This window comes from Manis pentadactyla, chromosome 1, assembly GCF_030020395.1.
Source record: "Manis pentadactyla isolate mManPen7 chromosome 1, mManPen7.hap1, whole genome shotgun sequence".
NCBI lineage: Eukaryota > Metazoa > Chordata > Mammalia > Pholidota > Manidae > Manis > Manis pentadactyla.
Window position 1 is genome coordinate 31,529,887 of NC_080019.1, and position 72,089 is coordinate 31,601,975.

Genomic DNA, 72,089 nt, shown 5'->3' on the forward strand with positions numbered 1-72,089 from the left:
ATAGGATATCTACACATGAAAAGGTGAACATTCTACATAAAACAAGGATGCGATGATTCATGGGAGAACACTAGGGATATCTTGTTCCCCCCTAACCGTACAAGGTAGTACTCTGTGAGTGGGTATGAGAAATAATTTCATGAATTCAGCCTTCCACTGGGCCTCACTTTTACACTCTTGAAAGCTACATGAGTAACTGCTTTGAATGTAAACGGACTAGAATTAGGGTGGCTGAAGGGATAAAGAGGTGAGACCCACCTTTATGTTGCCTATGGGAGGCTCATTTTTGACCTAAGGACACACATAAACTGAAAGTGAAGGGATGGAAAAAGATACTTTATGCAAGTTAAAGAGAGCAAAGAGCAGGACCCGCAGTACTTATATGAGACAAACTGGACAGGAAACGAAGTGATGGGAACATCAAGGACACTATGGCGATATGAAGGAATCAGTCTGAGGAGATGGCAATAACAACTGGGTAAGTGACTGTGCACGCAACACAGGAGGACTTAAATGGGTAAAGAAAAATTTATGCAGAAGTATGTCCGTATTTGGCACTTACTTACAGAACTAAAGGGAGCAGTAGATAGCAGGAAAATAATACTATGAGATTTTTAACACTCATTCCATCAATGGTTAGATCACCCAGAGGGAAAATAAATAAGGAAACTGTGGCATTCTATGACACAGTAGTCCAGAGAGACTTAAAAGATTTATACCAGTACATGACAGCCGAAAGCAGCAGGATACACATTCTTCTCAGGAACACTTGGAATGTTCTTCAGTAGAGATCACAAATTAGGACAGGAAAATGTCTCAATAAATTTAAGAAGACTGGAATTGTATTAAGCATCTTTTCCGACCAAAAGTGTATGAAACTAGGTATGAATGACATAAAGAAAACCAGAGAAAACACAAACAGGAGAAGCTAAACCTCATAATTGTAAATAATCAGTGATTCAATGAGGAAACCAAAGAAGAAAACAAACAATGTATGGAAGCAAATAAGACAGGAACCCAATGGATCAAAGTAAGTAAAATGGACCTAGAGTGATTCTAGGAGTTACGTACATAGCAATGGAGGCCTCCACCCAGAAAGAAAGACAATCCCGAACGAACAATATCCTTTCACTATGAAAGGAACTAGGAAAAGAAGTACAAACCGGTCTAGGTTCCCATTCTTGAGTCACCATAGCACGGGGAAGAAGAGCAGAGTCTGTTCAGTCAGACTGTCTCGGTGTGTTCCCATCATCTCTCTGAATTTGGGCAAAGGCAGCTGTGAGGCTGTCAGTTTCTCTGTCTGTGTGATGATGGGGATACTAAAGAAGCTAGCTCAGAGATTCTGGGGAGTGCAAAGTGCTTGCCAAAGTACCTTGTGTATAGGGTTCAACAAATCTTTGGATGAAGGTTTCTACAGGCCTACCAGTGTTATATATGTAATTCAGGAAAACACACTAAAAAAGAGTACACATATTAAGTCAAAAAAGAATAACGAATCAATTTGTTTCACATGTCGTAGGGAAAAGGAGTTGCCATGGCCAGGGTGCTCGCCTGTCCGCGAACTCCCTGCCCACGGCGCAAACGCCCTGCCGTCTCCTGAGAGCCAGCCTGCATTGTGATCTCAGCCCCGTTTACTGCGCATGCGCAGCTCGGGGAGTTGTTGACAAGAGGGTCCCTATCGTCTGAGTTGCTGAGTAGGGACCTCGCCCGAGTGCTCTCTGCCGCTTGTGGATCTCAGAGCAGCTCCGTGCAGCTGCAGCGGATGTAATCTCAGCACTCGATCGACCTGCTGCCACCAAAGTAAAACTGGGTTGGAACAGCGGAGCCTCGCTGTTTTCCAGTCTCACCAAATCCAGTAGGAAATACGCTGGGACTCCTGTGCTACAACGTCTTCTCAAGTTCATAGTAGGTGTGATGGTAGCAGAGTTGTAAAATTTGAATTGTCCTGAGGTTTTGACTTCTCATGCTGTTTAAAAACACCGCCACTGCCATGTTCTCTGAAAGTACTCGTAAGAGAGGTAAGCGCTTGGATCTAAGTCCGGTTCACGGACACAGTTGAATGAATTCCGGGGAGGAGGTATTTATCCACTTTTAATGAAGGATATGTCTACCTGAGAAAAAGTCAGACTGAGTGATATTATTTCCATAAAGAGTACTGGTTTTCATACGTTTTAAAAATGTTAACATAAATTCTCGGTATGGAATGCATTCTGGAATTTTCATAGAGCAGACATTAGGTGGATTTTAAATGTCAGTTGTTTTTCCCATCTCATTTACTCACCACGAATAACTCATTATTATATACATAAATATTCACATACATAAGGAAACAACAAAGCTAAAGAGTCAGTTTATGGTCTCTGGATTTCACATTCATTTTCATAGACATGCTTCCTGAAAATGAGCCACGCTCTAAAGACATCAGGTGAGGTCTGGGAATCCCGGAAAACACGAATGTCTGAACTGTCTAGTTTTTCTAGTTATTTTTGATATCGTTATGGTCACTTCAAGTGTCTTTAAATGTATCCGGACTATCCAGACCGATTTAGCTTACATGTGGAAAAGATAAATTGAACTGTAACCTGATCTTTAGAGCAGATACCGAACCAGCGGAGGGAAGCATGCTCTAGCGGGACTCAGAGGAATGGAATTTGATGGCTTGTCTGACTTCCGAGGAGTAAGTAGAAATTGTTCCGGTCAAATTTTAGGTCCAAATAGGATATCTACACATGAAAAGGTGAACATTCTACATTAAACAAGGATGCGATGATTCATGGGAGAACACTTGGGATATCTTGTTCCCCCCTAACCGTACAAGGTAGTACTCTGTGAGTGGGTATGAGAAATAATTTCATGAATTCAGCCTTCCACTGGGCCTCACTTTTACACTCTTGAAAGCTACATGAGTAACTGCTTTGAATGTAAACGGACTAGAATTAGGGTGGCTGAAGGGATAAAGAGGTGAGACCCACCTTTATGTTGCCTATGGGAGGCTCATTTTTGACCTAAGGACACACATAAACTGAAAGTGAAGGGATGGAAAAAGATACTTTATGCAAGTTAAAGAGAGCAAAGAGCAGGACCCGCAATACTTATATAAGATAAACTGGACAGGAAACGAAGAGATGGGAACATCAAGGACACTATGGCGATATGAAGGAATCAGTCTGAGGAGATGGCAATAACAACTGGGTAAGTGACTGTGCACGCAACACAGGAGGACTTAAATGGGTAAAGAAAAATTTATGCAGAAGTATGTCCGTATTTGGCACTTACTTACAGAACTAAAGGGAGCAGTAGATAGCAGGAAAATAATACTATGAGATTTTTAACACTCATTCCATCAATGGTTAGATCACCCAGAGGGAAAATAAATAAGGAAACTGTGGCATTCTATGACACAGTAGTCCAGAGAGACTTAAAAGATTTATACCAGTACATGACAGCCGAAAGCAGCAGGATACACATTCTTCTCAGGAACACTTGGAATGTTCTTCAGTAGAGATCACAAATTAGGACAGGAAAATGTCTCAATAAATTTAAGAAGACTGGAATTGTATTAAGCATCTTTTCCGACCAAAAGTGTATGAAACTAGGTATGAATGACATAAAGAAAACCAGAGAAAACACAAACAGGAGAAGCTAAACCTCATAATTGTAAATAATCAGTGATTCAATGAGGAAACCAAAGAAGAAAACAAACAATGTATGGAAGCAAATAAGACAGGAACCCAATGGATCAAAGTAAGTAAAATGGACCTAGAGTGATTCTAGGAGTTACGTACATAGCAATGGAGGCCTCCACCCAGAAAGAAAGACAATCCCGAACGAACAATATCCTTTCACTATGAAAGGAACTAGGAAAAGAAGTACAAACCGGTCTAGGTTCCCATTCTTGAGTCACCATAGCACGGGGAAGAAGAGCAGAGTCTGTTCAGTCAGACTGTCTCGGTGTGTTCCCATCATCTCTCTGAATTTGGGCAAAGGCAGCTGTGAGGCTGTCAGTTTCTCTGTCTGTGTGATGATGGGGATACTAAAGAAGCTAGCTCAGAGATTCTGGGGAGTGCAAAGTGCTTGCCAAAGTACCTTGTGTATAGGGTTCAACAAATCTTTGGATGAAGGTTTCTACAGGCCTACCAGTGTTATATATGTAATTCAGGAAAACACACTAAAAAAGAGTACACATATTAAGTCAAAAAAGAATAACGAATCAATTTGTTTCACATGTCGTAGGGAAAAGGAGTTGCCATGGCCAGGGTGCTCGCCTGTCCGCGAACTCCCTGCCCACGGCGCAAACGCCGTGCCGTCTCCTGAGAGCCAGCCTGCATTGTGACCTCAGCCCCGTTTACTGCGCATGCGCAGCTCGGGGAGTTGTTGACAAGAGGGTCCCTATCGTCTGAGTTGCTGAGTAGGGACCTCGCCCGAGTGCTCTCTGCCGCTTGTGGATCTCAGAGCAGCTCCGTGCAGCTGCAGCGGATGTAATCTCAGCACTCGATCGACCTGCTGCCACCAAAGTAAAACTGGGTTGGAACAGCGGAGCCTCGCTGTTTTCCAGTCTCACCAAATCCAGTAGGAAATACGCTGGGACTCCTGTGCTACAACGTCTTCTCAAGTTCATAGTAGGTGTGATGGTAGCAGAGTTGTAAAATTTGAATTGTCCTGAGGTTTTGACTTCTCATGCTGTTTAAAAACACCGCCACTGCCATGTTCTCTGAAAGTACTCGTAAGAGAGGTAAGCGCTTGGATCTAAGTCCGGTTCACGGACACAGTTGAATGAATTCCGGGGAGGAGGTATTTATCCACTTTTAATGAAGGATATGTCTACCTGAGAAAAAGTCAGACTGAGTGATATTATTTCCATAAAGAGTACTGGTTTTCATACGTTTTAAAAATGTTAACATAAATTCTCGGTATGGAATGCATTCTGGAATTTTCATAGAGCAGACATTTGGTGGATTTTAAATGTCAGTTGTTTTTCCCATCTCATTTACTCACCACGAATAACTCATTATTATATACATAAATATTCACATACATAAGGAAACAACAAAGCTAAAGAGTCAGTTTATGGTCTCTGGATTTCACATTCATTTTCATAGACATGCTTCCTGAAAATGAGCCACGCTCTAAAGACATCAGGTGAGGTCTGGGAATCCCGGAAAACACGAATGTCTGAACTGTCTAGTTTTTCTAGTTATTTTTGATATCGTTATGGTCACTTCAAGTGTCTTTAAATGTATCCGGACTATCCAGACCGATTTAGCTTACATGTGGAAAAGATAAATTCAACTGTAACCTGATCTTTAGAGCAGATACCGAACCAGCGGAGGGAAGCATGCTCTAGCGGGACTCAGAGGAATGGAATTTGATGGCTTGTCTGACTTCCGAGGAGTAAGTAGAAATTGTTCCGGTCAAATTTTAGGTCCAAATAGGATATCTACACATGAAAAGGTGAACATTCTACATTAAACAAGGATGCGATGATTCATGGGAGAACACTTGGGATATCTTGTTCCCCCCTAATCGTACAAGGTAGTACTCTGTGAGTGGGTATGAGAAATAATTTCATGAAGTCAGCCTTCCACTGGGCCTCACTTTTACACTCTTGAAAGCTACATGAGTAACTGCTTTGAATGTAAACGGACTAGAATTAGGGTGGCTGAAGGGATAAAGAGGTGAGACCCACCTTTATGTTGCCTATGGGAGGCTCATTTTTGACCTAAGGACACACATAAACTGAAAGTGAAGGGATGGAAAAAGATACTTTATGCAAGTTAAAGAGAGCAAAGAGCAGGACCCGCAATACTTATATAAGATAAACTGGACAGGAAACGAAGAGATGGGAACATCAAGGACACTATGGCGATATGAAGGAATCAGTCTGAGGAGATGGCAATAACAACTGGGTAAGTGACTGTGCACGCAACACAGGAGGACTTAAATGGGTAAAGAAAAATTTATGCAGAAGTATGTCCGTATTTGGCACTTACTTACAGAACTAAAGGGAGCAGTAGATAGCAGGAAAATAATACTATGAGATTTTTAACACTCATTCCATCAATGGTTAGATCACCCAGAGGGAAAATAAATAAGGAAACTGTGGCATTCTATGACACAGTAGTCCAGAGAGACTTAAAAGATTTATACCAGTACATGACAGCCGAAAGCAGCAGGATACACATTCTTCTCAGGAACACTTGGAATGTTCTTCAGTAGAGATCACAAATTAGGACAGGAAAATGTCTCAATAAATTTAAGAAGACTGGAATTGTATTAAGCATCTTTTCCGACCAAAAGTGTATGAAACTAGGTATGAATGACATAAAGAAAACCAGAGAAAACACAAACAGGAGAAGCTAAACCTCATAATTGTAAATAATCAGTGATTCAATGAGGAAACCAAAGAAGAAAACAAACAATGTATGGAAGCAAATAAGACAGGAACCCAATGGATCAAAGTAAGTAAAATGGACCTAGAGTGATTCTAGGAGTTACGTACATAGCAATGGAGGCCTCCACCCAGAAAGAAAGACAATCCCGAACGAACAATATCCTTTCACTATGAAAGGAACTAGGAAAAGAAGTACAAACCGGTCTAGGTTCCCATTCTTGAGTCACCATAGCACGGGGAAGAAGAGCAGAGTCTGTTCAGTCAGACTGTCTCGGTGTGTTCCCATCATCTCTCTGAATTTTGGCAAAGGCAGCTGTGAGGATGTCAGTTTCTCTGTCTGTGTGATGATGGGGATACTAAAGAAGCTAGCTCAGAGATTCTGGGGAGTGCAAAGTGCTTGCCAAAGTACCTTGTGTATAGGGTTCAACAAATCTTTGGATGAAGGTTTCTACAGGCCTACCAGTGATATATATGTAATTCAGGAAAACACACTAAAAAAGAGTACACATATTAAGTCAAAAAAGAATAACGAATCAATTTGTTTCACATGTCGTAGGGAAAAGGAGTTGCCATGGCCAGGGTGCTCGCCTGTCCGCGAACTCCCTGCCCACGGCGCAAACGCCGTGCCGTCTCCTGAGAGCCAGCCTGCATTGTGACCTCAGCCCCGTTTACTGCGCATGCGCAGCTCGGGGAGTTGTTGACAAGAGGGTCCCTATCGTCTGAGTTGCTGAGTAGGGACCTCGCCCGAGTGCTCTCTGCCGCTTGTGGATCTCAGAGCAGCTCCGTGCAGCTGCAGCGGATGTAATCTCAGCACTCGATCGACCTGCTGCCACCAAAGTAAAACTGGGTTGGAACAGCGGAGCCTCGCTGTTTTCCAGTCTCACCAAATCCAGTAGAAAATACGCTGGGACTCCTGTGCTACAACGTCTTCTCAAGTTCATAGTAGGTGTGATGGTAGCAGAGTTGTAAAATTTGAATTGTCCTGAGGTTTTGACTTCTCATGCTGTTTAAAAACACCGCCACTGCCATGTTCTCTGAAAGTACTCGTAAGAGAGGTAAGCGCTTGGATCTAAGTCCGGTTCACGGACACAGTTGAATGAATTCCGGGGAGGAGGTATTTATCCACTTTTAATGAAGGATATGTCTACCTGAGAAAAAGTCAGACTGAGTGATATTATTTCCATAAAGAGTACTGGTTTTCATACGTTTTAAAAATGTTAACATAAATTCTCGGTATGGAATGCATTCTGGAATTTTCATAGAGCAGACATTAGGTGGATTTTAAATGTCAGTTGTTTTTCCCATCTCATTTACTCACCACGAATAACTCATTATTATATACATAAATATTCACATACATAAGGAAACAACAAAGCTAAAGAGTCAGTTTATGGTCTCTGGATTTCACATTCATTTTCATAGACATGCTTCCTGAAAATGAGCCACGCTCTAAAGACATCAGGTGAGGTCTGGGAATCCCGGAAAACACGAATGTCTGAACTGTCTAGTTTTTCTAGTTATTTTTGATATCGTTATGGTCACTTCAAGTGTCTTTAAATGTATCCGGACTATCCAGACCGATTTAGCTTACATGTGGAAAAGATAAATTCAACTGTAACCTGATCTTTAGAGCAGATACCGAACCAGCGGAGGGAAGCATGCTCTAGCGGGACTCAGAGGAATGGAATTTGATGGCTTGTCTGACTTCCGAGGAGTAAGTAGAAATTGTTCCGGTCAAATTTTAGGTCCAAATAGGATATCTACACATGAAAAGGTGAACATTCTACATTAAACAAGGATGCGATGATTCATGGGAGAACACTTGGGATATCTTGTTCCCCCCTAATCGTACAAGGTAGTACTCTGTGAGTGGGTATGAGAAATAATTTCATGAATTCAGCCTTCCACTGGGCCTCACTTTTACACTCTTGAAAGCTACATGAGTAACTGCTTTGAATGTAAACGGACTAGAATTAGGGTGGCTGAAGGGATAAAGAGGTGAGACCCACCTTTATGTTGCCTATGGGAGGCTCATTTTTGACCTAAGGACACACATAAACTGAAAGTGAAGGGATGGAAAAAGATACTTTATGCAAGTTAAAGAGAGCAAAGAGCAGGACCCGCAATACTTATATAAGATAAACTGGACAGGAAACGAAGAGATGGGAACATCAAGGACACTATGGCGATATGAAGGAATCAGTCTGAGGAGATGGCAATAACAACTGGGTAAGTGACTGTGCACGCAACACAGGAGGACTTAAATGGGTAAAGAAAAATTTATGCAGAAGTATGTCCGTATTTGGCACTTACTTACAGAACTAAAGGGAGCAGTAGATAGCAGGAAAATAATACTATGAGATTTTTAACACTCATTCCATCAATGGTTAGATCACCCAGAGGGAAAATAAATAAGGAAACTGTGGCATTCTATGACACAGTAGTCCAGAGAGACTTAAAAGATTTATACCAGTACATGACAGCCGAAAGCAGCAGGATACACATTCTTCTCAGGAACACTTGGAATGTTCTTCAGTAGAGATCACAAATTAGGACAGGAAAATGTCTCAATAAATTTAAGAAGACTGGAATTGTATTAAGCATCTTTTCCGACCAAAAGTGTATGAAACTAGGTATGAATGACATAAAGAAAACCAGAGAAAACACAAACAGGAGAAGCTAAACCTCATAATTGTAAATAATCAGTGATTCAATGAGGAAACCAAAGAAGAAAACAAACAATGTATGGAAGCAAATAAGACAGGAACCCAATGGATCAAAGTAAGTAAAATGGACCTAGAGTGATTCTAGGAGTTACGTACATAGCAATGGAGGCCTCCACCCAGAAAGAAAGACAATCCCGAACGAACAATATCCTTTCACTATGAAAGGAACTAGGAAAAGAAGTACAAACCGGTCTAGGTTCCCATTCTTGAGTCACCATAGCACGGGGAAGAAGAGCAGAGTCTGTTCAGTCAGACTGTCTCGGTGTGTTCCCATCATCTCTCTGAATTTGGGCAAAGGCAGCTGTGAGGCTGTCAGTTTCTCTGTCTGTGTGATGATGGGGATACTAAAGAAGCTAGCTCAGAGATTCTGGGGAGTGCAAAGTGCTTGCCAAAGTACCTTGTGTATAGGGTTCAACAAATCTTTGGATGAAGGTTTCTACAGGCCTACCAGTGTTATATATGTAATTCAGGAAAACACACTAAAAAAGAGTACACATATTAAGTCAAAAAAGAATAACGAATCAATTTGTTTCACATGTCGTAGGGAAAAGGAGTTGCCATGGCCAGGGTGCTCGCCTGTCCGCGAACTCCCTGCCCACGGCGCAAACGCCGTGCCGTCTCCTGAGAGCCAGCCTGCATTGTGACCTCAGCCCCGTTTACTGCGCATGCGCAGCTCGGGGAGTTGTTGACAAGAGGGTCCCTATCGTCTGAGTTGCTGAGTAGGGACCTCGCCCGAGTGCTCTCTGCCGCTTGTGGATCTCAGAGCAGCTCCGTGCAGCTGCAGCGGATGTAATCTCAGCACTCGATCGACCTGCTGCCACCAAAGTAAAACTGGGTTGGAACAGCGGAGCCTCGCTGTTTTCCAGTCTCACCAAATCCAGTAGGAAATACGCTGGGACTCCTGTGCTACAACGTCTTCTCAAGTTCATAGTAGGTGTGATGGTAGCAGAGTTGTAAAATTTGAATTGTCCTGAGGTTTTGACTTCTCATGCTGTTTAAAAACACCGCCACTGCCATGTTCTCTGAAAGTACTCGTAAGAGAGGTAAGCGCTTGGATCTAAGTCCGGTTCACGGACACAGTTGAATGAATTCCGGGGAGGAGGTATTTATCCACTTTTAATGAAGGATATGTCTACCTGAGAAAAAGTCAGACTGAGTGATATTATTTCCATAAAGAGTACTGGTTTTCATACGTTTTAAAAATGTTAACATAAATTCTCGGTATGGAATGCATTCTGGAATTTTCATAGAGCAGACATTAGGTGGATTTTAAATGTCAGTTGTTTTTCCCATCTCATTTACTCACCACGAATAACTCATTATTATATACATAAATATTCACATACATAAGGAAACAACAAAGCTAAAGAGTCAGTTTATGGTCTCTGGATTTCACATTCATTTTCATAGACATGCTTCCTGAAAATGAGCCACGCTCTAAAGACATCAGGTGAGGTCTGGGAATCCCGGAAAACACGAATGTCTGAACTGTCTAGTTTTTCTAGTTATTTTTGATATCGTTATGGTCACTTCAAGTGTCTTTAAATGTATCCGGACTATCCAGACCGATTTAGCTTACATGTGGAAAAGATAAATTCAACTGTAACCTGATCTTTAGAGCAGATACCGAACCAGCGGAGGGAAGCATGCTCTAGCGGGACTCAGAGGAATGGAATTTGATGGCTTGTCTGACTTCCGAGGAGTAAGTAGAAATTGTTCCGGTCAAATTTTAGGTCCAAATAGGATATCTACACATGAAAAGGTGAACATTCTACATTAAACAAGGATGCGATGATTCATGGGAGAACACTTGGGATATCTTGTTCCCCCCTAATCGTACAAGGTAGTACTCTGTGAGTGGGTATGAGAAATAATTTCATGAAGTCAGCCTTCCACTGGGCCTCACTTTTACACTCTTGAAAGCTACATGAGTAACTGCTTTGAATGTAAACGGACTAGAATTAGGGTGGCTGAAGGGATAAAGAGGTGAGACCCACCTTTATGTTGCCTATGGGAGGCTCATTTTTGACCTAAGGACACACATAAACTGAAAGTGAAGGGATGGAAAAAGATACTTTATGCAAGTTAAAGAGAGCAAAGAGCAGGACCCGCAATACTTATATAAGATAAACTGGACAGGAAACGAAGAGATGGGAACATCAAGGACACTATGGCGATATGAAGGAATCAGTCTGAGGAGATGGCAATAACAACTGGGTAAGTGACTGTGCACGCAACACAGGAGGACTTAAATGGGTAAAGAAAAATTTATGCAGAAGTATGTCCGTATTTGGCACTTACTTACAGAACTAAAGGGAGCAGTAGATAGCAGGAAAATAATACTATGAGATTTTTAACACTCATTCCATCAATGGTTAGATCACCCAGAGGGAAAATAAATAAGGAAACTGTGGCATTCTATGACACAGTAGTCCAGAGAGACTTAAAAGATTTATACCAGTACATGACAGCCGAAAGCAGCAGGATACACATTCTTCTCAGGAACACTTGGAATGTTCTTCAGTAGAGATCACAAATTAGGACAGGAAAATGTCTCAATAAATTTAAGAAGACTGGAATTGTATTAAGCATCTTTTCCGACCAAAAGTGTATGAAACTAGGTATGAATGACATAAAGAAAACCAGAGAAAACACAAACAGGAGAAGCTAAACCTCATAATTGTAAATAATCAGTGATTCAATGAGGAAACCAAAGAAGAAAACAAACAATGTATGGAAGCAAATAAGACAGGAACCCAATGGATCAAAGTAAGTAAAATGGACCTAGAGTGATTCTAGGAGTTACGTACATAGCAATGGAGGCCTCCACCCAGAAAGAAAGACAATCCCGAACGAACAATATCCTTTCACTATGAAAGGAACTAGGAAAAGAAGTACAAACCGGTCTAGGTTCCCATTCTTGAGTCACCATAGCACGGGGAAGAAGAGCAGAGTCTGTTCAGTCAGACTGTCTCGGTGTGTTCCCATCATCTCTCTGAATTTTGGCAAAGGCAGCTGTGAGGCTGTCAGTTTCTCTGTCTGTGTGATGATGGGGATACTAAAGAAGCTAGCTCAGAGATTCTGGGGAGTGCAAAGTGCTTGCCAAAGTACCTTGTGTATAGGGTTCAACAAATCTTTGGATGAAGGTTTCTACAGGCCTACCAGTGATATATATGTAATTCAGGAAAACACACTAAAAAAGAGTACACATATTAAGTCAAAAAAGAATAACGAATCAATTTGTTTCACATGTCGTAGGGAAAAGGAGTTGCCATGGCCAGGGTGCTCGCCTGTCCGCGAACTCCCTGCCCACGGCGCAAACGCCGTGCCGTCTCCTGAGAGCCAGCCTGCATTGTGACCTCAGCCCCGTTTACTGCGCATGCGCAGCTCGGGGAGTTGTTGACAAGAGGGTCCCTATCGTCTGAGTTGCTGAGTAGGGACCTCGCCCGAGTGCTCTCTGCCGCTTGTGGATCTCAGAGCAGCTCCGTGCAGCTGCAGCGGATGTAATCTCAGCACTCGATCGACCTGCTGCCACCAAAGTAAAACTGGGTTGGAACAGCGGAGCCTCGCTGTTTTCCAGTCTCACCAAATCCAGTAGGAAATACGCTGGGACTCCTGTGCTACAACGTCTTCTCAAGTTCATAGTAGGTGTGATGGTAGCAGAGTTGTAAAATTTGAATTGTCCTGAGGTTTTGACTTCTCATGCTGTTTAAAAACACCGCCACTGCCATGTTCTCTGAAAGTACTCGTAAGAGAGGTAAGCGCTTGGATCTAAGTCCGGTTCACGGACACAGTTGAATGAATTCCGGGGAGGAGGTATTTATCCACTTTTAATGAAGGATATGTCTACCTGAGAAAAAGTCAGACTGAGTGATATTATTTCCATAAAGAGTACTGGTTTTCATACGTTTTAAAAATGTTAACATAAATTCTCGGTATGGAATGCATTCTGGAATTTTCATAGAGCAGACATTAGGTGGATTTTAAATGTCAGTTGTTTTTCCCATCTCATTTACTCACCACGAATAACTCATTATTATATACATAAATATTCACATACATAAGGAAACAACAAAGCTAAAGAGTCAGTTTATGGTCTCTGGATTTCACATTCATTTTCATAGACATGCTTCCTGAAAATGAGCCACGCTCTAAAGACATCAGGTGAGGTCTGGGAATCCCGGAAAACACGAATGTCTGAACTGTCTAGTTTTTCTAGTTATTTTTGATATCGTTATGGTCACTTCAAGTGTCTTTAAATGTATCCGGACTATCCAGACCGATTTAGCTTACATGTGGAAAAGATAAATTCAACTGTAACCTGATCTTTAGAGCAGATACCGAACCAGCGGAGGGAAGCATGCTCTAGCGGGACTCAGAGGAATGGAATTTGATGGCTTGTCTGACTTCCGAGGAGTAAGTAGAAATTGTTCCGGTCAAATTTTAGGTCCAAATAGGATATCTACACATGAAAAGGTGAACATTCTACATTAAACAAGGATGCGATGATTCATGGGAGAACACTTGGGATATCTTGTTCCCCCCTAATCGTACAAGGTAGTACTCTGTGAGTGGGTATGAGAAATAATTTCATGAATTCAGCCTTCCACTGGGCCTCACTTTTACACTCTTGAAAGCTACATGAGTAACTGCTTTGAATGTAAACGGACTAGAATTAGGGTGGCTGAAGGGATAAAGAGGTGAGACCCACCTTTATGTTGCCTATGGGAGGCTCATTTTTGACCTAAGGACACACATAAACTGAAAGTGAAGGGATGGAAAAAGATACTTTATGCAAGTTAAAGAGAGCAAAGAGCAGGACCCGCAATACTTATATAAGATAAACTGGACAGGAAACGAAGAGATGGGAACATCAAGGACACTATGGCGATATGAAGGAATCAGTCTGAGGAGATGGCAATAACAACTGGGTAAGTGACTGTGCACGCAACACAGGAGGACTTAAATGGGTAAAGAAAAATTTATGCAGAAGTATGTCCGTATTTGGCACTTACTTACAGAACTAAAGGGAGCAGTAGATAGCAGGAAAATAATACTATGAGATTTTTAACACTCATTCCATCAATGGTTAGATCACCCAGAGGGAAAATAAATAAGGAAACTGTGGCATTCTATGACACAGTAGTCCAGAGAGACTTAAAAGATTTATACCAGTACATGACAGCCGAAAGCAGCAGGATACACATTCTTCTCAGGAACACTTGGAATGTTCTTCAGTAGAGATCACAAATTAGGACAGGAAAATGTCTCAATAAATTTAAGAAGACTGGAATTGTATTAAGCATCTTTTCCGACCAAAAGTGTATGAAACTAGGTATGAATGACATAAAGAAAACCAGAGAAAACACAAACAGGAGAAGCTAAACCTCATAATTGTAAATAATCAGTGATTCAATGAGGAAACCAAAGAAGAAAACAAACAATGTATGGAAGCAAATAAGACAGGAACCCAATGGATCAAAGTAAGTAAAATGGACCTAGAGTGATTCTAGGAGTTACGTACATAGCAATGGAGGCCTCCACCCAGAAAGAAAGACAATCCCGAACGAACAATATCCTTTCACTATGAAAGGAACTAGGAAAAGAAGTACAAACCGGTCTAGGTTCCCATTCTTGAGTCACCATAGCACGGGGAAGAAGAGCAGAGTCTGTTCAGTCAGACTGTCTCGGTGTGTTCCCATCATCTCTCTGAATTTGGGCAAAGGCAGCTGTGAGGCTGTCAGTTTCTCTGTCTGTGTGATGATGGGGATACTAAAGAAGCTAGCTCAGAGATTCTGGGGAGTGCAAAGTGCTTGCCAAAGTACCTTGTGTATAGGGTTCAACAAATCTTTGGATGAAGGTTTCTACAGGCCTACCAGTGTTATATATGTAATTCAGGAAAACACACTAAAAAAGAGTACACATATTAAGTCAAAAAAGAATAACGAATCAATTTGTTTCACATGTCGTAGGGAAAAGGAGTTGCCATGGCCAGGGTGCTCGCCTGTCCGCGAACTCCCTGCCCACGGCGCAAACGCCGTGCCGTCTCCTGAGAGCCAGCCTGCATTGTGACCTCAGCCCCGTTTACTGCGCATGCGCAGCTCGGGGAGTTGTTGACAAGAGGGTCCCTATCGTCTGAGTTGCTGAGTAGGGACCTCGCCCGAGTGCTCTCTGCCGCTTGTGGATCTCAGAGCAGCTCCGTGCAGCTGCAGCGGATGTAATCTCAGCACTCGATCGACCTGCTGCCACCAAAGTAAAACTGGGTTGGAACAGCGGAGCCTCGCTGTTTTCCAGTCTCACCAAATCCAGTAGGAAATACGCTGGGACTCCTGTGCTACAACGTCTTCTCAAGTTCATAGTAGGTGTGATGGTAGCAGAGTTGTAAAATTTGAATTGTCCTGAGGTTTTGACTTCTCATGCTGTTTAAAATCACCGCCACTGCCATGTTCTCTGAAAGTACTCGTAAGAGAGGTAAGCGCTTGGATCTAAGTCCGGTTCACGGACACAGTTGAATGAATTCCGGGGAGGAGGTATTTATCCACTTTTAATGAAGGATATGTCTACCTGAGAAAAAGTCAGACTGAGTGATATTATTTCCATAAAGAGTACTGGTTTTCATACGTTTTAAAAATGTTAACATAAATTCTCGGTATGGAATGCATTCTGGAATTTTCATAGAGCAGACATTAGGTGGATTTTAAATGTCAGTTGTTTTTCCCATCTCATTTACTCACCACGAATAACTCATTATTATATACATAAATATTCACATACATAAGGAAACAACAAAGCTAAAGAGTCAGTTTATGGTCTCTGGATTTCACATTCATTTTCATAGACATGCTTCCTGAAAATGAGCCACGCTCTAAAGACATCAGGTGAGGTCTGGGAATCCCGGAAAACACGAATGTCTGAACTGTCTAGTTTTTCTAGTTATTTTTGATATCGTTATGGTCACTTCAAGTGTCTTTAAATGTATCCGGACTATCCAGACCGATTTAGCTTACATGTGGAAAAGATAAATTCAACTGTAACCTGATCTTTAGAGCAGATACCGAACCAGCGGAGGGAAGCATGCTCTAGCGGGACTCAGAGGAATGGAATTTGATGGCTTGTCTGACTTCCGAGGAGTAAGTAGAAATTGTTCCGGTCAAATTTTAGGTCCAAATAGGATATCTACACATGAAAAGGTGAACATTCTACATTAAACAAGGATGCGATGATTCATGGGAGAACACTTGGGATATCTTGTTCCCCCCTAATCGTACAAGGTAGTACTCTGTGAGTGGGTATGAGAAATAATTTCATGAATTCAGCCTTCCACTGGGCCTCACTTTTACACTCTTGAAAGCTACATGAGTAACTGCTTTGAATGTAAACGGACTAGAATTAGGGTGGCTGAAGGGATAAAGAGGTGAGACCCACCTTTATGTTGCCTATGGGAGGCTCATTTTTGACCTAAGGACACACATAAACTGAAAGTGAAGGGATGGAAAAAGATACTTTATGCAAGTTAAAGAGAGCAAAGAGCAGGACCCGCAATACTTATATAAGATAAACTGGACAGGAAACGAAGAGATGGGAACATCAAGGACACTATGGCGATATGAAGGAATCAGTCTGAGGAGATGGCAATAACAACTGGGTAAGTGACTGTGCACGCAACACAGGAGGACTTAAATGGGTAAAGAAAAATTTATGCAGAAGTATGTCCGTATTTGGCACTTACTTACAGAACTAAAGGGAGCAGTAGATAGCAGGAAAATAATACTATGAGATTTTTAACACTCATTCCATCAATGGTTAGATCACCCAGAGGGAAAATAAATAAGGAAACTGTGGCATTCTATGACACAGTAGTCCAGAGAGACTTAAAAGATTTATACCAGTACATGACAGCCGAAAGCAGCAGGATACACATTCTTCTCAGGAACACTTGGAATGTTCTTCAGTAGAGATCACAAATTAGGACAGGAAAATGTCTCAATAAATTTAAGAAGACTGGAATTGTATTAAGCATCTTTTCCGACCAAAAGTGTATGAAACTAGGTATGAATGACATAAAGAAAACCAGAGAAAACACAAACAGGAGAAGCTAAACCTCATAATTGTAAATAATCAGTGATTCAATGAGGAAACCAAAGAAGAAAACAAACAATGTATGGAAGCAAATAAGACAGGAACCCAATGGATCAAAGTAAGTAAAATGGACCTAGAGTGATTCTAGGAGTTACGTACATAGCAATGGAGGCCTCCACCCAGAAAGAAAGACAATCCCGAACGAACAATATCCTTTCACTATGAAAGGAACTAGGAAAAGAAGTACAAACCGGTCTAGGTTCCCATTCTTGAGTCACCATAGCACGGGGAAGAAGAGCAGAGTCTGTTCAGTCAGACTGTCTCGGTGTGTTCCCATCATCTCTCTGAATTTGGGCAAAGGCAGCTGTGAGGCTGTCAGTTTCTCTGTCTGTGTGATGATGGGGATACTAAAGAAGCTAGCTCAGAGATTCTGGGGAGTGCAAAGTGCTTGCCAAAGTACCTTGTGTATAGGGTTCAACAAATCTTTGGATGAAGGTTTCTACAGGCCTACCAGTGTTATATATGTAATTCAGGAAAACACACTAAAAAAGAGTACACATATTAAGTCAAAAAAGAATAACGAATCAATTTGTTTCACATGTCGTAGGGAAAAGGAGTTGCCATGGCCAGGGTGCTCGCCTGTCCGCGAACTCCCTGCCCACGGCGCAAACGCCGTGCCGTCTCCTGAGAGCCAGCCTGCATTGTGACCTCAGCCCCGTTTACTGCGCATGCGCAGCTCGGGGAGTTGTTGACAAGAGGGTCCCTATCGTCTGAGTTGCTGAGTAGGGACCTCGCCCGAGTGCTCTCTGCCGCTTGTGGATCTCAGAGCAGCTCCGTGCAGCTGCAGCGGATGTAATCTCAGCACTCGATCGACCTGCTGCCACCAAAGTAAAACTGGGTTGGAACAGCGGAGCCTCGCTGTTTTCCAGTCTCACCAAATCCAGTAGGAAATACGCTGGGACTCCTGTGCTACAACGTCTTCTCAAGTTCATAGTAGGTGTGATGGTAGCAGAGTTGTAAAATTTGAATTGTCCTGAGGTTTTGACTTCTCATGCTGTTTAAAAACACCGCCACTGCCATGTTCTCTGAAAGTACTCGTAAGAGAGGTAAGCGCTTGGATCTAAGTCCGGTTCACGGACACAGTTGAATGAATTCCGGGGAGGAGGTATTTATCCACTTTTAATGAAGGATATGTCTACCTGAGAAAAAGTCAGACTGAGTGATATTATTTCCATAAAGAGTACTGGTTTTCATACGTTTTAAAAATGTTAACATAAATTCTCGGTATGGAATGCATTCTGGAATTTTCATAGAGCAGACATTAGGTGGATTTTAAATGTCAGTTGTTTTTCCCATCTCATTTACTCACCACGAATAACTCATTATTATATACATAAATATTCACATACATAAGGAAACAACAAAGCTAAAGAGTCAGTTTATGGTCTCTGGATTTCACATTCATTTTCATAGACATGCTTCCTGAAAATGAGCCACGCTCTAAAGACATCAGGTGAGGTCTGGGAATCCCGGAAAACACGAATGTCTGAACTGTCTAGTTTTTCTAGTTATTTTTGATATCGTTATGGTCACTTCAAGTGTCTTTAAATGTATCCGGACTATCCAGACCGATTTAGCTTACATGTGGAAAAGATAAATTCAACTGTAACCTGATCTTTAGAGCAGATACCGAACCAGCGGAGGGAAGCATGCTCTAGCGGGACTCAGAGGAATGGAATTTGATGGCTTGTCTGACTTCCGAGGAGTAAGTAGAAATTGTTCCGGTCAAATTTTAGGTCCAAATAGGATATCTACACATGAAAAGGTGAACATTCTACATTAAACAAGGATGCGATGATTCATGGGAGAACACTTGGGATATCTTGTTCCCCCCTAATCGTACAAGGTTGTACTCTGTGAGTGGGTATGAGAAATAATTTCATGAATTCAGCCTTCCACTGGGCCTCACTTTTACACTCTTGAAAGCTACATGAGTAACTGCTTTGAATGTAAACGGACTAGAATTAGGGTGGCTGAAGGGATAAAGAGGTGAGACCCACCTTTATGTTGCCTATGGGAGGCTCATTTTTGACCTAAGGACACACATAAACTGAAAGTGAAGGGATGGAAAAAGATACTTTATGCAAGTTAAAGAGAGCAAAGAGCAGGACCCGCAGTACTTATATAAGACAAACTGGACAGGAAACGAAGTGATGGGAACATCAAGGACACTATGGCGATATGAAGGAATCAGTCTGAGGAGATGGCAATAACAACTGGGTAAGTGACTGTGCACGCAACACAGGAGGACTTAAATGGGTAAAGAAAAATTTATGCAGAAGTATGTCCGTATTTGGCACTTACTTACAGAACTAAAGGGAGCAGTAGATAGCAGGAAAATAATACTATGAGATTTTTAACACTCATTCCATCAATGGTTAGATCACCCAGAGGGAAAATAAATAAGGAAACTGTGGCATTCTATGACACAGTAGTCCAGAGAGACTTAAAAGATTTATACCAGTACATGACAGCCGAAAGCAGCAGGATACACATTCTTCTCAGGAACACTTGGAATGTTCTTCAGTAGAGATCACAAATTAGGACAGGAAAATGTCTCAATAAATTTAAGAAGACTGGAATTGTATTAAGCATCTTTTCCGACCAAAAGTGTATGAAACTAGGTATGAATGACATAAAGAAAACCAGAGAAAACACAAACAGGAGAAGCTAAACCTCATAATTGTAAATAATCAGTGATTCAATGAGGAAACCAAAGAAGAAAACAAACAATGTATGGAAGCAAATAAGACAGGAACCCAATGGATCAAAGTAAGTAAAATGGACCTAGAGTGATTCTAGGAGTTACGTACATAGCAATGGAGGCCTCCACCCAGAAAGAAAGACAATCCCGAACGAACAATATCCTTTCACTATGAAAGGAACTAGGAAAAGAAGTACAAACCGGTCTAGGTTCCCATTCTTGAGTCACCATAGCACGGGGAAGAAGAGCAGAGTCTGTTCAGTCAGACTGTCTCGGTGTGTTCCCATCATCTCTCTGAATTTGGGCAAAGGCAGCTGTGAGGCTGTCAGTTTCTCTGTCTGTGTGATGATGGGGATACTAAAGAAGCTAGCTCAGAGATTCTGGGGAGTGCAAAGTGCTTGCCAAAGTACCTTGTGTATAGGGTTCAACAAATCTTTGGATGAAGGTTTCTACAGGCCTACCAGTGTTATATATGTAATTCAGGAAAACACACTAAAAAAGAGTACACATATTAAGTCAAAAAAGAATAACGAATCAATTTGTTTCACATGTCGTAGGGAAAAGGAGTTGCCATGGCCAGGGTGCTCGCCTGTCCGCGAACTCCCTGCCCACGGCGCAAACGCCGTGCCGTCTCCTGAGAGCCAGCCTGCATTGTGACCTCAGCCCCGTTTACTGCGCATGCGCAGCTCGGGGAGTTGTTGACAAGAGGGTCCCTATCGTCTGAGTTGCTGAGTAGGGACCTCGCCCGAGTGCTCTCTGCCGCTTGTGGATCTCAGAGCAGCTCCGTGCAGCTGCAGCGGATGTAATCTCAGCACTCGATCGACCTGCTGCCACCAAAGTAAAACTGGGTTGGAACAGCGGAGCCTCGCTGTTTTCCAGTCTCACCAAATCCAGTAGGAAATACGCTGGGACTCCTGTGCTACAACGTCTTCTCAAGTTCATAGTAGGTGTGATGGTAGCAGAGTTGTAAAATTTGAATTGTCCTGAGGTTTTGACTTCTCATGCTGTTTAAAAACACCGCCACTGCCATGTTCTCTGAAAGTACTCGTAAGAGAGGTAAGCGCTTGGATCTAAGTCCGGTTCACGGACACAGTTGAATGAATTCCGGGGAGGAGGTATTTATCCACTTTTAATGAAGGATATGTCTACCTGAGAAAAAGTCAGACTGAGTGATATTATTTCCATAAAGAGTACTGGTTTTCATACGTTTTAAAAATGTTAACATAAATTCTCGGTATGGAATGCATTCTGGAATTTTCATAGAGCAGACATTAGGTGGATTTTAAATGTCAGTTGTTTTTCCCATCTCATTTACTCACCACGAATAACTCATTATTATATACATAAATATTCACATACATAAGGAAACAACAAAGCTAAAGAGTCAGTTTATGGTCTCTGGATTTCACATTCATTTTCATAGACATGCTTCCTGAAAATGAGCCACGCTCTAAAGACATCAGGTGAGGTCTGGGAATCCCGGAAAACACGAATGTCTGAACTGTCTAGTTTTTCTAGTTATTTTTGATATCGTTATGGTCACTTCAAGTGTCTTTAAATGTATCCGGACTATCCAGACCGATTTAGCTTACATGTGGAAAAGATAAATTCAACTGTAACCTGATCTTTAGAGCAGATACCGAACCAGCGGAGGGAAGCATGCTCTAGCGGGACTCAGAGGAATGGAATTTGATGGCTTGTCTGACTTCCGAGGAGTAAGTAGAAATTGTTCCGGTCAAATTTTAGGTCCAAATAGGATATCTACACATGAAAAGGTGAACATTCTACATTAAACAAGGATGCGATGATTCATGGGAGAACACTTGGGATATCTTGTTCCCCCCTAATCGTACAAGGTAGTACTCTGTGAGTGGGTATGAGAAATAATTTCATGAATTCAGCCTTCCACTGGGCCTCACTTTTACACTCTTGAAAGCTACATGAGTAACTGCTTTGAATGTAAACGGACTAGAATTAGGGTGGCTGAAGGGATAAAGAGGTGAGACCCACCTTTATGTTGCCTATGGGAGGCTCATTTTTGACCTAAGGACACACATAAACTGAAAGTGAAGGGATGGAAAAAGATACTTTATGCAAGTTAAAGAGAGCAAAGAGCAGGACCCGCAATACTTATATAAGATAAACTGGACAGGAAACGAAGAGATGGGAACATCAAGGACACTATGGCGATATGAAGGAATCAGTCTGAGGAGATGGCAATAACAACTGGGTAAGTGACTGTGCACGCAACACAGGAGGACTTAAATGGGTAAAGAAAAATTTATGCAGAAGTATGTCCGTATTTGGCACTTACTTACAGAACTAAAGGGAGCAGTAGATAGCAGGAAAATAATACTATGAGATTTTTAACACTCATTCCATCAATGGTTAGATCACCCAGAGGGAAAATAAATAAGGAAACTGTGGCATTCTATGACACAGTAGTCCAGAGAGACTTAAAAGATTTATACCAGTACATGACAGCCGAAAGCAGCAGGATACACATTCTTCTCAGGAACACTTGGAATGTTCTTCAGTAGAGATCACAAATTAGGACAGGAAAATGTCTCAATAAATTTAAGAAGACTGGAATTGTATTAAGCATCTTTTCCGACCAAAAGTGTATGAAACTAGGTATGAATGACATAAAGAAAACCAGAGAAAACACAAACAGGAGAAGCTAAACCTCATAATTGTAAATAATCAGTGATTCAATGAGGAAACCAAAGAAGAAAACAAACAATGTATGGAAGCAAATAAGACAGGAACCCAATGGATCAAAGTAAGTAAAATGGACCTAGAGTGATTCTAGGAGTTACGTACATAGCAATGGAGGCCTCCACCCAGAAAGAAAGACAATCCCGAACGAACAATATCCTTTCACTATGAAAGGAACTAGGAAAAGAAGTACAAACCGTTCTAGGTTCCCATTCTTGAGTCACCATAGCACGGGGAAGAAGAGCAGAGTCTGTTCAGTCAGACTGTCTCGGTGTGTTCCCATCATCTCTCTGAATTTTGGCAAAGGCAGCTGTGAGGATGTCAGTTTCTCTGTCTGTGTGATGATGGGGATACTAAAGAAGCTAGCTCAGAGATTCTGGGGAGTGCAAAGTGCTTGCCAAAGTACCTTGTGTATAGGGTTCAACAAATCTTTGGATGAAGGTTTCTACAGGCCTACCAGTGTTATATATGTAATTCAGGAAAACACACTAAAAAAGAGTACACATATTAAGTCAAAAAAGAATAACGAATCAATTTGTTTCACATGTCGTAGGGAAAAGGAGTTGCCATGGCCAGGGTGCTCGCCTGTCCGCGAACTCCCTGCCCACGGCGCAAACGCCGTGCCGTCTCCTGAGAGCCAGCCTGCATTGTGACCTCAGCCCCGTTTACTGCGCATGCGCAGCTCGGGGAGTTGTTGACAAGAGGGTCCCTATCGTCTGAGTTGCTGAGTAGGGACCTCGCCCGAGTGCTCTCTGCCGCTTGTGGATCTCAGAGCAGCTCCGTGCAGCTGCAGCGGATGTAATCTCAGCACTCGATCGACCTGCTGCCACCAAAGTAAAACTGGGTTGGAACAGCGGAGCCTCGCTGTTTTCCAGTCTCACCAAATCCAGTAGGAAATACGCTGGGACTCCTGTGCTACAACGTCTTCTCAAGTTCATAGTAGGTGTGATGGTAGCAGAGTTGTAAAATTTGAATTGTCCTGAGGTTTTGACTTCTCATGCTGTTTAAAAACACCGCCACTGCCATGTTCTCTGAAAGTACTCGTAAGAGAGGTAAGCGCTTGGATCTAAGTCCGGTTCACGGACACAGTTGAATGAATTCCGGGGAGGAGGTATTTATCCACTTTTAATGAAGGATATGTCTACCTGAGAAAAAGTCAGACTGAGTGATATTATTTCCATAAAGAGTACTGGTTTTCATACGTTTTAAAAATGTTAACATAAATTCTCGGTATGGAATGCATTCTGGAATTTTCATAGAGCAGACATTAGGTGGATTTTAAATGTCAGTTGTTTTTCCCATCTCATTTACTCACCACGAATAACTCATTATTATATACATAAATATTCACATACATAAGGAAACAACAAAGCTAAAGAGTCAGTTTATGGTCTCTGGATTTCACATTCATTTTCATAGACATGCTTCCTGAAAATGAGCCACGCTCTAAAGACATCAGGTGAGGTCTGGGAATCCCGGAAAACACGAATGTCTGAACTGTCTAGTTTTTCTAGTTATTTTTGATATCGTTATGGTCACTTCAAGTGTCTTTAAATGTATCCGGACTATCCAGACCGATTTAGCTTACATGTGGAAAAGATAAATTCAACTGTAACCTGATCTTTAGAGCAGATACCGAACCAGCGGAGGGAAGCATGCTCTAGCGGGACTCAGAGGAATGGAATTTGATGGCTTGTCTGACTTCCGAGGAGTAAGTAGAAATTGTTCCGGTCAAATTTTAGGTCCAAATAGGATATCTACACATGAAAAGGTGAACATTCTACATTAAACAAGGATGCGATGATTCATGGGAGAACACTTGGGATATCTTGTTCCCCCCTAACCGTACAAGGTAGTACTCTGTGAGTGGGTATGAGAAATAATTTCATGAATTCAGCCTTCCACTGGGCCTCACTTTTACACTCTTGAAAGCTACATGAGTAACTGCTTTCAATGTAAACGGACTAGAATTAGGGTGGCTGAAGGGATAAAGAGGTGAGACCCACCTTTATGTTGCCTATGGGAGGCTCATTTTTGACCTAAGGACACACATAAACTGAAAGTGAAGGGATGGAAAAAGATACTTTATGCAAGTTAAAGAGAGCAAAGAGCAGGACCCGCAGTACTTATATAAGACAAACTGGACAGGAAACGAAGTGATGGGAACATCAAGGACACTATGACGATATGAAGGAATCAGTCCGAGGAGATGGCAATAACAACTGGGTAAGTGACTGTGCACGCAACACAGGAGGACTTAAATGGGTAAAGAAAAATTCATGCAGAAGTATGTCCGTATTTGGCACTTACTTACAGAACTAAAGGGAGCAGTAGATAGCAGGAAAATAATACTATGAGATTTTTAACACTCATTCCATCAATGGTTAGATCACCCAGAGGGAAAATAAATAAGGAAACTGTGGCATTCTGTGACACAGTAGTCCAGAGAGACTTAAAAGATTTATAACAGAACATGACAGCCGAAAGCAGCAGGATACACATTCTTCTCAGGAACACTTGGAATGTTCTTCAGTAGAGATCACAAATTAGGACAGGAAAATGTCTCAATAAATTTAAGAAGACTGGAATTGTATTAAGCATCTTTTCCGACCAAAAGTGTATGAAACTAGGAATGAATGACATAAAGAAAACCAGAGAAAACACAAACAGGAGAAGCTAAACCACATAATTGTAAATAATCAGTGATTCAATGAGGAAACCAAAGAAGAAAACAAACAATGTATGGAAGCAAATAAGACAGGAACCCAATGGATCAAAGTAAGTAAAATGGACCTAGAGTGATTCTAGGAGTTACGTACATAGCAATGGAGGCCTCCACCCAGAAAGAAAGACAATCCCGAACGAACAATATCCTTTCACTATGAAAGGAACTAGGAAAAGAAGTACAAACCGGTCTAGGTTCCCATTCTTGAGTCACCATAGCACGGGGAAGAAGAGCAGAGTCTGTTCAGTCAGACTGTCTCGGTGTGTTCCCATCATCTCTCTGAATTTGGGCAAAGGCAGCTGTGAGGCTGTCAGTTTTTCTGTCTGTGTGATGATGGGGATACTAAAGAAGCTAGCTCAGAGATTCTGGGGAGTGCAAAGTGCTTGCCAAAGTACCTTGTGTATAGGGTTCAACAAATCTTTGGATGAAGGTTTCTACAGGCCTACCAGTGTTATATATGTAATTCAGGAAAACACACTAAAAAAGAGTACACATATTAAGTCAAAAAAGAATAACGAATCAATTTGTTTCACATGTCGTAGGGAAAAGGAGTTGCCATGGCCAGGGTGCTCGCCTGACCGCGAACTCCCTGCCCACGGCGCAAACGCCGTGCCGTCTCCTGAGAGCCAGCCTGCATTGTGACCTCAGCCCCGTTTACTGCGCATGCGCAGCTCGGGGAGTTGTTGACAAGAGGGTCCCTATCGTCTGAGTTGCTGAGTAGGGACCTCGCCCGAGTGCTCTCTGCCGCTTGTGGATCTCAGAGCAGCTCCGTGCAGCTGCAGCGGATGTAATCTCAGCACTCGATCGACCTGCTGCCACCAAAGTAAAACTGGGTTGGAACAGCGGAGCCTCGCTGTTTTCCAGTCTCACCAAATCCAGTAGGAAATACGCTGGGACTCCTGTGCTACAACGTCTTCTCAAGTTCATAGTAGGTGTGATGGTAGCAGAGTTGTAAAATTTGAATTGTCCTGAGGTTTTGACTTCTCATGCTGATTAAAAACACCGCCACTGCCATGTTCTCTGAAAGTACTCGTAAGAGAGGTAAGCGCTTGCATCTAAGTCCGGGTCACGGACACAGTTGAATGAATTCCGGGGAGGAGGTATTTATCCACTTTTAATGAAGGATATGTCTACCTGAGAAAAGGTCAGACTGAGAGATATTATTTCCATAAAGAGTACTGGTGTTCATACGTTTTAAAAATGTTAACATAAATTCTCGGTATGGAATGCATTCTGGAATTTTCATAGAGCAGACATTAGGTGGATTTTAAATGTCAGTTGTTTTTCCCATCTCATTTACGCACCACGAATAACTCTTTATTATATATATAAATATTCACATACATAAGGAAACAACAAAGCTAAAGAGTCAGTTTATGGTCTCTGGATTTCACATTCATTTTCATAGACATGCTTCCTGAAAATGAGCCACGCTCTAAAGACATCAGGTGAGGTCTGGGAATCCCGGAAAACACGAATGTCTGAACTGTCTACTTTTTCTAGTTATTTTTGATATCGTTATGGTCACATCAAGTGTCTTTAAATGTATCCGGACTATCCAGACCGATTTAGCTTACATGTGGAAAAGATAAATTCAACTGTAACCTGATCTTTAAAGCAGATACCGAACAAGCGGAGGGAAGCATGCTCTAGCGGGACTCAGAGGAATGGAATTTGATGGCTTGTCTGACTTCCGAGGAGTAAGTAGAAATTGTTCTGGTCAAATTTTATGACAAAATAGGATATCTACACATGAAAAGGTGAACATTCTACATAAAACAAGGATGCGATGATTCATGGGAGAACACTTGGGATATCTTGTTCCCCCCTAACCGTACAAGGTAGTACTCTGTGAGTGGGTATGAGAAATAATTTCATGAATTCAGCCTTCCACTGGGCCTCACTTTTACACTCTTGAAAGCTACATGAGTAACTGCTTTGAATGTAAACGGACTAGAATTAGGGTGGCTGAAGGGATAAAGAGGTGAGACCCACCTTTATGTTGCCTATGGGAGGCTCATTTTTGACCTAAGGACACACATAAACTGAAAGTGAAGGGATGGAAAAAGATACTTTATGCAAGTTAAAGAGAGCAAAGAGCAGGACCCGCAGTACTTATATAAGACAAACTGGACAGGAAACGAAGTGATGGGAACATCAAGGACACTATGACGATATGAAGGAATCAGTCCGAGGAGATGGCAATAACAACTGGGTAAGTGACTGTGCACGCAACACAGGAGGACTTAAATGGGTAAAGAAAAATTCATGCAGAAGTATGTCCGTATTTGGCACTTACTTACAGAACTAAAGGGAGCAGTAGATAGCAGGAAAATAATACTATGAGATTTTTAACACTCATTCCATCAATGGTTAGATCACCCAGAGGGAAAATAAATAAGGAAACTGTGGCATTCTGTGACACAGTAGTCCAGAGAGACTTAAAAGATTTATAACAGAACATGACAGCCGAAAGCAGCAGGATACACATTCTTCTCAGGAACACTTGGAATGTTCTTCAGTAGAGATCACAAATTAGGACAGGAAAATGTCTCAATAAATTTAAGAAGACTGGAATTGTATTAAGCATCTTTTCCGACCAAAAGTGTATGAAACTAGGAATGAATGACATAAAGAAAACCAGAGAAAACACAAACAGGAGAAGCTAAACCACATAATTGTAAATAATCAGTGATTCAATGAGGAAACCAAAGAAGAAAACAAACAATGTATGGAAGCAAATAAGACAGGAACCCAATGGATCAAAGTATGTAAAATGGACCTAGAGTGATTCTAGGAGTTACGTACATAGCAATGGAGGCCTCCATCCAGAAAGAAAGACAATCCCGAACGAACAATATCCTTTCACTATGAAAGGAACTAGGAAAAGAAGTACAAACCGGTCTAGGTTCCCATTCTTGAGTCACCATAGCACGGGGAAGAAGAGCAGAGTCTGTTCAGTCAGACTGTCTCGGTGTGTTCCCATCATCTCTCTGAATTTGGGCAAAGGCAGCTGTGAGGCTGTCAGTTTCTCTGTCTGTGTGATGATGGGGATACTAAAGAAGCTAGCTCAGAGATTCTGGGGAGTGCAAAGTGCTTGCCAAAGTACCTTGTGTATAGGGTTCAACAAATCTTTGGATGAAGGTTTCTACAGGCCTACCAGTGTTATATATGTAATTCAGGAAAACACACTAAAAAAGAGTACACATATTAAGTCAAAAAAGAATAACGAATCAATTTGTTTCACATGTCGTAGGGAAAAGGAGTTGCCATGGCCAGGGTGCTCGCCTGACCGCGAACTCCCTGCCCACGGCGCAAACGCCGTGCCGTCTCCTGAGAGCCAGCCTGCATTGTGACCTCAGCCCCGTTTACTGCGCATGCGCAGCTCGGGGAGTTGTTGACAAGAGGGTCCCTATCGTCTGAGTTGCTGAGTAGGGACCTCGCCCGAGTGCTCTCTGCCGCTTGTGGATCTCAGAGCAGCTCCGTGCAGCTGCAGCGGATGTAATCTCAGCACTCGATCGACCTGCTGCCACCAAAGTAAAACTGGGTTGGAACAGCGGAGCCTCGCTGTTTTCCAGTCTCACCAAATCCAGTAGGAAATACGCTGGGACTCCTGTGCTACAACGTCTTCTCAAGTTCATAGTAGGTGTGATGGTAGCAGAGTTGTAAAATTTGAATTGTCCTGAGGTTTTGACTTCTCATGCTGATTAAAAACACCGCCACTGCCATGTTCTCTGAAAGTACTCGTAAGAGAGGTAAGCGCTTGCATCTAAGTCCGGGTCACGGACACAGTTGAATGAATTCCGGGGAGGAGGTATTTATCCACTTTTAATGAAGGATATGTCTACCTGAGAAAAGGTCAGACTGAGAGATATTATTTCCATAAAGAGTACTGGTGTTCATACGTTTTAAAAATGTTAACATAAATTCTCGGTATGGAATGCATTCTGGAATTTTCATAGAGCAGACATTAGGTGGATTTTAAATGTCAGTTGTTTTTCCCATCTCATTTACGCACCACGAATAACTCTTTATTATATATATAAATATTCACATACATAAGGAAACAACAAAGCTAAAGAGTCAGTTTATGGTCTCTGGATTTCACATTCATTTTCATAGACATGCTTCCTGAAAATGAGCCACGCTCTAAAGACATCAGGTGAGGTCTGGGAATCCCGGAAAACACGAATGTCTGAACTGTCTACTTTTTCTAGTTATTTTTGATATCGTTATGGTCACATCAAGTGTCTTTAAATGTATCCGGACTATCCAGACCGATTTAGCTTACATGTGGAAAAGATAAATTCAACTGTAACCTGATCTTTAAAGCAGATACCGAACAAGCGGAGGGAAGCATGCTCTAGCGGGACTCAGAGGAATGGAATTTGATGGCTTGTCTGACTTCCGAGGAGTAAGTAGAAATTGTTCTGGTCAAATTTTATGACAAAATAGGATATCTACACATGAAAAGGTGAACATTCTACATAAAACAAGGATGCGATGATTCATAGGAGAACACTTGGGATATCTTGTTCCCCCCTAACCGTACAAGGTAGTACTCTGTGAGTGGGTATGAGAAATAATTTCATGAATTCAGCCTTCCACTGGGCCTCACTTTTACACTCTTGAAAGCTACATGAGTAACTGCTTTCAATGTAAACGGACTAGAATTAGGGTGGCTGAAGGGATAAAGAGGTGAGACCCACCTTTATGTTGCCTATGGGAGGCTCATTTTTGACCTAAGGACACACATAAACTGAAAGTGAAGGGATGGAAAAAGATACTTTATGCAAGTTAAAGAGAGCAAAGAGCAGGACCCGCAGTACTTATATAAGACAAACTGGACAGGAAACGAAGTGATGGGAACATCAAGGACACTATGACGATATGAAGGAATCAGTCCGAGGAGATGGCAATAACAACTGGGTAAGTGACTGTGCACGCAACACAGGAGGACTTAAATGGGTAAAGAAAAATTCATGCAGAAGTATGTCCGTATTTGGCACTTACTTACAGAACTAAAGGGAGCAGTAGATAGCAGGAAAATAATACTATGAGATTTTTAACACTCATTCCATCAATGGTTAGATCACCCAGAGGGAAAATAAATAAGGAAACTGTGGCATTCTGTGACACAGTAGTCCAGAGAGACTTAAAAGATTTATAACAGAACATGACAGCCGAAAGCAGCAGGATACACATTCTTCTCAGGAACACTTGGAATGTTCTTCAGTAGAGATCACAAATTAGGACAGGAAAATGTCTCAATAAATTTAAGAAGACTGGAATTGTATTAAGCATCTTTTCCGACCAAAAGTGTATGAAACTAGGTATGAATGACATAAAGAAAACCAGAGAAAACACAAACAGGAGAAGCTAAACCTCATAATTGTAAATAATCAGTGATTCAATGAGGAAACCAAAGAAGAAAACAAACAATGTATGGAAGCAAATAAGACAGGAACCCAATGGATCAAAGTAAGTAAAATGGACCTAGAGTGATTCTAGGAGTTACGTACATAGCAATGGAGGCCTCCACCCAGAAAGAAAGACAATCCCGAACGAACAATATCCTTTCACTATGAAAGGAACTAGGAAAAGAAGTACAAACCGTTCTAGGTTCCCATTCTTGAGTCACCATAGCACGGGGAAGAAGAGCAGAGTCTGTTCAGTCAGACTGTCTCGGTGTGTTCCCATCATCTCTCTGAATTTTGGCAAAGGCAGCTGTGAGGATGTCAGTTTCTCTGTCTGTGTGATGATGGGGATACTAAAGAAGCTAGCTCAGAGATTCTGGGGAGTGCAAAGTGCTTGCCAAAGTACCTTGTGTATAGGGTTCAACAAATCTTTGGATGAAGGTTTCTACAGGCCTACCAGTGTTATATATGTAATTCAGGAAAACACACTAAAAAAGAGTACACATATTAAGTCAAAAAAGAATAACGAATCAATTTGTTTCACATGTCGTAGGGAAAAGGAGTTGCCATGGCCAGGGTGCTCGCCTGTCCGCGAACTCCCTGCCCACGGCGCAAACGCCGTGCCGTCTCCTGAGAGCCAGCCTGCATTGTGACCTCAGCCCCGTTTACTGCGCATGCGCAGCTCGGGGAGTTGTTGACAAGAGGGTCCCTATCGTCTGAGTTGCTGAGTAGGGACCTCGCCCGAGTGCTCTCTGCCGCTTGTGGATCTCAGAGCAGCTCCGTGCAGCTGCAGCGGATGTAATCTCAGCACTCGATCGACCTGCTGCCACCAAAGTAAAACTGGGTTGGAACAGCGGAGCCTCGCTGTTTTCCAGTCTCACCAAATCCAGTAGGAAATACGCTGGGACTCCTGTGCTACAACGTCTTCTCAAGTTCATAGTAGGTGTGATGGTAGCAGAGTTGTAAAATTTGAATTGTCCTGAGGTTTTGACTTCTCATGCTGTTTAAAAACACCGCCACTGCCATGTTCTCTGAAAGTACTCGTAAGAGAGGTAAGCGCTTGGATCTAAGTCCGGTTCACGGACACAGTTGAATGAATTCCGGGGAGGAGGTATTTATCCACTTTTAATGAAGGATATGTCTACCTGAGAAAAAGTCAGACTGAGTGATATTATTTCCATAAAGAGTACTGGTTTTCATACGTTTTAAAAATGTTAACATAAATTCTCGGTATGGAATGCATTCTGGAATTTTCATAGAGCAGACATTAGGTGGATTTTAAATGTCAGTTGTTTTTCCCATCTCATTTACTCACCACGAATAACTCATTATTATATACATAAATATTCACATACATAAGGAAACAACAAAGCTAAAGAGTCAGTTTATGGTCTCTGGATTTCACATTCATTTTCATAGACATGCTTCCTGAAAATGAGCCACGCTCTAAAGACATCAGGTGAGGTCTGGGAATCCCGGAAAACACGAATGTCTGAACTGTCTAGTTTTTCTAGTTATTTTTGATATCGTTATGGTCACTTCAAGTGTCTTTAAATGTATCCGGACTATCCAGACCGATTTAGCTTACATGTGGAAAAGATAAATTCAACTGTAACCTGATCTTTAGAGCAGATACCGAACCAGCGGAGGGAAGCATGCTCTAGCGGGACTCAGAGGAATGGAATTTGATGGCTTGTCTGACTTCCGAGGAGTAAGTAGAAATTGTTCCGGTCAAATTTTAGGTCCAAATAGGATATCTACACATGAAAAGGTGAACATTCTACATTAAACAAGGATGCGATGATTCATGGGAGAACACTTGGGATATCTTGTTCCCCCCTAACCGTACAAGGTAGTACTCTGTGAGTGGGTATGAGAAATAATTTCATGAATTCAGCCTTCCACTGGGCCTCACTTTTACACTCTTGAAAGCTACATGAGTAACTGCTTTCAATGTAAACGGACTAGAATTAGGGTGGCTGAAGGGATAAAGAGGTGAGACCCACCTTTATGTTGCCTATGGGAGGCTCATTTTTGACCTAAGGACACACATAAACTGAAAGTGAAGGGATGGAAAAAGATACTTTATGCAAGTTAAAGAGAGCAAAGAGCAGGACCCGCAGTACTTATATAAGACAAACTGGACAGGAAACGAAGTGATGGGAACATCAAGGACACTATGACGATATGAAGGAATCAGTCCGAGGAGATGGCAATAACAACTGGGTAAGTGACTGTGCACGCAACACAGGAGGACTTAAATGGGTAAAGAAAAATTCATGCAGAAGTATGTCCGTATTTGGCACTTACTTACAGAACTAAAGGGAGCAGTAGATAGCAGGAAAATAATACTATGAGATTTTTAACACTCATTCCATCAATGGTTAGATCACCCAGAGGGAAAATAAATAAGGAAACTGTGGCATTCTGTGACACAGTAGTCCAGAGAGACTTAAAAGATTTATAACAGAACATGACAGCCGAAAGCAGCAGGATACACATTCTTCTCAGGAACACTTGGAATGTTCTTCAGTAGAGATCACAAATTAGGACAGGAAAATGTCTCAATAAATTTAAGAAGACTGGAATTGTATTAAGCATCTTTTCCGACCAAAAGTGTATGAAACTAGGAATGAATGACATAAAGAAAACCAGAGAAAACACAAACAGGAGAAGCTAAACCACATAATTGTAAATAATCAGTGATTCAATGAGGAAACCAAAGAAGAAAACAAACAATGTATGGAAGCAAATAAGACAGGAACCCAATGGATCAAAGTAAGTAAAATGGACCTAGAGTGATTCTAGGAGTTACGTACATAGCAATGGAGGCCTCCACCCAGAAAGAAAGACAATCCCGAACGAACAATATCCTTTCACTATGAAAGGAACTAGGAAAAGAAGTACAAACCGGTCTAGGTTCCCATTCTTGAGTCACCATAGCACGGGGAAGAAGAGCAGAGTCTGTTCAGTCAGACTGTCTCGGTGTGTTCCCATCATCTCTCTGAATTTGGGCAAAGGCAGCTGTGAGGCTGTCAGTTTTTCTGTCTGTGTGATGATGGGGATACTAAAGAAGCTAGCTCAGAGATTCTGGGGAGTGCAAAGTGCTTGCCAAAGTACCTTGTGTATAGGGTTCAACAAATCTTTGGATGAAGGTTTCTACAGGCCTACCAGTGTTATATATGTAATTCAGGAAAACACACTAAAAAAGAGTACACATATTAAGTCAAAAAAGAATAACGAATCAATTTGTTTCACATGTCGTAGGGAAAAGGAGTTGCCATGGCCAGGGTGCTCGCCTGACCGCGAACTCCCTGCCCACGGCGCAAACGCCGTGCCGTCTCCTGAGAGCCAGCCTGCATTGTGACCTCAGCCCCGTTTACTGCGCATGCGCAGCTCGGGGAGTTGTTGACAAGAGGGTCCCTATCGTCTGAGTTGCTGAGTAGGGACCTCGCCCGAGTGCTCTCTGCCGCTTGTGGATCTCAGAGCAGCTCCGTGCAGCTGCAGCGGATGTAATCTCAGCACTCGATCGACCTGCTGCCACCAAAGTAAAACTGGGTTGGAACAGCGGAGCCTCGCTGTTTTCCAGTCTCACCAAATCCAGTAGGAAATACGCTGGGACTCCTGTGCTACAACGTCTTCTCAAGTTCATAGTAGGTGTGATGGTAGCAGAGTTGTAAAATTTGAATTGTCCTGAGGTTTTGACTTCTCATGCTGATTAAAAACACCGCCACTGCCATGTTCTCTGAAAGTACTCGTAAGAGAGGTAAGCGCTTGCATCTAAGTCCGGGTCACGGACACAGTTGAATGAATTCCGGGGAGGAGGTATTTATCCACTTTTAATGAAGGATATGTCTACCTGAGAAAAGGTCAGACTGAGAGATATTATTTCCATAAAGAGTACTGGTGTTCATACGTTTTAAAAATGTTAACATAAATTCTCGGTATGGAATGCATTCTGGAATTTTCATAGAGCAGACATTAGGTGGATTTTAAATGTCAGTTGTTTTTCCCATCTCATTTACGCACCACGAATAACTCTTTATTATATATATAAATATTCACATACATAAGGAAACAACAAAGCTAAAGAGTCAGTTTATGGTCTCTGGATTTCACATTCATTTTCATAGACATGCTTCCTGAAAATGAGCCACGCTCTAAAGACATCAGGTGAGGTCTGGGAATCCCGGAAAACACGAATGTCTGAACTGTCTACTTTTTCTAGTTATTTTTGATATCGTTATGGTCACATCAAGTGTCTTTAAATGTATCCGGACTATCCAGACCGATTTAGCTTACATGTGGAAAAGATAAATTCAACTGTAACCTGATCTTTAAAGCAGATACCGAACAAGCGGAGGGAAGCATGCTCTAGCGGGACTCAGAGGAATGGAATTTGATGGCTTGTCTGACTTCCGAGGAGTAAGTAGAAATTGTTCTGGTCAAATTTTATGACAAAATAGGATATCTACACATGAAAAGGTGAACATTCTACATAAAACAAGGATGCGATGATTCATGGGAGAACACTTGGGATATCTTGTTCCCCCCTAACCGTACAAGGTAGTACTCTGTGAGTGGGTATGAGAAATAATTTCATGAATTCAGCCTTCCACTGGGCCTCACTTTTACACTCTTGAAAGCTACATGAGTAACTGCTTTGAATGTAAACGGACTAGAATTAGGGTGGCTGAAGGGATAAAGAGGTGAGACCCACCTTTATGTTGCCTATGGGAGGCTCATTTTTGACCTAAGGACACACATAAACTGAAAGTGAAGGGATGGAAAAAGATACTTTATGCAAGTTAAAGAGAGCAAAGAGCAGGACCCGCAGTACTTATATAAGACAAACTGGACAGGAAACGAAGTGATGGGAACATCAAGGACACTATGACGATATGAAGGAATCAGTCCGAGGAGATGGCAATAACAACTGGGTAAGTGACTGTGCACGCAACACAGGAGGACTTAAATGGGTAAAGAAAAATTCATGCAGAAGTATGTCCGTATTTGGCACTTACTTACAGAACTAAAGGGAGCAGTAGATAGCAGGAAAATAATACTATGAGATTTTTAACACTCATTCCATCAATGGTTAGATCACCCAGAGGGAAAATAAATAAGGAAACTGTGGCATTCTGTGACACAGTAGTCCAGAGAGACTTAAAAGATTTATAACAGAACATGACAGCCGAAAGCAGCAGGATACACATTCTTCTCAGGAACACTTGGAATGTTCTTCAGTAGAGATCACAAATTAGGACAGGAAAATGTCTCAATAAATTTAAGAAGACTGGAATTGTATTAAGCATCTTTTCCGACCAAAAGTGTATGAAACTAGGAATGAATGACATAAAGAAAACCAGAGAAAACACAAACAGGAGAAGCTAAACCACATAATTGTAAATAATCAGTGATTCAATGAGGAAACCAAAGAAGAAAACAAACAATGTATGGAAGCAAATAAGACAGGAACCCAATGGATCAAAGTATGTAAAATGGACCTAGAGTGATTCTAGGAGTTACGTACATAGCAATGGAGGCCTCCATCCAGAAAGAAAGACAATCCCGAACGAACAATATCCTTTCACTATGAAAGGAACTAGGAAAAGAAGTACAAACCGGTCTAGGTTCCCATTCTTGAGTCACCATAGCACGGGGAAGAAGAGCAGAGTCTGTTCAGTCAGACTGTCTCGGTGTGTTCCCATCATCTCTCTGAATTTGGGCAAAGGCAGCTGTGAGGCTGTCAGTTTCTCTGTCTGTGTGATGATGGGGATACTAAAGAAGCTAGCTCAGAGATTCTGGGGAGTGCAAAGTGCTTGCCAAAGTACCTTGTGTATAGGGTTCAACAAATCTTTGGATGAAGGTTTCTACAGGCCTACCAGTGTTATATATGTAATTCAGGAAAACACACTAAAAAAGAGTACACATATTAAGTCAAAAAAGAATAACGAATCAATTTGTTTCACATGTCGTAGGGAAAAGGAGTTGCCATGGCCAGGGTGCTCGCCTGACCGCGAACTCCCTGCCCACGGCGCAAACGCCGTGCCGTCTCCTGAGAGCCAGCCTGCATTGTGACCTCAGCCCCGTTTACTGCGCATGCGCAGCTCGGGGAGTTGTTGACAAGAGGGTCCCTATCGTCTGAGTTGCTGAGTAGGGACCTCGCCCGAGTGCTCTCTGCCGCTTGTGGATCTCAGAGCAGCTCCGTGCAGCTGCAGCGGATGTAATCTCAGCACTCGATCGACCTGCTGCCACCAAAGTAAAACTGGGTTGGAACAGCGGAGCCTCGCTGTTTTCCAGTCTCACCAAATCCAGTAGGAAATACGCTGGGACTCCTGTGCTACAACGTCTTCTCAAGTTCATAGTAGGTGTGATGGTAGCAGAGTTGTAAAATTTGAATTGTCCTGAGGTTTTGACTTCTCATGCTGATTAAAAACACCGCCACTGCCATGTTCTCTGAAAGTACTCGTAAGAGAGGTAAGCGCTTGCATCTAAGTCCGGGTCACGGACACAGTTGAATGAATTCCGGGGAGGAGGTATTTATCCACTTTTAATGAAGGATATGTCTACCTGAGAAAAGGTCAGACTGAGAGATATTATTTCCATAAAGAGTACTGGTGTTCATACGTTTTAAAAATGTTAACATAAATTCTCGGTATGGAATGCATTCTGGAATTTTCATAGAGCAGACATTAGGTGGATTTTAAATGTCAGTTGTTTTTCCCATCTCATTTACTCACCACGAATAACTCTTTATTATATATATAAATATTCACATACATAAGGAAACAACAAAGCTAAAGAGTCAGTTTATGGTCTCTGGATTTCACATTCATTTTCATAGACATGCTTCCTGAAAATGAGCCACGCTCTAAAGACATCAGGTGAGGTCTGGGAATCCCGGAAAACACGAATGTCTGAACTGTCTACTTTTTCTAGTTATTTTTGATATCGTTATGGTCACATCAAGTGTCTTTAAATGTATCCGGACTATCCAGACCGATTTAGCTTACATGTGGAAAAGATAAATTCAACTGTAACCTGAACTTTAAAGCAGATACCGAACAAGCGGAGGGAAGCATGCTCTAGCGGGACTCAGAGGAATGGAATTTGATGGCTTGTCTGACTTCCGAGGAGTAAGTAGAAATTGTTCTGGTCAAATTTTATGACAAAATAGGATATCTACACATGAAAAGGTGAACATTCTACATAAAACAAGGATGCGATGATTCATGGGAGAACACTTGGGATATCTTGTTCCCCCCTAACCGTACAAGGTAGTACTCTGTGAGTGGGTATGAGAAATAATTTCATGAATTCAGCCTTCCACTGGGCCTCACTTTTACACTCTTGAAAGCTACATGAGTAACTGCTTTCAATGTAAACGGACTAGAATTAGGGTGGCTGAAGGGATAAAGAGGTGAGACCCACCTTTATGTTGCCTATGGGAGGCTCATTTTTGACCTAAGGACACACATAAACTGAAAGTGAAGGGATGGAAAAAGATACTTTATGCAAGTTAAAGAGAGCAAAGAGCAGGACCCGCAGTACTTATATAAGACAAACTGGACAGGAAACGAAGTGATGGGAACATCAAGGACACTATGACGATATGAAGGAATCAGTCCGAGGAGATGGCAATAACAACTGGGTAAGTGACTGTGCACGCAACACAGGAGGACTTAAATGGGTAAAGAAAAATTCATGCAGAAGTATGTCCGTATTTGGCACTTACTTACAGAACTAAAGGGAGCAGTAGATAGCAGGAAAATAATACTATGAGATTTTTAACACTCATTCCATCAATGGTTAGATCACCCAGAGGGAAAATAAATAAGGAAACTGTGGCATTCTGTGACACAGTAGTCCAGAGAGACTTAAAAGATTTATAACAGAACATGACAGCCGAAAGCAGCAGGATACACATTCTTCTCAGGAACACTTGGAATGTTCTTCAGTAGAGATCACAAATTAGGACAGGAAAATGTCTCAATAAATTTAAGAAGACTGGAATTGTATTAAGCATCTTTTCCGACCAAAAGTGTATGAAACTAGGAATGAATGACATAAAGAAAACCAGAGAAAACACAAACAGGAGAAGCTAAACCACATAATTGTAAATAATCAGTGATTCAATGAGGAAACCAAAGAAGAAAACAAACAATGTATGGAAGCAAATAAGACAGGAACCCAATGGATCAAAGTAAGTAAAATGGACCTAGAGTGATTCTAGGAGTTACGTACATAGCAATGGAGGCCTCCACCCAGAAAGAAAGACAATCCCGAACGAACAATATCCTTTCACTATGAAAGGAACTAGGAAAAGAAGTACAAACCGGTCTAGGTTCCCATTCTTGAGTCACCATAGCACGGGGAAGAAGAGCAGAGTCTGTTCAGTCAGACTGTCTCGGTGTGTTCCCATCATCTCTCTGAATTTGGGCAAAGGCAGCTGTGAGGCTGTCAGTTTTTCTGTCTGTGTGATGATGGGCATACTAAAGAAGCTAGCTCAGAGATTCTGGGGAGTGCAAAGTGCTTGCCAAAGTACCTTGTGTATAGGGTTCAACAAATCTTTGGATGAAGGTTTCTACAGGCCTACCAGTGTTATATATGTAATTCAGGAAAACACACTAAAAAAGAGTACACATATTAAGTCAAAAAAGAATAACGAATCAATTTGTTTCACATGTCGTAGGGAAAAGGAGTTGCCATGGCCAGGGTGCTCGCCTGACCGCGAACTCCCTGCCCACGGCGCAAACGCCGTGCCGTCTCCTGAGAGCCAGCCTGCATTGTGACCTCAGCCCCGTTTACTGCGCATGCGCAGCTCGGGGAGTTGTTGACAAGAGGGTCCCTATCGTCTGAGTTGCTGAGTAGGGACCTCGCCCGAGTGCTCTCTGCCGCTTGTGGATCTCAGAGCAGCTCCGTGCAGCTGCAGCGGATGTAATCTCAGCACTCGATCGACCTGCTGCCACCAAAGTAAAACTGGGTTGGAACAGCGGAGCCTCGCTGTTTTCCAGTCTCACCAAATCCAGTAGGAAATACGCTGGGACTCCTGTGCTACAACGTCTTCTCAAGTTCATAGTAGGTGTGATGGTAGCAGAGTTGTAAAATTTGAATTGTCCTGAGGTTTTGACTTCTCATGCTGATTAAAAACACCGCCACTGCCATGTTCTCTGAAAGTACTCGTAAGAGAGGTAAGCGCTTGCATCTAAGTCCGGGTCACGGACACAGTTGAATGAATTCCGGGGAGGAGGTATTTATCCACTTTTAATGAAGGATATGTCTACCTGAGAAAAGGTCAGACTGAGAGATATTATTTCCATAAAGAGTACTGGTGTTCATACGTTTTAAAAATGTTAACATAAATTCTCGGTATGGAATGCATTCTGGAATTTTCATAGAGCAGACATTAGGTGGATTTTAAATGTCAGTTGTTTTTCCCATCTCATTTACGCACCACGAATAACTCTTTATTATATATATAAATATTCACATACATAAGGAAACAACAAAGCTAAAGAGTCAGTTTATGGTCTCTGGATTTCACATTCATTTTCATAGACATGCTTCCTGAAAATGAGCCACGCTCTAAAGACATCAGGTGAGGTCTGGGAATCCCGGAAAACACGAATGTCTGAACTGTCTACTTTTTCTAGTTATTTTTGATATCGTTATGGTCACATCAAGTGTCTTTAAATGTATCCGGACTATCCAGACCGATTTAGCTTACATGTGGAAAAGATAAATTCAACTGTAACCTGATCTTTAAAGCAGATACCGAACAAGCGGAGGGAAGCATGCTCTAGCGGGACTCAGAGGAATGGAATTTGATGGCTTGTCTGACTTCCGAGGAGTAAGTAGAAATTGTTCTGGTCAAATTTTATGACAAAATAGGATATCTACACATGAAAAGGTGAACATTCTACATAAAACAAGGATGCGATGATTCATGGGAGAACACTTGGGATATCTTGTTCCCCCCTAACCGTACAAGGTAGTACTCTGTGAGTGGGTATGAGAAATAATTTCATGAATTCAGCCTTCCACTGGGCCTCACTTTTACACTCTTGAAAGCTACATGAGTAACTGCTTTGAATGTAAACGGACTAGAATTAGGGTGGCTGAAGGGATAAAGAGGTGAGACCCACCTTTATGTTGCCTATGGGAGGCTCATTTTTGACCTAAGGACACACATAAACTGAAAGTGAAGGGATGGAAAAAGATACTTTATGCAAGTTAAAGAGAGCAAAGAGCAGGACCCGCAGTACTTATATAAGACAAACTGGACAGGAAACGAAGTGATGGGAACATCAAGGACACTATGACGATATGAAGGAATCAGTCCGAGGAGATGGCAATAACAACTGGGTAAGTGACTGTGCACGCAACACAGGAGGACTTAAATGGGTAAAGAAAAATTCATGCAGAAGTATGTCCGTATTTGGCACTTACTTACAGAACTAAAGGGAGCAGTAGATAGCAGGAAAATAATACTATGAGATTTTTAACACTCATTCCATCAATGGTTAGATCACCCAGAGGGAAAATAAATAAGGAAACTGTGGCATTCTGTGACACAGTAGTCCAGAGAGACTTAAAAGATTTATAACAGAACATGACAGCCGAAAGCAGCAGGATACACATTCTTCTCAGGAACACTTGGAATGTTCTTCAGTAGAGATCACAAATTAGGACAGGAAAATGTCTCAATAAATTTAAGAAGACTGGAATTGTATTAAGCATCTTTTCCGACCAAAAGTGTATGAAACTAGGAATGAATGACATAAAGAAAACCAGAGAAAACACAAACAGGAGAAGCTAAACCACATAATTGTAAATAATCAGTGATTCAATGAGGAAACCAAAGAAGAAAACAAACAATGTATGGAAGCAAATAAGACAGGAACCCAATGGATCAAAGTATGTAAAATGGACCTAGAGTGATTCTAGGAGTTACGTACATAGCAATGGAGGCCTCCATCCAGAAAGAAAGACAATCCCGAACGAACAATATCCTTTCACTATGAAAGGAACTAGGAAAAGAAGTACAAACCGGTCTAGGTTCCCATTCTTGAGTCACCATAGCACGGGGAAGAAGAGCAGAGTCTGTTCAGTCAGACTGTCTCGGTGTGTTCCCATCATCTCTCTGAATTTGGGCAAAGGCAGCTGTGAGGCTGTCAGTTTCTCTGTCTGTGTGATGATGGGGATACTAAAGAAGCTAGCTCAGAGATTCTGGGGAGTGCAAAGTGCTTGCCAAAGTACCTTGTGTATAGGGTTCAACAAATCTTTGGATGAAGGTTTCTACAGGCCTACCAGTGTTATATATGTAATTCAGGAAAACACACTAAAAAAGAGTACACATATTAAGTCAAAAAAGAATAACGAATCAATTTGTTTCACATGTCGTAGGGAAAAGGAGTTGCCATGGCCAGGGTGCTCGCCTGACCGCGAACTCCCTGCCCACGGCGCAAACGCCGTGCCGTCTCCTGAGAGCCAGCCTGCATTGTGACCTCAGCCCCGTTTACTGCGCATGCGCAGCTCGGGGAGTTGTTGACAAGAGGGTCCCTATCGTCTGAGTTGCTGAGTAGGGACCTCGCCCGAGTGCTCTCTGCCGCTTGTGGATCTCAGAGCAGCTCCGTGCAGCTGCAGCGGATGTAATCTCAGCACTCGATCGACCTGCTGCCACCAAAGTAAAACTGGGTTGGAACAGCGGAGCCTCGCTGTTTTCCAGTCTCACCAAATCCAGTAGGAAATACGCTGGGACTCCTGTGCTACAACGTCTTCTCAAGTTCATAGTAGGTGTGATGGTAGCAGAGTTGTAAAATTTGAATTGTCCTGAGGTTTTGACTTCTCATGCTGATTAAAAACACCGCCACTGCCATGTTCTCTGAAAGTACTCGTAAGAGAGGTAAGCGCTTGCATCTAAGTCCGGGTCACGGACACAGTTGAATGAATTCCGGGGAGGAGGTATTTATCCACTTTTAATGAAGGATATGTCTACCTGAGAAAAGGTCAGACTGAGAGATATTATTTCCATAAAGAGTACTGGTGTTCATACGTTTTAAAAATGTTAACATAAATTCTCGGTATGGAATGCATTCTGGAATTTTCATAGAGCAGACATTAGGTGGATTTTAAATGTCAGTTGTTTTTCCCATCTCATTTACTCACCACGAATAACTCTTTATTATATATATAAATATTCACATACATAAGGAAACAACAAAGCTAAAGAGTCAGTTTATGGTCTCTGGATTTCACATTCATTTTCATAGACATGCTTCCTGAAAATGAGCCACGCTCTAAAGACATCAGGTGAGGTCTGGGAATCCCGGAAAACACGAATGTCTGAACTGTCTACTTTTTCTAGTTATTTTTGATATCGTTATGGTCACATCAAGTGTCTTTAAATGTATCCGGACTATCCAGACCGATTTAGCTTACATGTGGAAAAGATAAATTCAACTGTAACCTGATCTTTAAAGCAGATACCGAACAAGCGGAGGGAAGCATGCTCTAGCGGGACTCAGAGGAATGGAATTTGATGGCTTGTCTGACTTCCGAGGAGTAAGTAGAAATTGTTCTGGTCAAATTTTATGACAAAATAGGATATCTACACATGAAAAGGTGAACATTCTACATAAAACAAGGATGCGATGATTCATGGGAGAACACTTGGGATATCTTGTTCCCCCCTAACCGTACAAGGTAGTACTCTGTGAGTGGGTATGAGAAATAATTTCATGAATTCAGCCTTCCACTGGGCCTCACTTTTACACTCTTGAAAGCTACATGAGTAACTGCTTTCAATGTAAACGGACTAGAATTAGGGTGGCTGAAGGGATAAAGAGGTGAGACCCACCTTTATGTTGCCTATGGGAGGCTCATTTTTGACCTAAGGACACACATAAACTGAAAGTGAAGGGATGGAAAAAGATACTTTATGCAAGTTAAAGAGAGCAAAGAGCAGGACCCGCAGTACTTATATAAGACAAACTGGACAGGAAACGAAGTGATGGGAACATCAAGGACACTATGACGATATGAAGGAATCAGTCCGAGGAGATGGCAATAACAACTGGGTAAGTGACTGTGCACGCAACACAGGAGGACTTAAATGGGTAAAGAAAAATTCATGCAGAAGTATGTCCGTATTTGGCACTTACTTACAGAACTAAAGGGAGCAGTAGATAGCAGGAAAATAATACTATGAGATTTTTAACACTCATTCCATCAATGGTTAGATCACCCAGAGGGAAAATAAATAAGGAAACTGTGGCATTCTGTGACACAGTAGTCCAGAGAGACTTAAAAGATTTATAACAGAACATGACAGCCGAAAGCAGCAGGATACACATTCTTCTCAGGAACACTTGGAATGTTCTTCAGTAGAGATCACAAATTAGGACAGGAAAATGTCTCAATAAATTTAAGAAGACTGGAATTGTATTAAGCATCTTTTCCGACCAAAAGTGTATGAAACTAGGAATGAATGACATAAAGAAAACCAGAGAAAACACAAACAGGAGAAGCTAAACCACATAATTGTAAATAATCAGTGATTCAATGAGGAAACCAAAGAAGAAAACAAACAATGTATGGAAGCAAATAAGACAGGAACCCAATGGATCAAAGTAAGTAAAATGGACCTAGAGTGATTCTAGGAGTTACGTACATAGCAATGGAGGCCTCCACCCAGAAAGAAAGACAATCCCGAACGAACAATATCCTTTCACTATGAAAGGAACTAGGAAAAGAAGTACAAACCGGTCTAGGTTCCCATTCTTGAGTCACCATAGCACGGGGAAGAAGAGCAGAGTCTGTTCAGTCAGACTGTCTCGGTGTGTTCCCATCATCTCTCTGAATTTGGGCAAAGGCAGCTGTGAGGCTGTCAGTTTCTCTGTGTGTGTGATGATGGGGATACTAAAGAAGCTAGCTCAGAGATTCTGGGGAGTGCAAAGTGCTTGCCAAAGTACCTTGTGTATAGGGTTCAACAAATCTTTGGATGAAGGTTTCTACAGGCCTACCAGTGTTATATATGTAATTCAGGAAAACACACTAAAAAAGAGTACACATATTAAGTCAAAAAAGAATAACGAATCAATTTGTTTCACATGTCGTAGGGAAAAGGAGTTGCCATGGCCAGGGTGCTCGCCTGACCGCGAACTCCCTGCCCACGGCGCAAACGCCGTGCCGTCTCCTGAGAGCCAGCCTGCATTGTGACCTCAGCCCCGTTTACTGCGCATGCGCAGCTCGGGGAGTTGTTGACAAGAGGGTCCCTATCGTCTGAGTTGCTGAGTAGGGACCTCGCCCGAGTGCTCTCTGCCGCTTGTGGATCTCAGAGCAGCTCCGTGCAGCTGCAGCGGATGTAATCTCAGCACTCGATCGACCTGCTGCCACCAAAGTAAAACTGGGTTGGAACAGCGGAGCCTCGCTGTTTTCCAGTCTCACCAAATCCAGTAGGAAATACGCTGGGACTCCTGTGCTACAACGTCTTCTCAAGTTCATAGTAGGTGTGATGGTAGCAGAGTTGTAAAATTTGAATTGTCCTGAGGTTTTGACTTCTCATGCTGATTAAAAACACCGCCACTGCCATGTTCTCTGAAAGTACTCGTAAGAGAGGTAAGCGCTTGCATCTAAGTCCGGGTCACGGACACAGTTGAATGAATTCCGGGGAGGAGGTATTTATCCACTTTTAATGAAGGATATGTCTACCTGAGAAAAGGTCAGACTGAGAGATATTATTTCCATAAAGAGTACTGGTGTTCATACGTTTTAAAAATGTTAACATAAATTCTCGGTATGGAATGCATTCTGGAATTTTCATAGAGCAGACATTAGGTGGATTTTAAATGTCAGTTGTTTTTCCCATCTCATTTACGCACCACGAATAACTCTTTATTATATATATAAATATTCACATACATAAGGAAACAACAAAGCTAAAGAGTCAGTTTATGGTCTCTGGATTTCACATTCATTTTCATAGACATGCTTCCTGAAAATGAGCCACGCTCTAAAGACATCAGGTGAGGTCTGGGAATCCCGGAAAACACGAATGTCTGAACTGTCTACTTTTTCTAGTTATTTTTGATATCGTTATGGTCACATCAAGTGTCTTTAAATGTATCCGGACTATCCAGACCGATTTAGCTTACATGTGGAAAAGATAAATTCAACTGCAACCTGATCTTTAAAGCAGATACCGAACAAGCGGAGGGAAGCATGCTCTAGCGGGACTCAGAGGAATGGAATTTGATGGCTTGTCTGACTTCCGAGGAGTAAGTAGAAATTGTTCTGGTCAAATTTTATGACAAAATAGGATATCTACACATGAAAAGGTGAACATTCTACATAAAACAAGGATGCGATGATTCATGGGAGAACACTTGGGATATCTTGTTCCCCCCTAACCGTACAAGGTAGTACTCTGTGAGTGGGTATGAGAAATAATTTCATGAATTCAGCCTTCCACTGGGCCTCACTTTTACACTCTTGAAAGCTACATGAGTAACTGCTTTGAATGTAAACGGACTAGAATTAGGGTGGCTGAAGGGATAAAGAGGTGAGACCCACCTTTATGTTGCCTATGGGAGGCTCATTTTTGACCTAAGGACACACATAAACTGAAAGTGAAGGGATGGAAAAAGATACTTTATGCAAGTTAAAGAGAGCAAAGAGCAGGACCCGCAGTACTTATATAAGACAAACTGGACAGGAAACGAAGTGATGGGAACATCAAGGACACTATGACGATATGAAGGAATCAGTCCGAGGAGATGGCAATAACAACTGGGTAAGTGACTGTGCACGCAACACAGGAGGACTTAAATGGGTAAAGAAAAATTCATGCAGAAGTATGTCCGTATTTGGCACTTACTTACAGAACTAAAGGGAGCAGTAGATAGCAGGAAAATAATACTATGAGATTTTTAACACTCATTCCATCAATGGTTAGATCACCCAGAGGGAAAATAAATAAGGAAACTGTGGCATTCTGTGACACAGTAGTCCAGAGAGACTTAAAAGATTTATAACAGAACATGACAGCCGAAAGCAGCAGGATACACATTCTTCTCAGGAACACTTGGAATGTTCTTCAGTAGAGATCACAAATTAGGACAGGAAAATGTCTCAATAAATTTAAGAAGACTGGAATTGTATTAAGCATCTTTTCCGACCAAAAGTGTATGAAACTAGGAATGAATGACATAAAGAAAACCAGAGAAAACACAAACAGGAGAAGCTAAACCACATAATTGTAAATAATCAGTGATTCAATGAGGAAACCAAAGAAGAAAACAAACAATGTATGGAAGCAAATAAGACAGGAACCCAATGGATCAAAGTATGTAAAATGGACCTAGAGTGATTCTAGGAGTTACGTACATAGCAATGGAGGCCTCCATCCAGAAAGAAAGACAATCCCGAACGAACAATATCCTTTCACTATGAAAGGAACTAGGAAAAGAAGTACAAACCGGTCTAGGTTCCCATTCTTGAGTCACCATAGCACGGGGAAGAAGAGCAGAGTCTGTTCAGTCAGACTGTCTCGGTGTGTTCCCATCATCTCTCTGAATTTGGGCAAAGGCAGCTGTGAGGCTGTCAGTTTCTCTGTCTGTGTGATGATGGGGATACTAAAGAAGCTAGCTCAGAGATTCTGGGGAGTGCAAAGTGCTTGCCAAAGTACCTTGTGTATAGGGTTCAACAAATCTTTGGATGAAGGTTTCTACAGGCCTACCAGTGTTATATATGTAATTCAGGAAAACACACTAAAAAAGAGTACACATATTAAGTCAAAAAAGAATAACGAATCAATTTGTTTCACATGTCGTAGGGAAAAGGAGTTGCCATGGCCAGGGTGCTCGCCTGACCGCGAACTCCCTGCCCACGGCGCAAACGCCGTGCCGTCTCCTGAGAGCCAGCCTGCATTGTGACCTCAGCCCCGTTTACTGCGCATGCGCAGCTCGGGGAGTTGTTGACAAGAGGGTCCCTATCGTCTGAGTTGCTGAGTAGGGACCTCGCCCGAGTGCTCTCTGCCGCTTGTGGATCTCAGAGCAGCTCCGTGCAGCTGCAGCGGATGTAATCTCAGCACTCGATCGACCTGCTGCCACCAAAGTAAAACTGGGTTGGAACAGCGGAGCCTCGCTGTTTTCCAGTCTCACCAAATCCAGTAGGAAATACGCTGGGACTCCTGTGCTACAACGTCTTCTCAAGTTCATAGTAGGTGTGATGGTAGCAGAGTTGTAAAATTTGAATTGTCCTGAGGTTTTGACTTCTCATGCTGATTAAAAACACCGCCACTGCCATGTTCTCTGAAAGTACTCGTAAGAGAGGTAAGCGCTTGCATCTAAGTCCGGGTCACGGACACAGTTGAATGAATTCCGGGGAGGAGGTATTTATCCACTTTTAATGAAGGATATGTCTACCTGAGAAAAGGTCAGACTGAGAGATATTATTTCCATAAAGAGTACTGGTGTTCATACGTTTTAAAAATGTTAACATAAATTCTCGGTATGGAATGCATTCTGGAATTTTCATAGAGCAGACATTAGGTGGATTTTAAATGTCAGTTGTTTTTCCCATCTCATTTACTCACCACGAATAACTCTTTATTATATATATAAATATTCACATACATAAGGAAACAACAAAGCTAAAGAGTCAGTTTATGGTCTCTGGATTTCACATTCATTTTCATAGACATGCTTCCTGAAAATGAGCCACGCTCTAAAGACATCAGGTGAGGTCTGGGAATCCCGGAAAACACGAATGTCTGAACTGTCTACTTTTTCTAGTTATTTTTGATATCGTTATGGTCACATCAAGTGTCTTTAAATGTATCCGGACTATCCAGACCGATTTAGCTTACATGTGGAAAAGATAAATTCAACTGTAACCTGATCTTTAAAGCAGATACCGAACAAGCGGAGGGAAGCATGCTCTAGCGGGACTCAGAGGAATGGAATTTGATGGCTTGTCTGACTTCCGAGGAGTAAGTAGAAATTGTTCTGGTCAAATTTTATGACAAAATAGGATATCTACACATGAAAAGGTGAACATTCTACATAAAACAAGGATGCGATGATTCATGGGAGAACACTTGGGATATCTTGTTCCCCCCTAACCGTACAAGGTAGTACTCTGTGAGTGGGTATGAGAAATAATTTCATGAATTCAGCCTTCCACTGGGCCTCACTTTTACACTCTTGAAAGCTACATGAGTAACTGCTTTCAATGTAAACGGACTAGAATTAGGGTGGCTGAAGGGATAAAGAGGTGAGACCCACCTTTATGTTGCCTATGGGAGGCTCATTTTTGACCTAAGGACACACATAAACTGAAAGTGAAGGGATGGAAAAAGATACTTTATGCAAGTTAAAGAGAGCAAAGAGCAGGACCCGCAGTACTTATATAAGACAAACTGGACAGGAAACGAAGTGATGGGAACATCAAGGACACTATGACGATATGAAGGAATCAGTCCGAGGAGATGGCAATAACAACTGGGTAAGTGACTGTGCACGCAACACAGGAGGACTTAAATGGGTAAAGAAAAATTCATGCAGAAGTATGTCCGTATTTGGCACTTACTTACAGAACTAAAGGGAGCAGTAGATAGCAGGAAAATAATACTATGAGATTTTTAACACTCATTCCATCAATGGTTAGATCACCCAGAGGGAAAATAAATAAGGAAACTGTGGCATTCTGTGACACAGTAGTCCAGAGAGACTTAAAAGATTTATAACAGAACATGACAGCCGAAAGCAGCAGGATACACATTCTTCTCAGGAACACTTGGAATGTTCTTCAGTAGAGATCACAAATTAGGACAGGAAAATGTCTCAATAAATTTAAGAAGACTGGAATTGTATTAAGCATCTTTTCCGACCAAAAGTGTATGAAACTAGGAATGAATGACATAAAGAAAACCAGAGAAAACACAAACAGGAGAAGCTAAACCACATAATTGTAAATAATCAGTGATTCAATGAGGAAACCAAAGAAGAAAACAAACAATGTATGGAAGCAAATAAGACAGGAACCCAATGGATCAAAGTAAGTAAAATGGACCTAGAGTGATTCTAGGAGTTACGTACATAGCAATGGAGGCCTCCACCCAGAAAGAAAGACAATCCCGAACGAACAATATCCTTTCACTATGAAAGGAACTAGGAAAAGAAGTACAAACCGGTCTAGGTTCCCATTCTTGAGTCACCATAGCACGGGGAAGAAGAGCAGAGTCTGTTCAGTCAGACTGTCTCGGTGTGTTCCCATCATCTCTCTGAATTTGGGCAAAGGCAGCTGTGAGGCTGTCAGTTTTTCTGTCTGTGTGATGATGGGGATACTAAAGAAGCTAGCTCAGAGATTCTGGGGAGTGCAAAGTGCTTGCCAAAGTACCTTGTGTATAGGGTTCAACAAATCTTTGGATGAAGGTTTCTACAGGCCTACCAGTGTTATATATGTAATTCAGGAAAACACACTAAAAAAGAGTACACATATTAAGTCAAAAAAGAATAACGAATCAATTTGTTTCACATGTCGTAGGGAAAAGGAGTTGCCATGGCCAGGGTGCTCGCCTGACCGCGAACTCCCTGCCCACGGCGCAAACGCCGTGCCGTCTCCTGAGAGCCAGCCTGCATTGTGACCTCAGCCCCGTTTACTGCGCATGCGCAGCTCGGGGAGTTGTTGACAAGAGGGTCCCTATCGTCTGAGTTGCTGAGTAGGGACCTCGCCCGAGTGCTCTCTGCCGCTTGTGGATCTCAGAGCAGCTCCGTGCAGCTGCAGCGGATGTAATCTCAGCACTCGATCGACCTGCTGCCACCAAAGTAAAACTGGGTTGGAACAGCGGAGCCTCGCTGTTTTCCAGTCTCACCAAATCCAGTAGGAAATACGCTGGGACTCCTGTGCTACAACGTCTTCTCAAGTTCATAGTAGGTGTGATGGTAGCAGAGTTGTAAAATTTGAATTGTCCTGAGGTTTTGACTTCTCATGCTGATTAAAAACACCGCCACTGCCATGTTCTCTGAAAGTACTCGTAAGAGAGGTAAGCGCTTGCATCTAAGTCCGGGTCACGGACACAGTTGAATGAATTCCGGGGAGGAGGTATTTATCCACTTTTAATGAAGGATATGTCTACCTGAGAAAAGGTCAGACTGAGAGATATTATTTCCATAAAGAGTACTGGTGTTCATACGTTTTAAAAATGTTAACATAAATTCTCGGTATGGAATGCATTCTGGAATTTTCATAGAGCAGACATTAGGTGGATTTTAAATGTCAGTTGTTTTTCCCATCTCATTTACGCACCACGAATAACTCTTTATTATATATATAAATATTCACATACATAAGGAAACAACAAAGCTAAAGAGTCAGTTTATGGTCTCTGGATTTCACATTCATTTTCATAGACATGCTTCCTGAAAATGAGCCACGCTCTAAAGACATCAGGTGAGGTCTGGGAATCCCGGAAAACACGAATGTCTGAACTGTCTACTTTTTCTAGTTATTTTTGATATCGTTATGGTCACATCAAGTGTCTTTAAATGTATCCGGACTATCCAGACCGATTTAGCTTACATGTGGAAAAGATAAATTCAACTGTAACCTGATCTTTAAAGCAGATACCGAACAAGCGGAGGGAAGCATGCTCTAGCGGGACTCAGAGGAATGGAATTTGATGGCTTGTCTGACTTCCGAGGAGTAAGTAGAAATTGTTCTGGTCAAATTTTATGACAAAATAGGATATCTACACATGAAAAGGTGAACATTCTACATAAAACAAGGATGCGATGATTCATGGGAGAACACTTGGGATATCTTGTTCCCCCCTAACCGTACAAGGTAGTACTCTGTGAGTGGGTATGAGAAATAATTTCATGAATTCAGCCTTCCACTGGGCCTCACTTTTACACTCTTGAAAGCTACATGAGTAACTGCTTTCAATGTAAACGGACTAGAATTAGGGTGGCTGAAGGGATAAAGAGGTGAGACCCACCTTTATGTTGCCTATGGGAGGCTCATTTTTGACCTAAGGACACACATAAACTGAAAGTGAAGGGATGGAAAAAGATACTTTATGCAAGTTAAAGAGAGCAAAGAGCAGGACCCGCAGTACTTATATAAGACAAACTGGACAGGAAACGAAGTGATGGGAACATCAAGGACACTATGACGATATGAAGGAATCAGTCCGAGGAGATGGCAATAACAACTGGGTAAGTGACTGTGCACGCAACACAGGAGGACTTAAATGGGTAAAGAAAAATTCATGCAGAAGTATGTCCGTATTTGGCACTTACTTACAGAACTAAAGGGAGCAGTAGATAGCAGGAAAATAATACTATGAGATTTTTAACACTCATTCCATCAATGGTTAGATCACCCAGAGGGAAAATAAATAAGGAAACTGTGGCATTCTGTGACACAGTAGTCCAGAGAGACTTAAAAGATTTATAACAGAACATGACAGCCGAAAGCAGCAGGATACACATTCTTCTCAGGAACACTTGGAATGTTCTTCAGTAGAGATCACAAATTAGGACAGGAAAATGTCTCAATAAATTTAAGAAGACTGGAATTGTATTAAGCATCTTTTCCGACCAAAAGTGTATGAAACTAGGAATGAATGACATAAAGAAAACCAGAGAAAACACAAACAGGAGAAGCTAAACCACATAATTGTAAATAATCAGTGATTCAATGAGGAAACCAAAGAAGAAAACAAACAATGTATGGAAGCAAATAAGACAGGAACCCAATGGATCAAAGTATGTAAAATGGACCTAGAGTGATTCTAGGAGTTACGTACATAGCAATGGAGGCCTCCATCCAGAAAGAAAGACAATCCCGAACGAACAATATCCTTTCACTATGAAAGGAACTAGGAAAAGAAGTACAAACCGGTCTAGGTTCCCATTCTTGAGTCACCATAGCACGGGGAAGAAGAGCAGAGTCTGTTCAGTCAGACTGTCTCGGTGTGTTCCCATCATCTCTCTGAATTTGGGCAAAGGCAGCTGTGAGGCTGTCAGTTTCTCTGTCTGTGTGATGATGGGGATACTAAAGAAGCTAGCTCAGAGATTCTGGGGAGTGCAAAGTGCTTGCCAAAGTACCTTGTGTATAGGGTTCAACAAATCTTTGGATGAAGGTTTCTACAGGCCTACCAGTGTTATATATGTAATTCAGGAAAACACACTAAAAAAGAGTACACATATTAAGTCAAAAAAGAATAACGAATCAATTTGTTTCACATGTCGTAGGGAAAAGGAGTTGCCATGGCCAGGGTGCTCGCCTGACCGCGAACTCCCTGCCCACGGCGCAAACGCCGTGCCGTCTCCTGAGAGCCAGCCTGCATTGTGACCTCAGCCCCGTTTACTGCGCATGCGCAGCTCGGGGAGTTGTTGACAAGAGGGTCCCTATCGTCTGAGTTGCTGAGTAGGGACCTCGCCCGAGTGCTCTCTGCCGCTTGTGGATCTCAGAGCAGCTCCGTGCAGCTGCAGCGGATGTAATCTCAGCACTCGATCGACCTGCTGCCACCAAAGTAAAACTGGGTTGGAACAGCGGAGCCTCGCTGTTTTCCAGTCTCACCAAATCCAGTAGGAAATACGCTGGGACTCCTGTGCTACAACGTCTTCTCAAGTTCATAGTAGGTGTGATGGTAGCAGAGTTGTAAAATTTGAATTGTCCTGAGGTTTTGACTTCTCATGCTGATTAAAAACACCGCCACTGCCATGTTCTCTGAAAGTACTCGTAAGAGAGGTAAGCGCTTGCATCTAAGTCCGGGTCACGGACACAGTTGAATGAATTCCGGGGAGGAGGTATTTATCCACTTTTAATGAAGGATATGTCTACCTGAGAAAAGGTCAGACTGAGAGATATTATTTCCATAAAGAGTACTGGTGTTCATACGTTTTAAAAATGTTAACATAAATTCTCGGTATGGAATGCATTCTGGAATTTTCATAGAGCAGACATTAGGTGGATTTTAAATGTCAGTTGTTTTTCCCATCTCATTTACTCACCACGAATAACTCTTTATTATATATATAAATATTCACATACATAAGGAAACAACAAAGCTAAAGAGTCAGTTTATGGTCTCTGGATTTCACATTCATTTTCATAGACATGCTTCCTGAAAATGAGCCACGCTCTAAAGACATCAGGTGAGGTCTGGGAATCCCGGAAAACACGAATGTCTGAACTGTCTACTTTTTCTAGTTATTTTTGATATCGTTATGGTCACATCAAGTGTCTTTAAATGTATCCGGACTATCCAGACCGATTTAGCTTACATGTGGAAAAGATAAATTCAACTGTAACCTGATCTTTAAAGCAGATACCGAACAAGCGGAGGGAAGCATGCTCTAGCGGGACTCAGAGGAATGGAATTTGATGGCTTGTCTGACTTCCGAGGAGTAAGTAGAAATTGTTCTGGTCAAATTTTATGACAAAATAGGATATCTACACATGAAAAGGTGAACATTCTACATAAAACAAGGATGCGATGATTCATGGGAGAACACTTGGGATATCTTGTTCCCCCCTAACCGTACAAGGTAGTACTCTGTGAGTGGGTATGAGAAATAATTTCATGAATTCAGCCTTCCACTGGGCCTCACTTTTACACTCTTGAAAGCTACATGAGTAACTGCTTTCAATGTAAACGGACTAGAATTAGGGTGGCTGAAGGGATAAAGAGGTGAGACCCACCTTTATGTTGCCTATGGGAGGCTCATTTTTGACCTAAGGACACACATAAACTGAAAGTGAAGGGATGGAAAAAGATACTTTATGCAAGTTAAAGAGAGCAAAGAGCAGGACCCGCAGTACTTATATAAGACAAACTGGACAGGAAACGAAGTGATGGGAACATCAAGGACACTATGACGATATGAAGGAATCAGTCCGAGGAGATGGCAATAACAACTGGGTAAGTGACTGTGCACGCAACACAGGAGGACTTAAATGGGTAAAGAAAAATTCATGCAGAAGTATGTCCGTATTTGGCACTTACTTACAGAACTAAAGGGAGCAGTAGATAGCAGGAAAATAATACTATGAGATTTTTAACACTCATTCCATCAATGGTTAGATCACCCAGAGGGAAAATAAATAAGGAAACTGTGGCATTCTGTGACACAGTAGTCCAGAGAGACTTAAAAGATTTATAACAGAACATGACAGCCGAAAGCAGCAGGATACACATTCTTCTCAGGAACACTTGGAATGTTCTTCAGTAGAGATCACAAATTAGGACAGGAAAATGTCTCAATAAATTTAAGAAGACTGGAATTGTATTAAGCATCTTTTCCGACCAAAAGTGTATGAAACTAGGAATGAATGACATAAAGAAAACCAGAGAAAACACAAACAGGAGAAGCTAAACCACATAATTGTAAATAATCAGTGATTCAATGAGGAAACCAAAGAAGAAAACAAACAATGTATGGAAGCAAATAAGACAGGAACCCAATGGATCAAAGTAAGTAAAATGGACCTAGAGTGATTCTAGGAGTTACGTACATAGCAATGGAGGCCTCCACCCAGAAAGAAAGACAATCCCGAACGAACAATATCCTTTCACTATGAAAGGAACTAGGAAAAGAAGTACAAACCGGTCTAGGTTCCCATTCTTGAGTCACCATAGCACGGGGAAGAAGAGCAGAGTCTGTTCAGTCAGACTGTCTCGGTGTGTTCCCATCATCTCTCTGAATTTGGGCAAAGGCAGCTGTGAGGCTGTCAGTTTCTCTGTCTGTGTGATGATGGGGATACTAAAGAAGCTAGCTCAGAGATTCTGGGGAGTGCAAAGTGCTTGCCAAAGTACCTTGTGTATAGGGTTCAACAAATCTTTGGATGAAGGTTTCTACAGGCCTACCAGTGTTATATATGTAATTCAGGAAAACACACTAAAAAAGAGTACACATATTAAGTCAAAAAAGAATAACGAATCAATTTGTTTCACATGTCGTAGGGAAAAGGAGTTGCCATGGCCAGGGTGCTCGCCTGACCGCGAACTCCCTGCCCACGGCGCAAACGCCGTGCCGTCTCCTGAGAGCCAGCCTGCATTGTGACCTCAGCCCCGTTTACTGCGCATGCGCAGCTCGGGGAGTTGTTGACAAGAGGGTCCCTATCGTCTGAGTTGCTGAGTAGGGACCTCGCCCGAGTGCTCTCTGCCGCTTGTGGATCTCAGAGCAGCTCCGTGCAGCTGCAGCGGATGTAATCTCAGCACTCGATCGACCTGCTGCCACCAAAGTAAAACTGGGTTGGAACAGCGGAGCCTCGCTGTTTTCCAGTCTCACCAAATCCAGTAGGAAATACGCTGGGACTCCTGTGCTACAACGTCTTCTCAAGTTCATAGTAGGTGTGATGGTAGCAGAGTTGTAAAATTTGAATTGTCCTGAGGTTTTGACTTCTCATGCTGATTAAAAACACCGCCACTGCCATGTTCTCTGAAAGTACTCGTAAGAGAGGTAAGCGCTTGCATCTAAGTCCGGGTCACGGACACAGTTGAATGAATTCCGGGGAGGAGGTATTTATCCACTTTTAATGAAGGATATGTCTACCTGAGAAAAGGTCAGACTGAGAGATATTATTTCCATAAAGAGTACTGGTGTTCATACGTTTTAAAAATGTTAACATAAATTCTCGGTATGGAATGCATTCTGGAATTTTCATAGAGCAGACATTAGGTGGATTTTAAATGTCAGTTGTTTTTCCCATCTCATTTACGCACCACGAATAACTCTTTATTATATATATAAATATTCACATACATAAGGAAACAACAAAGCTAAAGAGTCAGTTTATGGTCTCTGGATTTCACATTCATTTTCATAGACATGCTTCCTGAAAATGAGCCACGCTCTAAAGACATCAGGTGAGGTCTGGGAATCCCGGAAAACACGAATGTCTGAACTGTCTACTTTTTCTAGTTATTTTTGATATCGTTATGGTCACATCAAGTGTCTTTAAATGTATCCGGACTATCCAGACCGATTTAGCTTACATGTGGAAAAGATAAATTCAACTGCAACCTGATCTTTAAAGCAGATACCGAACAAGCGGAGGGAAGCATGCTCTAGCGGGACTCAGAGGAATGGAATTTGATGGCTTGTCTGACTTCCGAGGAGTAAGTAGAAATTGTTCTGGTCAAATTTTATGACAAAATAGGATATCTACACATGAAAAGGTGAACATTCTACATAAAACAAGGATGCGATGATTCATGGGAGAACACTTGGGATATCTTGTTCCCCCCTAACCGTACAAGGTAGTACTCTGTGAGTGGGTATGAGAAATAATTTCATGAATTCAGCCTTCCACTGGGCCTCACTTTTACACTCTTGAAAGCTACATGAGTAACTGCTTTGAATGTAAACGGACTAGAATTAGGGTGGCTGAAGGGATAAAGAGGTGAGACCCACCTTTATGTTGCCTATGGGAGGCTCATTTTTGACCTAAGGACACACATAAACTGAAAGTGAAGGGATGGAAAAAGATACTTTATGCAAGTTAAAGAGAGCAAAGAGCAGGACCCGCAGTACTTATATAAGACAAACTGGACAGGAAACGAAGTGATGGGAACATCAAGGACACTATGACGATATGAAGGAATCAGTCCGAGGAGATGGCAATAACAACTGGGTAAGTGACTGTGCACGCAACACAGGAGGACTTAAATGGGTAAAGAAAAATTCATGCAGAAGTATGTCCGTATTTGGCACTTACTTACAGAACTAAAGGGAGCAGTAGATAGCAGGAAAATAATACTATGAGATTTTTAACACTCATTCCATCAATGGTTAGATCACCCAGAGGGAAAATAAATAAGGAAACTGTGGCATTCTGTGACACAGTAGTCCAGAGAGACTTAAAAGATTTATAACAGAACATGACAGCCGAAAGCAGCAGGATACACATTCTTCTCAGGAACACTTGGAATGTTCTTCAGTAGAGATCACAAATTAGGACAGGAAAATGTCTCAATAAATTTAAGAAGACTGGAATTGTATTAAGCATCTTTTCCGACCAAAAGTGTATGAAACTAGGAATGAATGACATAAAGAAAACCAGAGAAAACACAAACAGGAGAAGCTAAACCACATAATTGTAAATAATCAGTGATTCAATGAGGAAACCAAAGAAGAAAACAAACAATGTATGGAAGCAAATAAGACAGGAACCCAATGGATCAAAGTATGTAAAATGGACCTAGAGTGATTCTAGGAGTTACGTACATAGCAATGGAGGCCTCCATCCAGAAAGAAAGACAATCCCGAACGAACAATATCCTTTCACTATGAAAGGAACTAGGAAAAGAAGTACAAACCGGTCTAGGTTCCCATTCTTGAGTCACCATAGCACGGGGAAGAAGAGCAGAGTCTGTTCAGTCAGACTGTCTCGGTGTGTTCCCATCATCTCTCTGAATTTGGGCAAAGGCAGCTGTGAGGCTGTCAGTTTCTCTGTCTGTGTGATGATGGGGATACTAAAGAAGCTAGCTCAGAGATTCTGGGGAGTGCAAAGTGCTTGCCAAAGTACCTTGTGTATAGGGTTCAACAAATCTTTGGATGAAGGTTTCTACAGGCCTACCAGTGTTATATATGTAATTCAGGAAAACACACTAAAAAAGAGTACACATATTAAGTCAAAAAAGAATAACGAATCAATTTGTTTCACATGTCGTAGGGAAAAGGAGTTGCCATGGCCAGGGTGCTCGCCTGACCGCGAACTCCCTGCCCACGGCGCAAACGCCGTGCCGTCTCCTGAGAGCCAGCCTGCATTGTGACCTCAGCCCCGTTTACTGCGCATGCGCAGCTCGGGGAGTTGTTGACAAGAGGGTCCCTATCGTCTGAGTTGCTGAGTAGGGACCTCGCCCGAGTGCTCTCTGCCGCTTGTGGATCTCAGAGCAGCTCCGTGCAGCTGCAGCGGATGTAATCTCAGCACTCGATCGACCTGCTGCCACCAAAGTAAAACTGGGTTGGAACAGCGGAGCCTCGCTGTTTTCCAGTCTCACCAAATCCAGTAGGAAATACGCTGGGACTCCTGTGCTACAACGTCTTCTCAAGTTCATAGTAGGTGTGATGGTAGCAGAGTTGTAAAATTTGAATTGTCCTGAGGTTTTGACTTCTCATGCTGATTAAAAACACCGCCACTGCCATGTTCTCTGAAAGTACTCGTAAGAGAGGTAAGCGCTTGCATCTAAGTCCGGGTCACGGACACAGTTGAATGAATTCCGGGGAGGAGGTATTTATCCACTTTTAATGAAGGATATGTCTACCTGAGAAAAGGTCAGACTGAGAGATATTATTTCCATAAAGAGTACTGGTGTTCATACGTTTTAAAAATGTTAACATAAATTCTCGGTATGGAATGCATTCTGGAATTTTCATAGAGCAGACATTAGGTGGATTTTAAATGTCAGTTGTTTTTCCCATCTCATTTACTCACCACGAATAACTCTTTATTATATATATAAATATTCACATACATAAGGAAACAACAAAGCTAAAGAGTCAGTTTATGGTCTCTGGATTTCACATTCATTTTCATAGACATGCTTCCTGAAAATGAGCCACGCTCTAAAGACATCAGGTGAGGTCTGGGAATCCCGGAAAACACGAATGTCTGAACTGTCTACTTTTTCTAGTTATTTTTGATATCGTTATGGTCACATCAAGTGTCTTTAAATGTATCCGGACTATCCAGACCGATTTAGCTTACATGTGGAAAAGATAAATTCAACTGTAACCTGATCTTTAAAGCAGATACCGAACAAGCGGAGGGAAGCATGCTCTAGCGGGACTCAGAGGAATGGAATTTGATGGCTTGTCTGACTTCCGAGGAGTAAGTAGAAATTGTTCTGGTCAAATTTTATGACAAAATAGGATATCTACACATGAAAAGGTGAACATTCTACATAAAACAAGGATGCGATGATTCATGGGAGAACACTTGGGATATCTTGTTCCCCCCTAACCGTACAAGGTAGTACTCTGTGAGTGGGTATGAGAAATAATTTCATGAATTCAGCCTTCCACTGGGCCTCACTTTTACACTCTTGAAAGCTACATGAGTAACTGCTTTCAATGTAAACGGACTAGAATTAGGGTGGCTGAAGGGATAAAGAGGTGAGACCCACCTTTATGTTGCCTATGGGAGGCTCATTTTTGACCTAAGGACACACATAAACTGAAAGTGAAGGGATGGAAAAAGATACTTTATGCAAGTTAAAGAGAGCAAAGAGCAGGACCCGCAGTACTTATATAAGACAAACTGGACAGGAAACGAAGTGATGGGAACATCAAGGACACTATGACGATATGAAGGAATCAGTCCGAGGAGATGGCAATAACAACTGGGTAAGTGACTGTGCACGCAACACAGGAGGACTTAAATGGGTAAAGAAAAATTCATGCAGAAGTATGTCCGTATTTGGCACTTACTTACAGAACTAAAGGGAGCAGTAGATAGCAGGAAAATAATACTATGAGATTTTTAACACTCATTCCATCAATGGTTAGATCACCCAGAGGGAAAATAAATAAGGAAACTGTGGCATTCTGTGACACAGTAGTCCAGAGAGACTTAAAAGATTTATAACAGAACATGACAGCCGAAAGCAGCAGGATACACATTCTTCTCAGGAACACTTGGAATGTTCTTCAGTAGAGATCACAAATTAGGACAGGAAAATGTCTCAATAAATTTAAGAAGACTGGAATTGTATTAAGCATCTTTTCCGACCAAAAGTGTATGAAACTAGGAATGAATGACATAAAGAAAACCAGAGAAAACACAAACAGGAGAAGCTAAACCACATAATTGTAAATAATCAGTGATTCAATGAGGAAACCAAAGAAGAAAACAAACAATGTATGGAAGCAAATAAGACAGGAACCCAATGGATCAAAGTAAGTAAAATGGACCTAGAGTGATTCTAGGAGTTACGTACATAGCAATGGAGGCCTCCACCCAGAAAGAAAGACAATCCCGAACGAACAATATCCTTTCACTATGAAAGGAACTAGGAAAAGAAGTACAAACCGGTCTAGGTTCCCATTCTTGAGTCACCATAGCACGGGGAAGAAGAGCAGAGTCTGTTCAGTCAGACTGTCTCGGTGTGTTCCCATCATCTCTCTGAATTTGGGCAAAGGCAGCTGTGAGGCTGTCAGTTTTTCTGTCTGTGTGATGATGGGGATACTAAAGAAGCTAGCTCAGAGATTCTGGGGAGTGCAAAGTGCTTGCCAAAGTACCTTGTGTATAGGGTTCAACAAATCTTTGGATGAAGGTTTCTACAGGCCTACCAGTGTTATATATGTAATTCAGGAAAACACACTAAAAAAGAGTACACATATTAAGTCAAAAAAGAATAACGAATCAATTTGTTTCACATGTCGTAGGGAAAAGGAGTTGCCATGGCCAGGGTGCTCGCCTGACCGCGAACTACCTGCCCACGGCGCAAACGCCGTGCCGTCTCCTGAGAGCCAGCCTGCATTGTGACCTCAGCCCCGTTTACTGCGCATGCGCAGCTCGGGGAGTTGTTGACAAGAGGGTCCCTATCGTCTGAGTTGCTGAGTAGGGACCTCGCCCGAGTGCTCTCTGCCGCTTGTGGATCTCAGAGCAGCTCCGTGCAGCTGCAGCGGATGTAATCTCAGCACTCGATCGACCTGCTGCCACCAAAGTAAAACTGGGTTGGAACAGCGGAGCCTCACTGTTTTCCAGTCTCACCAAATCCAGTAGGAAATACGCTGGGACTCCTGTGCTACAACGTCTTCTCAAGTTCATAGTAGGTGTGATGGTAGAAGAGTTGTAAAATTTGAATTGTCCTGAGGTTTTGACTTCTCATGCTGATTAAAAACACCGCCACTGCCATGTTCTCTGAAAGTACTCGTAAGAGAGGTAAGCGCTTGGATCTAAGTCCGGTTCACGGACACAGTTGAATGAATTCCGGGGAGGAGTTATTTATCCACTTTTAATGAAGGATATGTCTACCTGAGAAAAAGTCAGACTGAGTGATATTATTTCCATAAAGAGTACTGGTTTTCATACGTTTTAAAAATGTTAACATAAATTCTCGGTATGGAATGCATTCTGGAATTTTCATAGAGCAGACATTAGGTGGATTTTAAATGTCAGTTGTTTTTCCCATCTCATTTACGCACCACGAATAACTCTTTATTATATATATAAATATTCACATACATAAGGAAACAACAAAGCTAAAGAGTCAGTTTATGGTCTCTGGATTTCACATTCATTTTCATAGACATGCTTCCTGAAAATGAGCCACGCTCTAAAGACATCAGGTGAGGTCTGGGAATCCCGGAAAACACGAATGTCTGAACTGTCTACTTTTTCTAGTTATTTTTGATATCGTTATGGTCACATCAAGTGTCTTTAAATGTATCCGGACTATCCAGACCGATTTAGCTTACATGTGGAAAAGATAAATTCAACTGTAACCTGATCTTTAAAGCAGATACCGAACAAGCGGAGGGAAGCATGCTCTAGCGGGACTCAGAGGAATGGAATTTGATGGCTTGTCTGACTTCCGAGGAGTAAGTAGAAATTGTTCTGGTCAAATTTTATGACAAAATAGGATATCTACACATGAAAAGGTGAACATTCTACATAAAACAAGGATGCGATGATTCATGGGAGAACACTTGGGATATCTTGTTCCCCCCTAACCGTACAAGGTAGTACTCTGTGAGTGGGTATGAGAAATAATTTCATGAATTCAGCCTTCCACTGGGCCTCACTTTTACACTCTTGAAAGCTACATGAGTAACTGCTTTCAATGTAAACGGACTAGAATTAGGGTGGCTGAAGGGATAAAGAGGTGAGACCCACCTTTATGTTGCCTATGGGAGGCTCATTTTTTACCTAAGGACACACATAAACTGAAAGTGAAGGGATGGAAAAAGATACTTTATGCAAGTTAAAGAGAGCAAAGAGCAGGACCCGCAGTACTTATATAAGACAAACTGGACAGGAAACGAAGTGATGGGAACATCAAGGACACTATGACGATATGAAGGAATCAGTCCGAGGAGATGGCAATAACAACTGGGTAAGTGACTGTGCACGCAACACAGGAGGACTTAAATGGGTAAAGAAAAATTCATGCAGAAGTATGTCCGTATTTGGCACTTACTTACAGAACTAAAGGGAGCAGTAGATAGCAGGAAAATAATACTATGAGATTTTTAACACTCATTCCATCAATGGTTAGATCACCCAGAGGGAAAATAAATAAGGAAACTGTGGCATTCTGTGACACAGTAGTCCAGAGAGACTTAAAAGATTTATAACAGAACATGACAGCCGAAAGCAGCAGGATACACATTCTTCTCAGGAACACTTGGAATGTTCTTCAGTAGAGATCACAAATTAGGACAGGAAAATGTCTCAATAAATTTAAGAAGACTGGAATTGTATTAAGCATCTTTTCCGACCAAAAGTGTATGAAACTAGGAATGAATGACATAAAGAAAACCAGAGAAAACACAAACAGGAGAAGCTAAACCACATAATTGTAAATAATCAGTGATTCAATGAGGAAACCAAAGAAGAAAACAAACAATGTATGGAAGCAAATAAGACAGGAACCCAATGGATCAAAGTAAGTAAAATGGACCTAGAGTGATTCTAGGAGTTACGTACATAGCAATGGAGGCCTCCACCCAGAAAGAAAGACAATCCCGAACGAACAATATCCTTTCACTATGAAAGGAACTAGGAAAAGAAGTACAAACCGGTCTAGGTTCCCATTCTTGAGTCACCATAGCACGGGGAAGAAGAGCAGAGTCTGTTCAGTCAGACTGTCTCGGTGTGTTCCCATCATCTCTCTGAATTTGGGCAAAGGCAGCTGTGAGGCTGTCAGTTTTTCTGTCTGTGTGATGATGGGGATACTAAAGAAGCTAGCTCAGTATTCTGGGGAGTGCAAAGTGCTTGCCAAAGTACCTTGTGTATAGGGTTCAACAAATCTTTGGATGAAGGTTTCTACAGGCCTACCAGTGTTATATATGTAATTCAGGAAAACACACTAAAAAAGAGTACACATATTAAGTCAAAAAAGAATAACGAATCAATTTGTTTCACATGTCGTAGGGAAAAGGAGTTGCCATGGCCAGGGTGCTCGCCTGACCGCGAACTACCTGCCCACGGCGCAAACGCCGTGCCGTCTCCTGAGAGCCAGCCTGCATTGTGACCTCAGCCCCGTTTACTGCGCATGCGCAGCTCGGGGAGTTGTTGACAAGAGGGTCCCTATCGTCTGAGTTGCTGAGTAGGGACCTCGCCCGAGTGCTCTCTGCCGCTTGTGGATCTCAGAGCAGCTCCGTGCAGCTGCAGCGGATGTAATCTCAGCACTCGATCGACCTGCTGCCACCAAAGTAAAACTGGGTTGGAACAGCGGAGCCTCACTGTTTTCCAGTCTCACCAAATCCAGTAGGAAATACGCTGGGACTCCTGTGCTACAACGTCTTCTCAAGTTCATAGTAGGTGTGATGGTAGAAGAGTTGTAAAATTTGAATTGTCCTGAGGTTTTGACTTCTCATGCTGATTAAAAACACCGCCACTGCCATGTTCTCTGAAAGTACTCGTAAGAGAGGTAAGCGCTTGGATCTAAGTCCGGTTCACGGACACAGTTGAATGAATTCCGGGGAGGAGTTATTTATCCACTTTTAATGAAGGATATGTCTACCTGAGAAAAAGTCAGACTGAGTGATATTATTTCCATAAAGAGTACTGGTTTTCATACGTTTTAAAAATGTTAACATAAATTCTCGGTATGGAATGCATTCTGGAATTTTCATAGAGCAGACATTAGGTGGATTTTAAATGTCAGTTGTTTTTCCCATCTCATTTACGCACCACGAATAACTCTTTATTATATATATAAATATTCACATACATAAGGAAACAACAAAGCTAAAGAGTCAGTTTATGGTCTCTGGATTTCACATTCATTTTCATAGACATGCTTCCTGAAAATGAGCCACGCTCTAAAGACATCAGGTGAGGTCTGGGAATCCCGGAAAACACGAATGTCTGAACTGTCTACTTTTTCTAGTTATTTTTGATATCGTTATGGTCACATCAAGTGTCTTTAAATGTATCCGGACTATCCAGACCGATTTAGCTTACATGTGGAAAAGATAAATTCAACTGTAACCTGATCTTTAAAGCAGATACCGAACAAGCGGAGGGAAGCATGCTCTAGCGGGACTCAGAGGAATGGAATTTGATGGCTTGTCTGACTTCCGAGGAGTAAGTAGAAATTGTTCTGGTCAAATTTTATGACAAAATAGGATATCTACACATGAAAAGGTGAACATTCTACATAAAACAAGGATGCGATGATTCATGGGAGAACACTTGGGATATCTTGTTCCCCCCTAACCGTACAAGGTAGTACTCTGTGAGTGGGTATGAGAAATAATTTCATGAATTCAGCCTTCCACTGGGCCTCACTTTTACACTCTTGAAAGCTACATGAGTAACTGCTTTCAATGTAAACGGACTAGAATTAGGGTGGCTGAAGGGATAAAGAGGTGAGACCCACCTTTATGTTGCCTATGGGAGGCTCATTTTTGACCTAAGGACACACATAAACTGAAAGTGAAGGGATGGAAAAAGATACTTTATGCAAGTTAAAGAGAGCAAAGAGCAGGACCCGCAGTACTTATATAAGACAAACTGGACAGGAAACGAAGTGATGGGAACATCAAGGACACTATGACGATATGAAGGAATCAGTCCGAGGAGATGGCAATAACAACTGGGTAAGTGACTGTGCACGCAACACAGGAGGACTTAAATGGGTAAAGAAAAATTCATGCAGAAGTATGTCCGTATTTGGCACTTACTTACAGAACTAAAGGGAGCAGTAGATAGCAGGAAAATAATACTATGAGATTTTTAACACTCATTCCATCAATGGTTAGATCACCCAGAGGGAAAATAAATAAGGAAACTGTGGCATTCTGTGACACAGTAGTCCAGAGAGACTTAAAAGATTTATAACAGAACATGACAGCCGAAAGCAGCAGGATACACATTCTTCTCAGGAACACTTGGAATGTTCTTCAGTAGAGATCACAAATTAGGACAGGAAAATGTCTCAATAAATTTAAGAAGACTGGAATTGTATTAAGCATCTTTTCTGACCAAAAGTGTATGAAACTAGGAATGAATGACATAAAGAAAACCAGAGAAAACACAAACAGGAGAAGCTAAACCACATAATTGTAAATAATCAGTGATTCAATGAGGAAACCAAAGAAGAAAACAAACAATGTATGGAAGCAAATAAGACAGGAACCCAATGGATCAAAGTATGTAAAATGGACCTAGAGTGATTCTAGGAGTTACGTACATAGCAATGGAGGCCTCCATCCAGAAAGAAAGACAATCCCGAACGAACAATATCCTTTCACTATGAAAGGAACTAGGAAAAGAAGTACAAACCGGTCTAGGTTCCCATTCTTGAGTCACCATAGCACGGGGAAGAAGAGCAGAGTCTGTTCAGTCAGACTGTCTCGGTGTGTTCCCATCATCTCTCTGAATTTGGGCAAAGGCAGCTGTGAGGCTGTCAGTTTCTCTGTCTGTGTGATGATGGGGATACTAAAGAAGCTAGCTCAGAGATTCTGGGGAGTGCAAAGTGCTTGCCAAAGTACCTTGTGTATAGGGTTCAACAAATCTTTGGATGAAGGTTTCTACAGGCCTACCAGTGTTATATATGTAATTCAGGAAAACACACTAAAAAAGAGTACACATATTAAGTCAAAAAAGAATAACGAATCAATTTGTTTCACATGTCGTAGGGAAAAGGAGTTGCCATGGCCAGGGTGCTCGCCTGACCGCGAACTCCCTGCCCACGGCGCAAACGCCGTGCCGTCTCCTGAGAGCCAGCCTGCATTGTGACCTCAGCCCCGTTTACTGCGCATGCGCAGCTCGGGGAGTTGTTGACAAGAGGGTCCCTATCGTCTGAGTTGCTGAGTAGGGACCTCGCCCGAGTGCTCTCTGCCGCTTGTGGATCTCAGAGCAGCTCCGTGCAGCTGCAGCGGATGTAATCTCAGCACTCGATCGACCTGCTGCCACCAAAGTAAAACTGGGTTGGAACAGCGGAGCCTCGCTGTTTTCCAGTCTCACCAAATCCAGTAGGAAATACGCTGGGACTCCTGTGCTACAACGTCTTCTCAAGTTCATAGTAGGTGTGATGGTAGCAGAGTTGTAAAATTTGAATTGTCCTGAGGTTTTGACTTCTCATGCTGATTAAAAACACCGCCACTGCCATGTTCTCTGAAAGTACTCGTAAGAGAGGTAAGCGCTTGCATCTAAGTCCGGGTCACGGACACAGTTGAATGAATTCCGGGGAGGAGGTATTTATCCACTTTTAATGAAGGATATGTCTACCTGAGAAAAGGTCAGACTGAGAGATATTATTTCCATAAAGAGTACTGGTGTTCATACGTTTTAAAAATGTTAACATAAATTCTCGGTATGGAATGCATTCTGGAATTTTCATAGAGCAGACATTAGGTGGATTTTAAATGTCAGTTGTTTTTCCCATCTCATTTACTCACCACGAATAACTCTTTATTATATATATAAATATTCACATACATAAGGAAACAACAAAGCTAAAGAGTCAGTTTATGGTCTCTGGATTTCACATTCATTTTCATAGACATGCTTCCTGAAAATGAGCCACGCTCTAAAGACATCAGGTGAGGTCTGGGAATCCCGGTAAACACGAATATCTGAACTGTCTACTTTTTCTAGTTATTTTTGATATCGTTATGGTCACATCAAGTGTCTTTAAATGTATCCGGACTATCCAGACCGATTTAGCTTACATGTGGAAAAGATAAATTCAACTGTAACCTGATCTTTAAAGCAGATACCGAACAAGCGGAGGGAAGCATGCTCTAGCGGGACTCAGAGGAATGGAATTTGATGGCTTGTCTGACTTCCGAGGAGTAAGTAGAAATTGTTCTGGTCAAATTTTATGACAAAATAGGATATCTACACATGAAAAGGTGAACATTCTACATAAAACAAGGATGCGATGATTCATGGGAGAACACTTGGGATATCTTGTTCCCCCCTAACCGTACAAGGTAGTACTCTGTGAGTGGGTATGAGAAATAATTTCATGAATTCAGCCTTCCACTGGGCCTCACTTTTACACTCTTGAAAGCTACATGAGTAACTGCTTTCAATGTAAACGGACTAGAATTAGGGTGGCTGAAGGGATAAAGAGGTGAGACCCACCTTTATGTTGCCTATGGGAGGCTCATTTTTGACCTAAGGACACACATAAACTGAAAGTGAAGGGATGGAAAAAGATACTTTATGCAAGTTAAAGAGAGCAAAGAGCAGGACCCGCAGTACTTATATAAGACAAACTGGACAGGAAACGAAGTGATGGGAACATCAAGGACACTATGACGATATGAAGGAATCAGTCCGAGGAGATGGCAATAACAACTGGGTAAGTGACTGTGCACGCAACACAGGAGGACTTAAATGGGTAAAGAAAAATTCATGCAGAAGTATGTCCGTATTTGGCACTTACTTACAGAACTAAAGGGAGCAGTAGATAGCAGGAAAATAATACTATGAGATTTTTAACACTCATTCCATCAATGGTTAGATCACCCAGAGGGAAAATAAATAAGGAAACTGTGGCATTCTGTGACACAGTAGTCCAGAGAGACTTAAAAGGTTTATAACAGAACATGACAGCCGAAAGCAGCAGGATACACATTCTTCTCAGGAACACTTGGAATGTTCTTCAGTAGAGATCACAAATTAGGACAGGAAAATGTCTCAATAAATTTAAGAAGACTGGAATTGTATTAAGCATCTTTTCCGACCAAAAGTGTATGAAACTAGGAATGAATGACATAAAGAAAACCAGAGAAAACACAAACAGGAGAAGCTAAACCACATAATTGTAAATAATCAGTGATTCAATGAGGAAACCAAAGAAGAAAACAAACAATGTATGGAAGCAAATAAGACAGGAACCCAATGGATCAAAGTATGTAAAATGGACCTAGAGTGATTCTAGGAGTTACGTACATAGCAATGGAGGCCTCCATCCAGAAAGAAAGACAATCCCGAACGAACAATATCCTTTCACTATGAAAGGAACTAGGAAAAGAAGTACAAACCGGTCTAGGTTCCCATTCTTGAGTCACCATAGCACGGGGAAGAAGAGCAGAGTCTGTTCAGTCAGACTGTCTCGGTGTGTTCCCATCATCTCTCTGAATTTGGGCAAAGGCAGCTGTGAGGCTGTCAGTTTCTCTGTCTGTGTGATGATGGGGATACTAAAGAAGCTAGCTCAGAGATTCTGGGGAGTGCAAAGTGCTTGCCAAAGTACCTTGTGTATAGGGTTCAACAAATCTTTGGATGAAGGTTTCTACAGGCCTACCAGTGTTATATATGTAATTCAGGAAAACACACTAAAAAAGAGTACACATATTAAGTCAAAAAAGAATAACGAATCAATTTGTTTCACATGTCGTAGGGAAAAGGAGTTGCCATGGCCAGGGTGCTCGCCTGACCGCGAACTCCCTGCCCACGGCGCAAACGCCGTGCCGTCTCCTGAGAGCCAGCCTGCATTGTGACCTCAGCCCCGTTTACTGCGCATGCGCAGCTCGGGGAGTTGTTGACAAGAGGGTCCCTATCGTCTGAGTTGCTGAGTAGGGACCTCGCCCGAGTGCTCTCTGCCGCTTGTGGATCTCAGAGCAGCTCCGTGCAGCTGCAGCGGATGTAATCTCAGCACTCGATCGACCTGCTGCCACCAAAGTAAAACTGGGTTGGAACAGCGGAGCCTCGCTGTTTTCCAGTCTCACCAAATCCAGTAGGAAATACGCTGGGACTCCTGTGCTACAACGTCTTCTCAAGTTCATAGTAGGTGTGATGGTAGCAGAGTTGTAAAATTTGAATTGTCCTGAGGTTTTGACTTCTCATGCTGATTAAAAACACCGCCACTGCCATGTTCTCTGAAAGTACTCGTAAGAGAGGTAAGCGCTTGCATCTAAGTCCGGGTCACGGACACAGTTGAATGAATTCCGGGGAGGAGGTATTTATCCACTTTTAATGAAGGATATGTCTACCTGAGAAAAGGTCAGACTGAGAGATATTATTTCCATAAAGAGTACTGGTGTTCATACGTTTTAAAAATGTTAACATAAATTCTCGGTATGGAATGCATTCTGGAATTTTCATAGAGCAGACATTAGGTGGATTTTAAATGTCAGTTGTTTTTCCCATCTCATTTACTCACCACGAATAACTCTTTATTATATATATAAATATTCACATACATAAGGAAACAACAAAGCTAAAGAGTCAGTTTATGGTCTCTGGATTTCACATTCATTTTCATAGACATGCTTCCTGAAAATGAGCCACGCTCTAAAGACATCAGGTGAGGTCTGGGAATCCCGGTAAACACGAATATCTGAACTGTCTACTTTTTCTAGTTATTTTTGATATCGTTATGGTCACATCAAGTGTCTTTAAATGTATCCGGACTATCCAGACCGATTTAGCTTACATGTGGAAAAGATAAATTCAACTCTAACCTGATCTTTAGAGCAGATACCGAACCAGCGGAGGGAAGCATGCTCTAGCGGGACTCAGGGGAATAGAATTTGATGGCTTGTCTGACTTCCGAGGAGTAAGTAGAAATTGTTCCGGTCAAATTTTAGGTCCAAATAGGATATCTACACATGAAAAGGTGAACATTCTACATAAAACAAGGATGCGATGATTCATGGGAGAACACTTGGGATATCTTGTTCCCCCCTAACCGTACAAGGTAGTACTCTGTGAGTGGGTATGAGAAATAATTTCATGAATTCAGCCTTCCACTGGGCCTCACTTTTACACTCTTGAAAGCTACATGAGTAACTGCTTTCAATGTAAACGGACTAGAATTAGGGTGGCTGAAGGGATAAAGAGGTGAGACCCACCTTTATGTTGCCTATGGGAGGCTCATTTTTGACCTAAGGACACACATAAACTGAAAGTGAAGGGATGGAAAAAGATACTTTATGCAAGTTAAAGAGAGCAAAGAGCAGGACCCGCAATACTTATATAAGATAAACTGGACAGGAAACGAAGAGATGGGAACATCAAGGACACTATGGCGATATGAAGGAATCAGTCTGAGGAGATGGCAATAACAACTGGGTAAGTGACTGTGCACGCAACACAGGAGGACTTAAATGGGTAAAGAAAAATTTATGCAGAAGTATGTCCGTATTTGGCACTTACTTACAGAACTAAAGGGAGCAGTAGATAGCAGGAAAATAATACTATGAGATTTTTAACACTCATTCCATCAATGGTTAGATCACCCAGAGGGAAAATAAATAAGGAAACTGTGGCATTCTATGACACAGTAGTCCAGAGAGACTTAAAAGATTTATACCAGTACATGACAGCCGAAAGCAGCAGGATACACATTCTTCTCAGGAACACTTGGAATGTTCTTCAGTAGAGATCACAAATTAGGACAGGAAAATGTCTCAATAAATTTAAGAAGACTGGAATTGTATTAAGCATCTTTTCCGACCAAAAGTGTATGAAACTAGGTATGAATGACATAAAGAAAACCAGAGAAAACACAAACAGGAGAAGCTAAACCTCATAATTGTAAATAATCAGTGATTCAATGAGGAAACCAAAGAAGAAAACAAACAATGTATGGAAGCAAATAAGACAGGAACCCAATGGATCAAAGTAAGTAAAATGGACCTAGAGTGATTCTAGGAGTTACGTACATAGCAATGGAGGCCTCCACCCAGAAAGAAAGGCAATCCCGAACGAACAATATCCTTTCACTATGAAAGGAACTAGGAAAAGAAGTACAAACCGGTCTAGGTTCCCATTCTTGAGTCACCATAGCACGGGGAAGAAGAGCAGAGTCTGTTCAGTCAGACTGTCTCGGTGTGTTCCCATCATCTCTCTGAATTTGGGCAAAGGCAGCTGTGAGGATGTCAGTTTCTCTGTCTGTGTGATGATGGGGATACTAAAGAAGCTAGCTCAGAGATTCTGGGGAGTGCAAAGTGCTTGCCAAAGTACCTTGTGTATAGGGTTCAACAAATCTTTGGATGAAGGTTTCTACAGGCCTACCAGTGTTATATATGTAATTCAGGAAAACACACTAAAAAAGAGTACACATATTAAGTCAAAAAAGAATAACGAATCAATTTGTTTCACATGTCGTAGGGAAAAG